The sequence below is a fragment of the Pongo pygmaeus genome, chromosome 13 (genome assembly GCF_028885625.2).
Source record: "Pongo pygmaeus isolate AG05252 chromosome 13, NHGRI_mPonPyg2-v2.0_pri, whole genome shotgun sequence".
NCBI classification, from domain to species: domain Eukaryota; kingdom Metazoa; phylum Chordata; class Mammalia; order Primates; family Hominidae; genus Pongo; species Pongo pygmaeus.
This window is the reverse complement of record NC_072386.2, coordinates 110250832-110322920: the sequence shown is the minus strand read 5'-3', so window position 1 is coordinate 110322920 and position 72089 is coordinate 110250832.

Below are 72089 nucleotides of genomic sequence, written 5' to 3'. Positions count from 1 at the left end.
ATTTATTTCTAATTTATATGCCTTTGATTTTTTTTTCTTGCCTTATTGCACTGGTTAGAACTTTCAGTTCTGTTTGAATAAGCGTTGTGGAAGTCAACATTTTCTTCTTCCCATCTTAGAGAGAAAGCATTCAATATTTCACCATTATTTATGATTTCTATAGGATTTTGTAGATGTTTCTTTATGAAGTTGAGAGCATTCCCCCATATGCCTATTTTTCTGGGATTTTTTTTTTTAATCAGGAATGAGTCATGGATTTTGCCAAAGGCTTTTTCTGCATCAATTGATATGCTCATTTGATATTTCTTCTTTAGCCTGTCAGTATGGTGGGTTATACTGAATGATTTTTGAATTTGGGGCCAATCTTGCTTATATGGAATAAATCCCACTTGATCATGCTTTATAATTTCTTTCATACATTTCCAGGCATAATTTGCTAAGAATTTGTGGATTTTGTGTAAAAGCTTATGAGAGAGATTGGTCTTGTAGTTTTCTTTTCTTGTACAATCTTTGTTTGGTTTTGTTACCAGAGTAATACTAGCCTCTTAAAATGCTTTTCCTCTGCTATTTTCTGCCAAATATTAAGTAAAGTTGATGTTAATTCTTTTTAAAATTTTTGGAATAATTCTAAAGTGAAACCATCTAGGTATGAATATTTCTCTTGGGGTCCTTTTAAAATATAAATTAAATTTCTTTAATGATTATAGGATGATTCAAATTATCTATTTCATCTTGGCTTAGTTTTGCTGGTTTATGGTTTTTGAGGAACTCATCCATTTATTCTAAATTGTCAATTTTCATTTTTGTTTTTGGAGCAAAAATTGTTGCTCTCCTTGACAAATGTCTATATCCTAAAATATGTAAAACAAAAACAAACAAAAATACAACACAGAGTTTTTCATGTGGAGTTTCCAACTTAACTCTACTGCCCTGATCTCTATCCAATTCCTTATTCATGGTTGATGGTTTGGTTTTCTAGAACAGTGGTTCTCAGACACTCTCACTTTTGCCCCCACCCCAGGGGACTTTGGCAATGTCTGGAGACATTTTTGGTTGTCACAACTAAAGTAGTGGTGCTATTGGCATTTAATAGGTGGAGGCTACAGATGCTACTAAACGTATTACAATGCATAGGACAACCTTGACAACAAAGAGTGATCTGGGTTAAAATGTCAATAGTGCAGAAGTCGAGAAATCCTGCTCTGCCCTTGCTCCTCCTTGTGTGTTCTGCAGACCAGCAACATCTGCATCACCTGTGCGCTTGTTAGAAATGAGAATCACAAGTCTCACCCTAGACCTACTATAGCTGATCCTATAGTTTACAAAATTCCCAGACAATTCATATGTACATTAAAATTTGAGAAGTACTGCCCTGGGATAATTACTTCTTGTATGAGTTTCTTATTGCTGCTGTAACAAATTATCACAAATTCAGTAGATTCAAGTGACATGAGTTTTTATGATTACCATTCTGGAGGTTAAAATTCTGAAGTGGGTCTCAGTGATCTGCAGTTAAGGTACTAAAAAGGCCATGTTTCTGTGTTCCAGGCTCTAGGTGAGAATCCATCTCCTTGCCCTTTACAGATTCTAGAGGCTACCTGAATTCTTTGGCTCATGGTCCCCTTCTTCTGTCTCCAAAGGCAGTGCCATTTGGCCAAGTGTTTCTAATGCTTGTATCTCTTTGGGTCTGGTTTTTCTGCCTCCCTCATGTACATTTAATGACCCTTAAATGTGACTTCACTGGGCTCATCTGGATAGCCCAGGCTATTCTCTTTATTTTATGGTCTGTTGATTAGGAAGCCTAATTCCATATGCTACCTTAATGTCCCTTTCCCGTTCAAGGTAATGTATTCACAGGTTCCAGGGATTAGGATGTATTATCTATTGGAAGATCATTATTCAGCCTCAAACACTCCCCAGGTAGACTGAGCATTAGAGTCACTCGGAGAGCTCTTTATTTAGCTCTCAGGCTCTAGCCATATCCAATTGAAACATTTTCTGAGGTAAGGGCTGAGAATGTGTATTTTTTTTTTTTTTAAATAATAGCATCCTAGGTGGCTCTGATGATCATCTAGGTTTGGGAGTCATTCTCCTAGCACCTCCTTGGGCAGCCAGTTCCCCAGGAGTGTTACTATTATTATTATTATTATTATTTGCTTTCACTCTCTAGTGAGCAACACTCACAGACTTTCCTGGTGCCTTAGTGTGGGCTCTCCCAGAAGCAGACTTTGAGACAGTATAAGTGGTTTATTGAGGAGGTGATTCCAGGAAGCACTAGCAAAGCAGTGGGGGATGACACAAGGAAGGGAAAGCAGCTGCTAAAGGGTGATTATCAAGTAAGTTACTACCGTTGGAAACTTGAGCTTCATACAGATGAGCAAATTTGGGAGCCTGTGTATGGCATGGATTCAAAGTTATCCCATTTGGGACAGAAGTAAGCTGGAGTATTTACATCGACTTCTGTTGGCCCTTGGTCGAGTGATGTTCCCGGGCTGGAAGCAGGGATTGATTTCCGGCACATTTGGTCTGTGATGTGCACTGCTGTAGTGGTCATTTGTGGCCAGAGAAAGCCTTTAGCAAAGAGAAAATGATGCTAGCATTTGGAAGCTGAAAAGTGTGCACTCAGATGATAAGGTCTAGAATGATATGGACAGGGCACCAACAGCATCTGTTACACCTTGAATATTGAGTGAAATCTTTACTGAAGTCATTAAGAACACAATACTTACAGAACGGATGTGATAGAGGAATTTCATTCTATCCCTCAGAACAGGATACTAATGAGGGAGCAAAAATCCAAGCTCCTCTTAGCCTTCAGAGTATACAGCAATTATTATTCCTCACCTTTGGTGCCTCTTCATCTTGTCTTTCAGTCCTTGATAGTTCTCTGTTTTTCTGAGATGGAGTTTCATTTTTGTAGCTCAGGAGGGAGTGCAATGGTGTGATTTAGGCTCACTACAACCTCCGTCTCCCGGGTTCAAGGGATTCTCCTGCCTCAGCCTCCCAAGTAGCTGGGATTACAGGTGTGCACCACCATGGCCAGCAAATTTTTGTATTTTTAGTAGAGATGGGATTTCACCATGTTGGCCAGGCTGGACTCGAACTCTTGACCTCAGGTGATCCACCTGCCTCGGCCTCCCAAGGTGCTGGGATTATAGTCCTTGATAGTTCTGATCTCACTTTTCCCAGTCCAGAGGCAGGGTCTCACTTTAAATCTTACCACCACCTCAACAGAGCTCAGGGCACAGAGCATGCAGAGTATATTTAGAAAGTCACAGGATTGGAGTCAAGTGCTGTAATAATACATTCCTTAAGGGATGTTATAAAGTTTTATTGAAATAATGCTGGAAAACTAGCTACCTATGTGCTTCAGATGTACTGTAATCTCTTTAAATGCTAATTTCTTGTCTTACAAGCCCAAGTAGAAACTGAAAAGAACCTTTAAAAAAGTATATAGCCAAGTATGTCTTTCTTGACCTTTATAATAAAGTAAGTTCTCTTAGTAACTGAGGCCAGGTGGAAAATTAGGGATCCTTCCTATCACAGTGGGATTACAGAACGAAAAGCAAGGTGAAATGGAATTGTGTTGTTGTGCTCCCTTCTCCCATCCATCTTTCTATCACCTGTTTCTTCTCACTCATGTTCCATAAATAGAAACACTGAGGATTTGTTTCAGGTAGTCAGATCTCTGGCCAAGATCTACGTACAGGTGCTGAGTCACATCATTGCCCACAAGCCCTGTGATCCAATGTGAATTTTGGCCACTGATACTGAATTCTCTGACCCAGGTGCAGTTTTTTCCTTGCAACCAGGGCAGGGACATTGCATTGCTTCTGAGTTTCAACGTGCCCCTCTATCCATTGTCAAGACCTGCCGTTGTTCCTGACTTCCTAACCCAATGCACCCTCCTTCTTCTTCTCAACCAGCCTAGGTTTCTCAAAAAAATTAATGCAAAGTGGTACAAATTTACAAGCATGGCACTGAATAATGAATTGGAAAAATGGTGACATACAAGCCACGAGGTTTGCTAGATAGTCTTCATTTTAGCCAGCAATTTTTCTATAGTGTTATTCACAGATATGCAGTTGCTCTTGACATTCCTCACTATTTACCTGAGTCCTCTTTAGCATAAGGCATCCCACAGCTTACCTGAGATTCAATAAATAGGCATGAAAAAAGTCTATCTTATTCAGCAAACCTATTCTCCAAGGTGTTTCTCCCCCATAGAAAATAAAACGTGCATTGTTGCATAGGCGTAAATTGGACCAGAAGCCTTTTGGAATGTTGCTGTTTTTGTGCGTGTCTTATGAGCATTCATGCGTTTATCCTTAAGCTAGCTTGATACACATTGTGCTGTGTTAGCTAAATGTTGAAGTCACCCCCGAGTCACCCCAACAGGAGTGATGTTTTTGAGGCGACTTGAACTTAGCATAAGCTTTATATATACAATCAATTCTAAGGAGGCAGAGGCAGATCTATGCTTCTTGCTAAAGGGAGGAAAGTAGGTTTATCAGAGCAGCTCCACTTGAGAGAAACTGCTTTTATCAAATCTCCACTCTCCTCCCATGACTGATTACCAAGCAGGAGTTGAAACAGAGGGTGCATGTCTCATAGGATCATAGCAGAATGAATGTGAAGGAACTTTAAAAAGTACACAAAACCCCATTCATTTGTAGATAAGAAAATTTAGGCTCAGAGAATGAAAGATTTCCTGAAGGTCACACAGCTTCCCTTGAATGAGCCCCCAACAGGAAGGAAAGTCTCAGCACATGAGCTCCCTGGGTTTGTGTGGAAGTCTGACTCTATGCCCCTACTCACAAAGAGGCCAGAAAGAATCCAGCTTCCTAAATGAGCAGTGTTGATCACAGATAAACATGAAGCCAATGCTCCATTCAAGCTTGGGAAAACAGCCATTTTCAAAAAGATATTAATAAAGGATGTGGCCCAGGCTGGAGTGCAATGGCGCCATCTCAGCTCACCGCAACATCTGCCTCCCAGGTTCAAGTGATTCTCCTGCCTCAGCCTCCCGAGTACCTGGGATTATAGGCATGTGCCACTATGCCCGGTTAATTTTGTATTTTTAGTAGAGACAGGGTTTCTCCATGTTGGTCAGGCTGGTCTCGAACTCCCAACCTCAGGTGATCCACCCACCTCGGCCTCCCAAAGTGCTGGGATTACAGGCGTGAGCCACCATGCCCAGCCAAAAACTGACTTAATGAGTAATAACAGTGTCTTTTGTGTCAAGCAACAGCCTTTGAGCAAGATGATGAGCTTGAGAAGTACACTGTTAAATCGTTCTGTTTTCCACCAGAATAGAAAATGTGCTGGGCTACAGTGATGGTGAGAAGGAAGAGTGGAGGCCTCGTGTCATTTTGCCGTTATGGTTCAGGAGAAAAATACTGCTGTTGCATCAATAAGAAGACCACACCAGCACAGACACTTTGTGGGTGGAGGAAACAGGTTGGAAGAGGGCACATACACACACTTGTGGGGAAACTCTTCATTCCAGGCGTGTTTGTTTTGAAAATGTCGCAGTGCCAGGTCACGGAATTCATGAATAAAACCCCGTCCTTATTTTGACTCGAAAAGAATAGAGATTTATTACCATCCTAACCAGGGAAACAGTATTGACCCACTGGCTATTTGAGATTTTTAGCATTGTGGGCAAGAATATTTATTGCTTTTAATTACCATAAAGTAGCAAAGATCTTGTTTTTATAGATTTTCTCCCATTCCCCTTGCTCTTGCTTTGCAGTTCTAGGTGAAGGGAAGAGGGAAAATGCTATTTCAACGTTAAGTAAAAATTCTCAGACAAAGATGATAAATTAAAAATGACCAAGGCTTGATTTAAATCTCTTTCTATTTTCTCTTTAATTCCAGAAAATCAAAATAGTATCATGGATGTTAGGTGGCCAGGTGGTGGTTAAACTAGCTCGGGTTTGCTGCATGATCTTCTGCAACTCAGTTAACCTCTCTGAATCCCAAGTTGCTAGACTGAAATAAGGGCAAGAACACACTTGGGTTAAAGAAGGGTTACAATGGTGGTATCCTAAGCTGAATTATTAAATAGAGCCTTTGAGCCAGGGGAGAAGAATGAAAGAACAGACTCTCCCTGGGACTCACTGATTATCTCCTTGGCCTGCAGAGAGTTCCTTCACCTCTCTAAGCCTCAGTTTTTCTCATTTATAGAATGGGGGGAATAATGCTTCCTTTGCAGGGTCATCATCATAATAAAATAGGATAATGGCTTTAAAACATCCTTAGCAGGGTTCTTAGCCCATGTCATTCAAAATGATAATCATTTTTGTAATTGGAGGTCTAGATACCAGATTCTCTCTCTCAATCTTTCTACAGACATACACACACAAGCACAAAAAGATAAAAAGATTCAGTCTTCAGGCCAATGTTGTTTGATTGTGCTGTTTCCAAGGAAGAGTTCTTCAGTTGTTGACTCAGTCAGCTAAGGTCCGTGTATCTGAGTCCATGTGCGGGTCTTGTGTGGACAAAGGAAGGAACTTCTAGCAATTGCAGGCCATGTGTCAACAGCAGATACTCAATGTTATCATGGAGTAAGATAAGCTCTCTTACTCCATGCTATCAGTGAAAAAACTGAATATAGAAAGAGTAATTGGCTCCACATTGGAGGTAAAACACAGTGTTAAGTTGTATGAACTCTTAGGTACAGGATCCATAGGGTGGGGCATTAGACTCAATTTAAATGTTGCTCCAGATGAGCTTGGTCTACCTGTATCTGCTTGCTCAGTGGTGAGCCCTTTCTGTCACCTCTCTCTCTCCACCTGCTGACACCCTCTCCTTCATCTACCCTGACATGGCCTCCATAGTGTGCACTCTGATGGGAGCTGTCACAACATGACTGAGCATTTGGCTACGTTTTCTTGAGAAGTTGTCACCAAACATGTAACATCTTGAATTTGCTGTTTCTCTTTTCTTGCCTACTTCCTCTTTTCCCCCTAACTTAGGCATCTGCCCTTTGATGTAGGCTCTATTTTCTAGGGAACCTGGGCTATTATAGGAGGCAGATGTATCTGCTGAGTGCTGTCAGGTAGAAAAGAAAGTAGAAGTGGCTAAAGCCCGTCCATCAAGGTGGCAATGAACAAAACCAATTCATTTATTTAGTGCTATTATGTGCCAGGCACTTTTATAAACAATACACACGGTGTCTGAGGCAATAGGGACCATTGGTTAGGAGTGAGGGCATTATAGCAGACTACCTGAGCTTCGCCAGTCACTAGCATCATATCCGTGGGCAAGTTGATTTAATTTTCTGGGCCTCAGTCTCCTCTCCTATGCTATTGGGATGATAATAAAACATCTACCTTACAGAGTTGTTATGACGATTTAAATACTTGTAAAACATTTAAGACAATGCTTGGTCCACAGTAGGGTTCCAATAAAAATGAGCTGTGTATACTATTGTTCTAATTTCATTTGGTCCTCATACAATTTCAAGTGATCCAATTCATTATCCTCATTTTACAGAGGAGAAAACTGAGGCTTGGCAACTGGCTTGAGGCCACACCACACACAAGTAGTGAGAAAAGAGCCAGAATCAATTCATTTACATATATACGGAGCATGTATCATTGATATTGTGTACCTGGCACTATTGTAGCTCCAGAGATTCAAATTGTAAAGACAGTCTTTCCTTTCAGGGAGTTTACACTCTAATGAAGGAGATGGGTGTGAACAGACAATTATAATAAAATGCAAAGAGGGTAACAATAGACTTGTGTGCAAGGTGGTAAACAGCCATGGAGAAGAGCACCTAACCAAGCCTGGGGGAAGGTGGTGGAGGGAGGTTCACAAGCACCTCCCATATCTCCAGGGATAAAGAGGATGAGGATTGGTAGGGAATATTTGCAGACAAAACAAAAGCTTTGATGTGTGAAATCATGTTGCTGCCGGAGATTACAGTGGAAAACAGAGAGTTAGATGTAGTGTGAGTGAAGGGGTGAGCAGAGCCTTGATAGTGTGGGGTGAGCAATGCCAAGGAATTCAGACATTGTTTTATAGTCAAACAGAGGCCACTAAAGGGCTAGAAGGAGGAGAATCCAAGGTGTGCTTTTCATGATAGAGGCTGCTGTGGAGGCTGATGCAAGGATGCAGAGGAACCACTATGTAAGAGGGCTTGGATTAGGGACACGGAAGGTGTGGTGACAAAACAGGGATTCAAGTAGCAAATGTTTAAAAATGAACATAGTTTGGATAGGTGGGTCCAGGAAAAGAAGTGGGCAGTGTCAAGGGATATATTTGTGTTCTGCTTGGGTGACAGTACAAACAGCGGTGCCTTCAGGTGTGAGAGAGAAGAAAGAGGAAAACCAGGAATGGGGGCAGGGAATGGGGGATAAGGTAAGTCCACTTTGGGACATGCTGAGTTTGAGGCATCTGGCATATAATTCTGGGGTGCAGGAGAAAGTGCAGATTGAGGTTTAAAGTTGGGGGCTCATCAGGATGTTATCGGGAGTTGACACAGTGTAAATGGATAAAATCAGCCAGGAGGATGGCAGCCAGGAGAAATGAGTAAGAAATCAAGAGCAAAACTCAGGCAGCTGATGTGTAAGGGGTAGGCAGAGGAACTGGATCCCTGACAAATGCAGGAAAGGAGGGGACCAAGAAGCAAGAGGAGAACAAAGGAAGTACTGGGTTATAGAAGCTGAGGTGAAGAGTTTCAAAAGGGAGATTGATCCAGCATCAAACACAATAGAGCTTTTGTAAGATGAAAAACTGAATACAATCATCGGACTTGGGAGAGATGAGGTCATTGGTGACCAGGAAGGGCAAAAAGAGTGACAGACTCAATGCTGGATGTGCATTTTTGCTCTGCCAAATTGCACAGGTACTGTCCTTTAAGTTATCAGAATAGGGGAGTGAGGAATGGTCTCTGGTCAAGTGGTTGAGAGACCTGAATCTCAGTCTTGATTCCATCACTAACTCCTGGGAGACTATCCTCTACATTTTTTAACCCTTCAGTCTCTATATTTGTATAGTAGCACAAGTAACTACTGAAAAGGTTGCAAAATGTTTTGATGTCCCCAGGAGCATTCAAATTAAAAAACCCCGATAGATACTCTGCATGGCATTGTATAACCTTTGTGTAGGGGAAGAACAGAGAATTGACTTGCTCAGGATCTCATGGCTGGTATGTGGTTGAATCTGGGTTGGAAGCCAGATTCTAGGAGCCCAAAGCTCATGCTCTGCCTGCGGCCCTCCAGAGCCTGAGAACACATGACTTCAGCCTTACACATCAGGCAGGGTCATTTGAATCGTGGCTCTCTACCCAGAGCCTCTTTCTGATTCAGTCATTCAGTCCAATTGGAGACTGCAGTTTTCTTTCCATTTTAATTCAAAGCTAAAAGTCAATTATAAAGACTGTATAGATGAGTGATTATCTTTTTCTTCTACCATATCCTAATTGCCTGACATTGAACAGACTCCTAAACTCATCAAGTCTTAGTTTTCTTTTCTATAAGATGGGAACAATATATATACCTATTCATAGGATAATTGTGAGAACTACATAAGATAATCTATGTGACGGTTACTTGTCAATGTCTAAACCAGAGTCTACCAATGAATGGAAGTTGTCATAAAAGATCTTTGGATCATTGCTTTCCTTTTCTGTGGGCAAATTCCATAAAGAAGATTTACCCCAACTGATTTTCCACAAAGGAAATAGCAAATTCATGCACACATTAGTGTACCATTACCCACCATTAAAGTAGTAATTGTAGATCAGATTAATTTTTTCTGGTTTTGGAACCCCTGGACTTCCCCCTGCCTGATAAGATTCAACATGTAGTGTCTTCATTCACAAAGTGTAATATACACACACTGAGCATGAGAGAGGCTCCTTTTAAGCAAAGGAGAGTAAAGAGGTTTTGGCTTTGTGAAACTGTAAGGAATGGAAATATCTTAGAAAATATAAAAGATATTGATTAAAGAAAATTCCTTCCACCAAATTCCCATATTAACTCACTGATTGCCATCAGTGATAAGTGTCTTAGGTTAAGCACCACTTTAAGAAATGCAGTGACATAATAGATAGCAGGAATTATATTTAAGGGATGGATAGAGCGAGAAAACAAGGATTGTGAGTACAGAACGAAGAAATTAAGGTGTAGGAAATAGAAAAGGGAAAGATTGAAAATGGAAAGTTCAGGGAAACAGAGAAGAGAAAGAGGGAAGGAAGAAAGGAGGGAGAGAAAGAAAGAAAGGGAGAAGGGAGAAAACAAAAGAGAGAGAAACAGGACGAGAGAGGAAAGGACAGTGGGAAGGGAAACAGCAAGAAGGCAAAGCAGGTACTTAAAGGAGACACTTGAAAAGAAGAAGAATGGGTAGAGAAAGAAAAGAGAAGGAAAGGGACCGGGATTTTTTTTTTCCAGACTGACACCTGCAATAATCAGGCCTGCGATTTGCCTGGTCCACTTTAACTGATGACTTCAGCAATGATTTTTCAAAGCAAGGGGGGCCAGCTGTGCTCGGCTAACCTGCCTGCTTCCTGCTGTACCTGCTGGGAAGACAGCAATGCTCTCTGCAGGTTGGAAGAGGACAGAGATGCTTCTTTCTTCCTTGCCTAACAACTCACTCCTGGAAATTCTGCTTCTTGTTCTTGCCTTTCAATTGTTTGTGAAGAAAGAAAATAATAAGGGAGAAGATGAATAGAGATTCTTTTATATTTTTACTGAAAATGACCATGGACAGGAAACTTTTCCATGTGAATGGCTCTCTTGGGGGCTTTACAATTCCTCTGTACCAGCAATCAGCACAACCAGACATTGTCTTCTTTATCTTGGGGACCCCTTCAGAGCTTTGTATCGTGCCTTTTTTTGCAGTGGTGACAAACAGATGTTTGTTATATGATTGGGACCACTTGCCTCCTACCTTTTCAGGCTAAGTAGAGATAAGCAGTATGTGCTGGCCATTTCGTAGAACTTTGACTTGAGTAGACCTGAGCAAGCATTTAGCCCAATAAAAGATGAAAACATAAGGTTCAGAGAGGCAAAGGGATTTGCTCTAAGTCATACAGCTGATTAGGAGCAGAGCCAAGTTACCCCCAGCATAAGGCTCTTTCTCTGGCACATTCCTCTCCCTTGAATTTTGTTGATTAGTCTATACACTAAGAAAAGCAAAAATTTCTTCCCTTAAAGCAGCCTTATCTCACTTATAAATGGAATATTTTCCTGTAGGTTAAATGTTTTCTAAATTTATTTGTGAAATACCCAGTCTTGATCATCAGAGGACGCCATCTCATTAGCAACAGTGATTCACTGGGACATGGGCATGTGACCAAGCTAAGTAATCAGTGTCTACTGTTAGTTCTTTCCTTTGTCAACAACTGTTGACAAAGTTCCTCTGCACCAGAATCACTGAATCGATGCGTTGTGAGTCTTCTGCCTTAGCTGGCAAACATGTCCGCTGTTCCAAGGGAGTGAAGGAGCAAGATGAAGTCCTAGTGACATCACCAAGGCCCTGGATGCAGTTGTTCCGGAAGCCACTCATAACTATCACTGGACTTCTCGGTTATGTGAATCAATGTATCTCCTCTTTGGCTTAAACTGACTTTAGTCACATTTATGTCCCTTGCTGGTTAGTGGTGTCATTATCATAGTGTAAGTTCTTAATAAATGTTATTTCTATTTTCATTGCTATTCAAAACCTGTTTTTATTACGTGACTATAGACTTTCCAAGAAATAGCCTTTGGATAAGCACTGAATGCTATGCAGTTTTGCTTATAAGACTAATAAAAAAAAGTAGTATCCAGAAAAATATCATTTATTAAATACCTAAATGCTTCTCTTCTTAGAGAAGCCATTATTCACATTACTTAATGAATATTATAAAAACCTTTTCAAAGGATTTTCTAATTTATCCTCAAAATGTACACACACACACACACATTTTTCATATGCCAATCCTTTTCTTAATGAGCTATGCTCACAAATATTGCAGTTATGAAAACAATAGTTTTTAAAAGTCATATCTGCACCGCACGCCATCTACCTATAAATGTTTTTACATCCACGATCTCATTTTATCTTTACAATATCCATTTAAGATATGAAGAAACCGAGACACAGAGTTTGTGAGGCACAGCCAAGAATGGAATGGTTTGTTCAAATAAGACTTAGAGATAGAAGACCAGAGAGTACGTGACTGTTGATTTGGAAGCCATTCAAATTACTGGGTTTTGGAAATTGATCTAGTTTCAGATCCTTTTCTGGCATCTATTAACTCAGTGACTTTGTTCAAGCTTCTGAGCCTTAGTTTCCTCATCTGTGAAATGGGAATAATAAGAATGTAAGCTTCATAGAGTTGTTGCAACAATTAAAGGTCCTGTACACAGAGTTCTTAGCACACAGTAGGTGTTCAATACCTTAACTGTTATTATTTGGTAGACCTTACCTCTCCACTCAATTACTGACAGATTCTCTGTATTTCTCCACTTCATCGTAGATGTGCAGACAAGACTACATTTCTGCACTCACAGAGGAAATGTGTTTTTACATTCGATAACAGTTAACCTGCCGTTTCGTTCTGCAGAGCATAAACACGTCCACTTCTCAATTTAAAAACGATCACTGCTGATTCATGCCTTTGCCTCATCACTTGTTTAATCCCATTTCCCCTTCAGGGGAAAGCATTTTCTGCCAGATAGTCTCTTTTATAAAAGCTGTTATATTTGTGATTTTTTAATTTTTATGTTTCAGCAAGTTGGGCTCTCTCTTTTAAAGAAACATAAAACATCAGCATCTCAGTCCTCAGGACAGTTGGAGCACCAAAAATAGTCAAGGAATAAGCTGAAGTTCTGACTTGTCCAGGGATGAAGGCAGGAGGAGGACTCCTTCTGCTTCCTGGGAGCTCTGAACATCAGGAAAGTTGTCTAGTCAGGAGAATGCTGGCCAGACAGGATGCCAATGGCCTGGATGTTTAGGCTAATTTAGCATTTGACCTTGGAGGAAAGGGAGGGTCTTCCTGTTGGACCTCAGTTTGCTCACCTACAAAATAAGGTTGTTGAATCAAATAACCTCTAAGGTACTTTCTGCGCGTGCATTTTATTACTTCTATTGCCGAAATCCTGTCAAGGCCTAAAGGAATTAATTTTAACGATTGAATTTCAGGAACTGTGTAGCTGTGGGAGGGATAATTGGGGGCATGGTCAGTGCCTTTCAAATCAATCTAGTTGGTGACCCCCAACTCTGCCTAATTGTCAAGAAGGGCCCTTCAACCAATCTTTGAATAGACTGAATCATAAGTTAGACATGTCCATATCGAGAGGTACATATTAAGTAGAGATGTTTTATAGACCATAATTGCACATGGGCAATACAGTAAAAGCTAGTTCACCTGCCATTCTATAACCAAAACCCTTTATTATCTGGCAAGTTTGAATATGCCCTGTCTACATTTTGCTTTTACGCAAAAGTGAAAAGAAAAAATTTACAAGTCAACAAGCTGATATCCTGAATTTATCTTGAGAAAATACATTCCTTGATATGTCCTGGGGTCCGTATGTATTTAATTCAATTCTACACACCTTCAGTAGTCACTTGTATAGTATAGTAATGCTATAGAAATAGACTAAAGGAACTGGAAAATTCTGGAGTGCTGTTGATTCACCAAGAAAAAAGTAAAAAGGCTCAGCTCTAGTGTATATCTACAAAATAATAGCATAAAAATTAGGATCAAGAGTTCACCATTTCTTTAAAAATTGTTTTTAAAAAATTTATACGTAGTCACCTTGGGGACCGTTATAACAACTCCCTAAGTGGGAAAAGCGTTACTATCTTTAGCATGCAAATGAAGAAACAAAACTTTAGAGAAAAACAATTGCTAGAGGTAAGTTGTTTGACACTTTACATGTGTGATTTCATTTAATTGCTGTAATGATCGTGAGAAGTTGGCATTTTTATCTCCATTTCACAGATGAGGCTGAAAAGTCTTGAAGAGGTTAAGAAGAAGGCTCAAGTTCACAGTTTACTAATATCAGAGCAGGGTTTCACATGAGGCATCCTTTGACTCTGTTAATTCATGTTCTTAACTACTTTCTTACCCTGTCTGGTGACTTGTCCAAGCCTTCACATCCAGTACCGTGGTAGAAGTTAAATTCCAGCCCAGTTACTCTGTCTCTTATCTCTGTTTGCCATCTCATTTAATACGTTGTGCTCTCTCTTACATATTGTGTGCCAAGCTTTGAAAAGCAGTAAGAGTTATATGGTATGCTTTGCATTTCTCTAGTAACCAGAACATTTTTTATTCCTTGGCCATTCCTGATAGCAGAGAGCTTACTTTTAATTTTGTACCAACCAGTAAAGGCAAAAGAAAATTGAAAGTGCATTAGCATTCAGTGTGTTGAGTGTCTGCCTCCTGGTATGTTGTGGTTCCAGGCACGCAGAATAACTTAGCTAGGAAAAAGCCTGGGTAAAAATTCGTTAATATACTTAGTTTAGCCAAATTAGAAGGAAAGCTTACTTGTATTTTTGGAAGAATGGAGCAGGTGTGGAGGTAGGGGGTTTTATTCTCCTTCTCTGTCATCAGGCCCTTCATCAGTCATAATATCTCTCCCATCCTTCTACTTGTTTCCTTTCCCATTGCCATTTTCTCTGGCCATGTCACCATTGTCTCTTTCTTGAACTGCGCAACAGCCTTCTAACCAGCTTTTCTGTAGCAGCTATTGCCCCTTTTGATGCATTATTTGCACTGTAACCAATGAGCTCTTTTCAAAATACAAATATGGTCATCTCTATCTCCTGCTTAAATCCCTCCAAAGTCTCCCCAATGCTGGCCCAAAATCCTTATTTTGACTGACTTATAAGGCCTTGCATTCTTTAGCCTTACCTCCCTCTTAGACCACTTCTCATCCCACTCTCTCCCTTCACTTTCTTCCATCTTCTGAATTTTCCATATTCAAAGTTCCTTTCTGTCCCAGTACCTTTGCATGGATCTCTCTTTCCCTGGAGCTTTCAGATTCTCTTTCCCTTTTAACCACAACCCATTCCAACCCTTGGGAACCTCCACACATATATCCATTCACTTAGTCATACTTAAGAACCTCTCAAGCTCAAATTTCACATCCCTTTGTCAAGGAATTTCTCCTGATCTCCTTGATTGGACCAGACCATTCTGGTTTATGTGCTTATACAGTCCCTTCTCTGCAGCATTCATCCTAATTTTTATTATTTTATTGTGTATTTAGTTACTTGTTTAATTTCTGTGATCCTCTCTATACTATAAGTTCTAGGGCAACAAGGGGCCACATCTTTCTTCCCTAGCTAAATATCCTTTGTGTGTCTGGCACAGGGCTTAGCATACACTAGCTATTTGATGACACTGCATTTATTTGTTGGCGGAATAAACAAGTACTCAGGATTATGCAGCTTTACCTTCAACTTGATTAATTCCAGCCCAGCACCCAGAGATCATCTGACTGCCTCTGTTGCCCCATCTTTGCTCACCATAGCTTCTTCTTTTCCAATATATACAAACTCAGTTCCAAGACTATTGATTTGAACTTAGCTTTAGTTCTCCTAAAGGTTGCAATGTGAAAATAAAATCACTTTTATTTTTTCATCCACTTACTTTCTTTCTCCCTTTTCAATCCACAATATTCTCCTTTACTGAATCACCATTAGCATAATGTATCTGACCTATGGAGAAAAAATAATGTATGATTAAAAAAAAGCAATCCTCTTGTAAGTATCTGGACTATCAGGTTAATTTATGCCTAGGTAGGAAATAAATCAAATAGGTCATGCCTCCAGAAAAGTGTTGCATTTTGAGAAGGTGCAAACATTTACAAAAACCTCGGTGAAAGACAGAATATTCCCTGATTGAATAGTTGAGGTTTTTCTCTATTTTTTTCCTTTGCAAAGGAAAATATTTTCAAAACATTTTTACCTTCCTAACAGTCAAAAGAGCGGCTTCACACATTTTTCCCTCTGGGGTGTTCATATCCACCAAAGTTAATGGATGGAAAATTAATGTTTCTCTCCAAATGTTTCCACAATCACAAAGCAAATAGTTGATTCTGCCAAGATGAGAGTGTAAATCTGCCCTCAGGAAACGGCTTCCGCCACCATTACCCACATCATTCAGCCTAAATCCAGAGACTAGCCTAATTATCATGATAATTAAGGAAATGTGGATTAAGGTACCTCAAAGGCCATACTAAGGATACAGCTGACCACACCCTTTAATCAATTGTCCATACCTCCGTTGTTTTAATGTCAGGTAGACTTAGTTTCACTTGCATACAACACAATTTTTTTTCAGTAGTGCTTTCCAAATATTGTGACTCAAGTCAACACTAGTTGAAATATTTTCTAGGCAAGTAAAATGGTTTAATTATAAATCGCTTTCCAAGAGCTAGATTGCAACTAAAGCCCATATGTCCGCAGAATGAATGGACTGTTACCAATTTATGCATTAGTGTCCTGTTTATGTTTCTGTTTCCAAGGATCATCATTTAATTGGTGTTGATTACAAGGGAGAGCACATCAACATGTCCCTTGAGTAAAATGCAAGATATGAGAAGTCTAAAATTAGCAAATAGGCCGCTTGCGGTGGCTCATGCCTGCAATCTCAGCACTTTGGAAGGCTGAGGTGGATGGATTGAGAGGTCAGAAGTTCCAGACTGCCCTGGCCAACATGGTGAAACCCCGTCTCTACCAAAAAAAATACAAAAATTAGCCAGGTGTGGTGGTGCGCACCTGTAGTCTGTAGTCCCGGTTACTCAGAAGGCTACGGCAGCAGAATTGCTTGAACCCGAGAGGTGGAAGTTGCAGTGAGCTGAGATTGCACCACTGCACTCCAGCCTAGATGACTGAGTGAAACTCCATCTCAAAAAAATAAATAAATAAAATAAAATAAATTAGCAAATATATTCTGATTTACTGATTTAATAAACCTATAGAAAATCCATACTCACACAAAGGGTCATAAGGATAATTCAAGTGTAATAAAGATTTTTGCTGGAGGATTATGTTGTTCCCTGGTCTTTTTTCAATTCTTAAAATTACTACTATTTTTAATTGACAGATCATAATTGTATACATTTACAGAGTACAATATGGTATTTTGATACACGTATATAATATGGAATGATTAAATCAGGCTAATTAACATATCCATCATGTCACTTACATATTTTTATGGTGAGACATCTGAAATTTACTCTTAATTATTCTGAAATATACAATCCATTATTATTGACTATAGTCACCGTCCTGTGCAATCAATCTCAAAACTTGTTTCTTCTGCCTGAAATGTACCTTTTGCTCAACAACTCCCCTTTCCCTCCCTCCCCACCTCTCCACCTGCCCTGCCTCTGGTAAACATCATTGTCCTCTCTACTTCTGTGACTTCAGCTTTTTTAGACTCCACATGTAAGTGAGAGCACGTGAAATTCATCTTTCTATGCCTGGGTTTTTTTACTTAGTGTAATATGCTCCAGGTTCATCCACATTGTCCCAAAGGAAAAAATTTCATTCTTTTTAAAGGCTGACTAGTATTCCATTGGATATGTTTACCACATTTTCTTCATCCATTCATCTGTTGGTAGACACAGGTTTATTCTATATATTGGTTATTGAGAATAATGCTGCAATAACTATGGGAGTGCAGATATCTCTTTGACATACAGATTTCAATTCCTTTGAATATATACCCAGAAGTGGGGTTACTGAATCATGTGATAGTTCTTTTTTCTGAGAAGCTTCCATATCATTTTTTCATAATGGCTGTACTAGTTTACATTCCTGCCCAAAAGTTATAACTTTGCTTTTTTTAATTTTAGAGACAAGGTCTCACCCTGTCACCCAGGCTAAAGTTCAATGGCATGATGATGGCTCACTGCAGCCTCGACCTCTTTGGCTCAAGTAATTCTTCTGCCGCAGCCTTTTGAGTAGCTAAAACTACAGGCACACACCACCATGTCAGGCTCTTTTTAAAATCTTTTTGTAGAGGTAGAGTCTTGCTATGGTACCCAGGGTGGTCTTGAACTCCTAGCCTCAAGCAATCCTCCTGCCCTGGCCTCCCAAAGTGTTGGGATTACAGGCAGGATCCACAGTGCCCAGCCTCATCTTTTTTATAAATGCCATTTTAACAGATGTAGGATATCTCATTGTGGTTTTCATTTGCATTTCTCTAATGATTGGTGATGCTGAACATTTTTTCATGTACCTGTTGCACTCTTGTATACCCGTTTTTGAAAAATATCTCTTCAAGTTCTTTGCTAGGGTTATTTGTTTTCTTGCCATTGAGTTGTCTGGGTTTTTTATATTTTGAATACTAACTCCTTATCAGGTATATGTTTTGCAAATATTTTCTCCCATTCCGTGGGTTGTCTCTTCACTTAGTTAATTGTTTCCTTTGCTGTGCAGAAGGCTTTTAGTTTGATGCCATCCCATTTGTTTATTTTTGCCTTTGTTGCTTGTGCTCATATAAAAAAAAATTATTGCCCAAATCAATGTTGCGAATCTTTTCCCTCTTTATTTTTTTCTAGTAATTTCACAGTTTCAGACCTTATATTGAATGATTTAATCCATTTTGAGGTGATCATTTTTTTTGCTGTGAGAGAGGATTGAATTTCATTATTATGCATGTGGCTATCCAGTTTTCCCAGCACCATTTATTGAAGAGACTATCTTTTCCACATTGTGTGTTCTTGGCACTGTTGTTGAAAATCAACTGATCACAGATATGTAGGTTTATTTCTGGGAAATCTATTCTATCCTATTGGTCAATGTGTCTGCTTTTATGCCAGTATCATGCTGTTTTGATTATAATTGCTTTATAATATATTTGGAAATCAGGTGCCCTTATCCTTCTGAACTCCAACCAACTACTATCAAGGAACAGTGAGCAAGGAAATAACTAAAAAAGCAAACATTTAATGGAACTTCCTGAGAATTAGACACTGTTCCCAGTAATTTGTATAAATTAACTTATTTAATCCTCACAATAACTCACAGAATTAGGTGGCTAGTATTATTTCCATGTTACAGTTGCAGAAACTGAAGCTCAGAGAGGTTGAATGACTTGACCAAGGCCACACAGCTATTTTGTGAAAGACTCAGGATTCAAAAAACATGGCAGGATTCCTTTTGAACCTATCTATTAACCATTAGTCTATAGTGAAAGATAAGTTCTAGAAAAATGAAACATTAATAGTTCTTGTTGGAGGATCTGCCTTGAATTCTGGTTTCATTTCCTGCCCTGGGGATAGGCCTGGGCCACCTGGAAAAAGCCTAATAACATGGTCCTCTCTATCTTTAGCCCACTTAAGTCCAGTGTTCAGATCTTCTCTAACCAAGCCTGCATTGTCTCTACCCATCCCTGAGATAAATGCATATCCTAAACAGAAGGTGACTCCTGGACCAAAATAAGGCAGCACAGAGAAAAAGAAAAGACTTATTTGATAGTCCAGTGACCTTTAGGAGCCATGGGATATTGAGCTGGCTCCCACTTATACATGAGAGCTAAATGGTGAGAACTTATAAACACAAAGAAGGAAACAACAGACACTGGGGTCTACCTCAAGGCGGAGGGTGGGAGGAGGGAGAAGAGCTGAATACCTTGGTGATGAAATAATCTGTACAACAAATCCCTGTGACGTATGTTTACCTATGTAACAAACCTTCACATGTACCCCAAACCTAAAATAAAAGTTAAATAAATAAATACAAATTAAAATAAAAAACAAAAAATGTCTCAACAAAAGTGTTTTCAAACTCCTCACACACTTCTGAATTTCTCGTGCTGTCAATGACTGTCCCGTAGGCCTTGCCTCTTAGTCATTGTTATCTGTACATCAGCAGAAAAGAAAACAAGATTGGCCAAGCCTTATTGCAAGAGTGAGGTAATTTTCTCCTCCTTCTCTTTCTCCAGTTCTAAACACCACCCTGCACCGACTTAATGTATACGTGTACCTTTCTTAATACCTTCTGCTACAGCAACTAAACCCTCATTTCCATATCTGTGGACCTTTGGATGTCATGGTGTTACATGAAAATATGGACCAATCAGAATCCTAGGATATTTTATTACTCATAAAATATAACCTTTCTATAGAGCCAGACCAAGTGTCAGTCCAACTTTGTCTCAAGAGAGATTGTCTTACCAAAATTTCATAAATAAAACTTACCAGTCCCCTTTCTCAATTCAATCTTCTTCCCACAAAAATACTATCACCACCCTTATGACAAGGGGATGCGTGTGGAGAAGGAATATTACTAGGAGAGTTGGAATTATGAGTTTAATAACTTGATACTTCCATCTATAGAGCTTTTTGATTCCATTGTGTCTAATGACATTTCAAAAATAAAAGAAATAATAAGACTGCCCATGCTAAGCAAAGCAATTCATTATTTACCTGTATTTCATTCCCCATAGGAGAAAGTAAACATGCTTCCCCTTTATGACATTTTTATCATGCACTAGGGTTTACATCTGGCTCCTGGGTTAGGAAACACATCTATTTAACATAATAAGTCTAATTCTATTACCCAGGAAAGGAAGGAGCAGAAGGAAGGTCATATACATACATGTATAATATACATACATGCATATACACATATATACATACATACATAAAACCAATCAGAGTCAGGACCATAATGACTTCAGAAGGGCGGCAGGCAAAAATTCATTGCTTAAATTACTGGACTTCTTTATAGTGAATATGAGTCTTTACAGGTATAACAGATATTATACCTCAAATGTGTCATCATTTGGACTCTTTCTTGATTGCAAAGGTTTCTTGCTAATGAGGTAGCTATGCAAATGTGATGATAACTGACAGGATATTCATGTTATAACAAATATTTATTGAATACTTACAATGCAGAAAACATTATGTTAGGTACTGTTGGTAATATGAGTATGGTTTTCATGTGCTTCCTATCTTTAAAAAACAGGTAGTTCAGCAAGGAATATAAAACAAATACCATAAATATGTAGTTAACAAACTGAAGTGTAATCAGTACTGTATGAAAAATATATTTAAGTCGCTATGGAAATTTGGAATAAAAAGAAATCTTATTTAGCTGAGAGATCTTCAATATAATAATAAAAGAGAGAGTTTTCAGCTAGAACTTAAAACATGTATTTGGAGATGTGAAAGGTATCCCTCCTTTAAAAAAACAAAAAGAAAAAAAAAAAAACCAGCTTGAACAGGCCTGATGTCAGGAAATGCAAGGTTCAGGGTGGTATTCCCTGTAGTTTCAACAAAGTAGAATGGGAAATTATGTTGGAAGGGTAGATTGGGGGCAGTTAAATGATAACTTTGAATGCTGAGTTAAGGAATTTGAGCTTTCTGCAGTCAGTGGGACAGTAATAGAACTATTAGAAGAGCAGTATGAAAAGATCAATTAAGCAATACTATTTAATATGGATTAGAATGGAAGGACTGGTAACAGAGATCCATGTTAGGATGAGAAAGAGAAGGTAACTAATATTTGTTGAAGTCCTACTCCGTGCTAGGAGCATGGCTAATCACTTTGCACATGTCAACTCATTTTATTCTCACAACAAATCTGTGACAGTTTTATACTCACCCTGATTTTTATATCTAGGACAACTTAGATGCCATCAGAATTCACACAGTGGTAGTTAGTGTAAGAGGCAATGTTAAAACTCACACTGGTGGGGCTTTTGGCTTGAGTTCCTTCTATTATACTGATTTACTTCAAAAGAACAGGCAAGAGGCAAAAGAAAATGAACTCTGACATAGGGTAGCAGCACTGAAATGGGTGTATGGAACTTCTTTTGTGAAATAGAGATGCTCTCCAGCCTTGGAGCCAGATACAACAGTGCGATTATGACAACTGGGTAAGTAATGAATTGTTTTGGTTAGCACAGACAGTCTTATTGTGGGGCCACATGAAAAGAACTTGACCCTTGTTTAGTTGTGAAAGAAAGAAGTAAAGAATAACTTCTAGGTGCTAAAATGAGTTTATCTAAAGGAGGAAAGCACTACAAAAAATGTAATTAAGAGACAAAGAAAGAGTTGCAGGATTTTAAAGGGAATATGAATAAGTTTCGTTTCAGACATATTTGAGGTATCAGCCACACCCGATTTAAAGGATCTAGCAGGTTGTTGGAAATATGAAAACTTATCGCTTAGGAGGATCGTCAGAAATAGAAAAAGAGATTTCAGTGTCACCTCTACAGAGGTAATGGTCCTGGAAGGGATTTTCTTTGTAAAAAAATTTTTTTGTGGGTACATAGTAGGTGTATATATTTATAGGTTACATGAGATGTTTTGATACAAGCAGGCAGTGTGTAATAATTATATCAGGGAAAATAGGGTATCTATCACCTCAAGAATTTACTCTTTGTGTTTCAAATAATCCAGTTATCCTCTTTTAGTTACTTTAAATTGAACAATTAATTAAATTCTTTTTTACTATAATCACCCTGTTGTGCCAACAAATACTATGTCTTATTTGTTCTTTAACTATTTTTGCACCCATTAACCATCCCCTCTTTCCCATATCCCCCACCCCCAACTGCACTTCCCAGCCTCAGATAACCACCCTGCTACTCTCTATCTCCATGAATTCAATTGTTATAATTTTCAGCTCTCATGGATAAGTGAGAACATGTGATGTTTGTCTTTCTGTGCCTGGCTTATTTCACTTAACATAATGAAGGGATTTTCAAAGAAAAGAATATTAGTATAATTTTAAGAAATTAATGAAAATAATGTGCTTTGTGGAAGAAAAACGTATTTAAAAGGTAAAAATAAGCAAAACAGGACTGAGCACAGCAGCTCACACCTGTAATCCCAGCACTCTGGGAGGCCGAGGCAGGTGGATCACTTGAGGTCAGGAGTTCAAGACCAGCCTGGGCAACATGGTGCAACCCCATCTATTAAAAATACAAAAATCAGCCAGGCATGGTGGTGCATGTCTGTAAACTCAGGTACTCAGAAGGCTGAGGCAGGAGAATCACTTGAGCCTGAGAGGCAGAGGTTGCAGTGACCTGAGGTCATGCCACTTCACTCCAGCCTGTGAGTAACAGAGAGAGATCCTGTCAAAAAAAAAAAAAAAAAAAAAAAAAAAGGCAAGAATGAGTTGGGAAGAGACTATAGATTAACAATAATATGTTATGATGGTGGGGGAAAAAAGTAAAAGAGAAAAAATTCTGCCCTATAGGGCATAATCACTATGACAAATTTTCAGAGAGGTCACAGAACTTAAAGACTGAGAAAATGATTGTTGGTGTTGCAATTGGATGACTTTTGACAGATCTTTTTCAGTGTTCGATGATGTCATGTAGCAATGTAGAAATCCAGATTTCCGGAGAGTAAACAGAATAAAAGCCTTTTTAAAACTTCTTATTAAAAATCTCTAATTGCTTAGCATGACTATGAGGAGTGTGCCATTCAATGGACCTCAAATACTAGCCAAATTTCTATTGGAAAGAGATAGCATTGCATTCATTTTTAGACATTCCTCATGGAAGGCCAGCTGTTGTCCATGGTGCTAAAAGAGTCATCTGGCATTATAATATTGCAGCAATATGACCAGTATAGTCGGAGTGAATTAGGTGTTTCATTACATGCCTCTATTTGGGGGATTTATTTTTCATTGAGATGAGATTTTTCATATATATATTCCATCTGGAAGGTTTTTTCAAACTCCCCAATGGTTAACGTCTAGAAAGCAATTGCTTTTTTTTTTTTTTTTTTTTTTAAAGAAATCCCTTGAAACATGAGTATAAGAAATCAAGAAGAGGAAAAAACAGAAAATAGAAGACATGTTGAAAAGGTTATACAATTTCTTCTTTCAAACTTTCTGAAACCATAAATTCTTTACTCAATTCTACCCCTGCCGGAAACACTCTAACTAAAGCAATTTGGAATTTAGGCATTTTATTGAAGATCACAATTAAAAAGTGAAATGGAAGAAATAAAGTATGGTTGCTATGAATAATCACAAAGTATTAAAGTGGTTGATAAGTGAGCCACAGTCGTACTTCTTTCATGTTCCTCCCTAAAATGCATTTTTGAATCATCAGGAAAACAGGCAATACAGCAATACTATTTCCATAACATTCCCAATGAAGTCAGCATAGCTACTATTCAAGGTCGCATAGGTAGGAAGAACTTGGGAGAGTTGCCGATGAATTCGTGAGCTTGGATTGAGTAAATTACCAACATATGTTTTTCTGCTCAAATATTTAGTAACTTGACTGATTGGAAGACCAAGTTAATTAGGAAAAAAAAAGGTCCGACTCTCATGAAATGAGTATTCAACCAAATGTAATTAGTAAGTCCATGATGTGTCACAATAGAGAAAGAAGGATAAATAGAACTCACTATGAAGAGCTGAATGACACATTCTTGGTTTGTTCAGGAAACGAGAAGAATTTTAGAGAATGGTATAACCATCTACAGTTGTTCAGTCAGTACCGGGGACTGGGCATTTGGGTGCTGTGAGGAGCTGCACTAAGAAAAACTAGACATGGCCGTTTACAAAGATAAGTACTTAATATCATAAATACTTACATAAATCATTACAATGTTAAGGTGATACGCTATGGGGTGCTATGGGAACATATGAAGAGATAATTACCTAATTCCATAGACTACTGGGAGACTTCTCTGGGAAGTGATGTCTACATTAAGACCTGAAGAATTCACAAACTGACAAAAATAATATTTGGGGCAGAAAGAAAATCGTGTGTAAATATGGAAGCTGTTGAGTGGATACACTTAAGGAAAAGGAAAATAAAAATTCATTGTGGCTGAAGAGAAGAGTGTGAGAAGGAGAGATGTCTGTAATGATTCAAAAAGGGCAAGTGGATCCTACCATGCAGCCACTTCTCTAGACCACATTCATGCACATAAGGCATTGATCTTTATGCATTAAGGGAAACCACTGAGGTGTACATCAGTCATGGTTTGGTCAGAGAAGCAGAGTATTTATTATAGGGACTTGACCTTATGCAATTGTGGGAGCTTGTTATATGGTCATATACAATGAGGTCTTGCTTCTGTGACTGCGGATGAAGCCTGAAGTCAGCAGCATGGGCAGTTAGGAAGGGAAGATGGAGATGAGATGGAGAAGGCAAGAATAAACTGAAACCTGTGAGGATGAACTGCCATCCACGGGTACTGGCTGAGAATCACGTCCGTCTCTCACTGCCTCCGGTCTTCAAGTTTGACAAGGGAGTGTTTGGCAAGAGAAGCTGACATCCTTTGTCCTGGCCAGGCACACCTGTTCCAGGCATGGGAGAAGCTAAAGGAGGAGATTTATGAAAGCTGGAGGAGCTTGTAGGCCTGGCTGTGACCCCACAACAACTAAGTGAGTCAACAGACAAGCACAACATGCATGAGATGTGTTTTAGTCCAAGTTCTTTAAGGAAACAGAACCAACAAGATGAATATGTATATATAGAAAGAGATTTATTATAAGAAATTGGCTCATGTGATTATGGAGGCTGACAGGGGCCAAGATCTGCAGTGAGAAACTGGAGACCGAGGGAACTGATAGTGTAGTTTCAATCTGAAGGTTGGCAGGCTGGAGATCCAGGAATAGCTGAAGCATCAGTTAGTCTGACAGCAGGAAAAAAAAAAAAAAAAAAAAAATGCCCCAGCCTGAAGGCATTTGGGTAGGAGGAGTTCCCTCTTACTAGAGAGGGAGGGTCAGCCTGTTTGTTCTATTCAGGCCTTCAACTGATTGGGTGGGGCCCACCCACTTTAGAGATGGCAATCTGCTTTACTCAGTTTACCAATTCAAATGTTAATCTCACCCAGAGTCACCCTCACAGAATCATCTAGAATAATGTTTGTCCAAATGTCTGGACAACTTATGCTCCAAGTCAAGTCAACACATAAAATTAACCACCGAGCGTACCTTGGGCCCTGTGATAATCTTCCAAAGGTAAAATGAATATGAATGTTTCTTCGGTTCTGCCTTCCAAACTGCACAAAATATGTCTTCTGGCTCTGCTCGTTCTAAAGTATTCAGTAAAACATATTCTGGAAAATGTAGTGCCAATTAGCCAATTAAGTTGGTATAGGCGTCTACCACTAAAGGGCTTAAAACAGAGGTGTTCAATCTTTGGCTTCCCTGGACCACATTGGAAGAAGAAGAATTGTCTTGGGCCACACATAAAATACACTAACACTAAGGATAGCTGATGAGTTAAAAGAGGAAAAATTGCAAAAAAATGTTTTAAGAACGTTTACAAATTTGTGTTGGGCTACATTCAAAGCTGTCCTGGGCCACGTGCAGTCTGCAGGCCATGGGTTGGACAAGCTTGGTTTAAAAAGGAGTATGTTGTTATCAGAACTGAATGTAAGAAAGATTACACTACGGACAGTATGAAGAAAGTGTTAGAGTGAGTCGAAAGTGGATATTTTCTTCTTCCAATGGGAGAAGGAATTAGGGTGGCATTATGTGACAGTAGTCTTCTATTACGTCATATGGCAGAAATAGTCTTAGGTGGAGCGTTTCAGTCAGAGATATCAGAGATGGGAGGTGTCCCATCACTGAGAAATATTCAAGTATAAAAAAAGATAATGTCCTCTCACAGATGCTTCAAGGTCATTTTTTAGTTGCATGGATATTTGGGCTAAGTGATTGCTAGGTTGTTTTCTAACTTTGAGCCTGTAATTCCTGTTCTTAAGGCATTTTCGCATATCACAAACAAGTAAGGCTATCACATTGAAAAAAATATAGAATAATTTAAAGTATTGGGTTGTGAAGCAAAAAAAAAAAAAAAAGAGAGAGAGAGAGAGAATAGGTAGATGATACCATGGACAGTGAGAGAGCTGAGATATGTGTATGAGAAGTAGCTTAAGGGATTCAGTAAGGAGGTGGAATTCAAGTTGAGCATTTGTATATCGATAGGACCTTGTTAGGTAGAAAATTTGAAATGCAAATTCTGACCATATCATCCTCCAGCTTAATTGCTCTAAGTGCTCTCAGGATAAAGTCCACAATCATTAACATGGGTCTAAGGCCTTGATGGATATGGTTTGTAGCCCGCTACCAACCTCAGCTCACACCTCTCTATACCCAACACCTGCTGTTACTGCTATGCTGACTTTCTCTTATTTCTTGAAGTTGTCAAACTCCTTTCTACCTTGGAGTTTGTCTGGAAGTTTCTGTTGTGGCCCAAAATGCTCTTGCCCTGCTCTTTATCTGCATGAATCTATTCCTGGTTCAATCTCGGGTTCACTATGCTTTCCCAAGGAGGGTGTTCCTGTTTCTTTCTCCCCACCTCTGAACTTGGTTAACCCCCTAGTTATAAAAAATTATTGCTTCATTTGCCTCTATTTCATCCCACTGATCATAACTGCAATCCTGTAGTTATTTTGAGATCGTTAGTTTCCTTACACTAAATTGTAAGGAAAGTGAGGTCAAGTGCTGCATCTCCATCACCTCACATGACATTTTAGGGTTGTTAGGAATTTTTTGAATGAGTAAATGAAGGAAGAAGATAGACTTTTTGAATAATGAAATACTGGGATCAGTATCTACGTATATTAGTCATTTAGTTTAAGGGGAAAGGTGATATCAGCTTTTGATGCTGAAAACATCATCTTGTAATCCTTTCAGCTCTCTCTATTGAAGCCAAAGCAGTTTTTATTTTGGATCTACCAAACACAGTCTAAGCGTCTGCAGCATCAGAATAAACTGAGCACATCACTCGGCATTTCATATTTTCTTTGGATTGCCCAGGAATAGTTCATCATTTTCCTGCTCTCATACTTGAACATTGCTTTGCAAACATCTGCTCTGAGTCCAAATTCCTAGGGAAACAGGATTTAAGACAACATTGTGTCTCTATTTCTATGTTTATCTCATTTCCTCTCTGAAGACTTTTTCCCTTGAGTTCCCACAAGCTAAGAACATTCTGCAAATCCTCATCTGGGAGTTGGTTGTAGAAGGAGTTCAGGGTAAAAAAATCTCTTGTCTGGGGTGCTGAGAGTTTGGCCTCATCCCAAATGCTTATGCCTTCTCTGGAAGAAATAGGAGAAGCACTCTGCATCTCTTCGGTTTAATCTGAAGAAAGTCAGGGAGTAAATCAAGCAATTAGTTGGTGAATAGAAATGACTATTTGAGTTTAACAGTCTATAATTCCTCTTTCAACTAAATATAAATATAACATGGACAAAGAACAAGACAGGCAGTTTTTGATTCTGTATGATGGAGCCAGGGAAGGCTTTTGCAGAGAAGGTGTCATTTGAGATAGAGCTTGAAAGATAAGGAAGATTTTGCCATACAGTGGAGAAGTAGAGGCATTCCTTTCACAGAAAAAAATCATGCTAAGAAAGAGGACACTGGATGTGTGCAGGATGGATAGGGTGAGATTAAGGGGATAGTAAAAGCAATGGGTTAAAAAATGTACATTTTTTTATTACGATTTCTGCATTGGGGATGGCGAAGACAGTTTCCTCACCAGGGATGGGACTTGTGGACGTTACTTGTCTGTAAACAGCCTCAGGAGTGAGGTGCCATGTGAGCCCACCTGAACCTCCCTTTTCTATCTCTACTGAGTAAGGTAGAGCACCTAGCTTTCAGACATTATCCTTTCTTTCTTTCCACCTCCTAGTTTGACTCATTCTCTAACCTTGTAGGAAGAGAGTCTTCCTACATCTTTCTGACATGGACAGGTCAATTTCTTTTCTTTTCTCCTTTTTGTTATGGGATCACATCAATTATCGCAAGAGTGAAGAAATACTATTTATCCCTCTAGGCTGATATATCAAGAAACTTTGCAGAGCTCTTTTGTTATCAGTTCCAGTGGCTAGGCTATTAAATCTTTTGCATTTTTCATGTAAATTATGATAACTTTATGAAAAATTATGTTGTCTGAGTAACAGCAAATGATTATGTAGAACTTATATTTTCTAAGCATTTTACAAATATAAACTCATTTAATCTTCACAACAATAGCTCATTGCTATTATTACCATAATCACTGAAATCTTAATTTTATAAGTGGAGCAATGGAAGCATAGAGATTAAGAAACTTGCCCAGGATTTCTCAGATAGTAAGTGTGAAAGCCAAAGTTTAAACCTGTGTGTGGCTTCATCATCTGTTCTCTTTGCCATTAAGTCACCTGCCTCTCCGTTACTATTTTGTCTCCTTTCTAGGATATGACTCTTATTCTTTTTCTTATATTTTTGCATTGGTTAATATCTTTTATGACAATGTTGAACATTAGGGGTACACCTAAACTTAAGGATGATTCTTACAGTTTCATCATTAAGTGGAACCTTCACTCTCCCAGTAGGAATTGCATGCATGCCGAGACTTTCCTTGAAAAATGGAAACAAAAGAAACCATGATAGTGACTTCGACTAGTCGCTGCAAAATCAGACTCATGCAGGAACTGCCATAGTTAAATCCACTTCTTATATGCTTCATGCCTTTTTCGTTCCTCTATGACTTTACTACTTTCTTTCATAGTAAGTGAATATTTTTCTAGCGTAATGTTTTAGTTCCTTTAGTTTTTTCCCAATGTATATTTTTGTTATTTTCTTAGTGTTTGCTCTAGGGCTTACCATATATATCTGATAGATGGTCTATTTTTTAAAGTCCCTTCTTGGTTTAACATTCTCTTATTTTAAGACTAGAAGCAGCAGGCCTACTGGGCACACAATCACAAGTGCTGAAGGATGACGGAGGATCACTTTGTGTGCAAAATCACCCTAATTTTGACTGAGAATATAGTCATCTTCATTTATGAGGTATAAAATTCCTTATTTTAGATTGGACCTTTAGGTTTTACCTACAGTCCTCAAGTAGGGCAGAAGATCCAATATCAGTGTAACAAGCAGCTTGCTGTCGATATGGTAAAATTTCCTTAGTTTTCATGTTGGTAACTCTGAATTTATAATTTCCTTACACTCTCTCTGAGTGAAAGGATTTGCTAAGCAAATGTATAAAGAAGCAGCAAGGGAGAGAGTTTACCTACTTACCTAAACCAATAGCTTTTAATAAATTGAGTACATGGTTGGCAAGTAAGTGGATGCTCTTTATGAAAAATGAGCTATATCTATGCATTAAAACAGAGTTGATACTAGGGATGCTATCTTCTCAGGTGATCCTTCAAGGGTCTTCTCCAATGCCACCTCCTCTGTAAAGTCTACCTCCTTTATTAAGAGTAGAGAACAGAACACAGACTCTGGAGTCAGAGAGAACTGGGTTAAATCGTGTCTCTGCTCCTTGATAATTGAGTGAGTTTGGGTAAGTTATTTAAGCCCTTTTTACCCAAAGTATGACCCTCAGACCATCAGCATCATCTGGAAGATTGTTAGAGACTTCAAACCTCAGATCCCAGAGACCTGTTGCATTTAAAAAAGATCATCAGGTGATCCATTTGCACACTGAGTTTTGAGAAGCATTGGCTTAAGCTGTCTAATCCTTGAATTTTCATAGGATGGTTGGGGAAGGTGAAATGGTACAGTTATGTACAGCATCTGTAACAGGCTGGTACAGAGAGAGTTCTCCAGAAGTGGTGGTTTTTATAACTATGGTCGTCATTAATGTTTCTGTTGCAGTCATTGCTCAGTTCTTTCCTCCCCAGCCCCCATCACCTGAAGGCATGCACTGCCTTTACTCTGTGGATTGGAACCTAGCCCAATCCATGGCAAGGAGATTTACAACCTTCTCTGAGCCTGCTTCCTAGTCTGTAAAATGGGATGAACATTCCCACTGAGAGGGTTGCTGTTAGGATTAAGTGAGGTGATGCACAAGATGGTTTCCAGATGCCGGGTGCCATGCTCAGCACTTTGCATCCATTCTTAATTACATTTCATTAAATCTTCACACTGCTCTTATGCAGTGGAAAAACATTCAGAGAGGTGACAGCATGTGTTCAAGGAAACACAGCTAGTAAGTGGCAGCACTTTGTACTCAAATCTTGAGCAAGTCTGAGTCCAAAGCCTTTAACTACTTGGTTCTGGGCATTTCCTGTGGCATGAAAATTGTGATGCCCATCAGCCAGATGTCCTACAAATTATCAGGTGTCCCCTGCCATGAGGAATTATCAACAACCACTGAGTGGTGAGCTTTGACTTTCTACCCTGTTGTGCCCACCCCAGCTGGGGGCAGCTATTTTGCTTCCCTGCCCACTTGGCTGACACCCTCTGACCAACCCAATTCCCTCCACCACCACCCTATTTTTTTCTCCAATGGCTCAAACGGCCAGATTCAGAGTCAGTTGCCGCAGAGAGTCAGGTGTGACCGCTCTTGCTAAGGAGCCAGCACCTGAGCTAATTATAGTAATTAAAGCTTCCTATTTACATAACACCTCTCAGGCAGAAGGAACACAGAGCTCTTTTCCAGGGCTCTGTAGAAGAAGCTGTCCGGCTCCTCACACTGCTGTGTTTCTTCTTCCCTGGAGACCTGGAGCAGAGGCTTGGAAGTAGCATATGTCTCTGCCACATTGAACCACCTCAAATACAGAATGGGAGGAAGCACTGCAGATCCAGATAAGCATCAGACAGGCCTCCAAAGTATCTAGAAAGTGGATTTCTTGTGGGACCCAACAAATCCACAGCCTGAACCTACTCACTGCCATATTATTCAGCAGCCCTTGTATAATGAGTGTCTTTCATTACAAGGGCAACTTTCTATCAAGTTTTCTATCATTGCTATGTATCTTATGTCCATAACCTTTAACTTTTATGAGAGCCAGATGAGGTAGAGACTATTATTTCTATTTTACAGATAAGAAAAATAAGGCTTATAAAAGATAGGTAATTTAATCAGTGTCATACAACTAGTGAGTGGGGTAGTTTATTTTTCCACCCAAAATATGTGGAATTGCAAAGCCCATGAGTGGTCCACCACACCATAATGCTTTCTGAAGTTCATCAATCACCTAGTGCTTCCACCATTACTTACTGTATATAATCTTATGATGTGGATGGATATTACCTTCATTTTGTAGACGAAATACGCACACATGTGCACCTGCACTCATATACACACCAGATTCAGAGAGGCCTCACCCCTTTTCCCTGTTCATAACTCTAGAGAGTGGTGGACAATGCTTCCAAGCCTAGGTTGTTGTTGTTTTTTTTCCACCACAGCTTGCTGTTTCCCTTGGTCTAGAAGTTTTATTCAACTAGTATCGTCTTTTAAAAAATTAATAAATGATTAGTGATGCCTTTAATAGATATTGAATGAGTACAAATCTCATGTTATTTATCACAGAAGTGATACTTTATTTATTCCCATCCCAGTAACACTGGCTATATCCAACATGCATGATTTTTATAAGTGGAACCCTATTACCTGATTTCTGGTGTAGAGGTCAGTCCATGGTAATCTCTAACTTATTAGAGAAGTTATTTCTCCTCTGCCATGAGTGAATCATTACCTGTTGACATAAACCTACTTGTTCAGAACCACACAAATAGCAAATGGTAAAGCTGGGTGTCTGAATCAGTGATCTTTCCATTTACCTATATCCGAAATAAATATAAGACTCCTTGTTGGCCTTCACTCAGTCGACAAGTAGTTATAGAGAGTCTATTGTATGTCAGGCACTGTGCCAGAGTTTGGTATACAGCCCTAAAGGAATTTGGCAGAGTTTGGACCCTCCTTGGAAAGATAAACAATAAGCAAGTAACCAAACACATATACAAATCGAAGTTGAAATCGAGACTGAGAAGCAACAAAGGAGGGTGCAAGGGAATAATGGGGGAGGTTATTATGTACAGTTGGAGAAAATGTTTCTAAGGAAAACAACATTTAAGCTGAGACATAACACATAAAAGGAGCCAGCCTAGCAAAGATTGGAGGTTAAAACATGCCAGACTTACAGAACCATATATATATGAATTTCCCAAGAAGAGGAAGAATTTGGAAAGTTCAAAGAGCCAAAATGAGATCATGGTGGCTGGGGCTCGGTAAGAGAAGGACTGAATGGGAGAAGATGAGGGAAGGTGGAAAGATGTGCAAGGGGAAAATGATGTAGGGTCCCAGAGAACATGGCAAGGACTGGGATTCTACTTCAAAGTAAATGTAAATTACATTTTGAAAAAAAGATTACTCTGGCTCCTTTTCTCAGGATGAATATAAATTTCTTTATATTTTAAATTTCACAGTGGAGAAAATACTGGACTTTGGAGTCAGAATGATCCAGGTTTAATCCTGCCTTAGCCAATTATTTGCTGTAAATCCTTGGTGAGTTACTCATTCCCTGCTGAGCCTCAGTTTCCTCATTAGTGAGGTCAGGCTAAGTAAGGCTGCAGTGGCAACAGAAACCAAATTCCCAGCATCTCAATGGTTGAATACAACAGAAACTGATTTTTGCTTAAAGTCTACTGCAGACTTCGAACAGCTAGCCAGGGCAGGCTCTTCTGTGTATTGGCCCAGCATTCCAGATGCTTCCATCTGTGGCACCTCCTGTTTGGTACATGCTCCCACCACTAGTTGTGCAGAGTTTGTCACCATGATAAAAAAATTTCCTCCCAGTAATGAAACCCATCACATGTGCTCACATTCTATGGGATAAAGCAAGTCACATGGCCACTTCTAACCAAGGGACTGGGTAGAGGTTATTTATTCACTGGAAGACAATGGGTTCCAGATTTCATGACATAGTGACCATAACACATTTTTTACCCATAGGGTGGCAAATGTTAGAAATGATATGTGCAAAGTGCCTATTCCATGTCTGACATAATATATGCTCAATGAATGGTTATGATTGAATTCCTGGTGCTGTTCCTCCATGGGATCTCTTCCAGAGAGCTTCGTATTAGGTGCTGTGATGGTCTAAACATGATAGAACAGCCTAGTATGGTAGGAGGGAAATATGGAGTCATCACACACTTTAGATCAAGGATCAACAAACCATGGCCTGTGGGCCAGAGCTGGCTGGCATCTGTTTTTGTAAAGTTTTATTAGAATACATTCATGACCGTTCACTTATGTATTACCTGTACCTACTTTTCACACACAATGGCAGAGCTGAATAGATGTGGCAGAGGCCATTTGGCCTGCAAAATCCAAGATATTTACTATCTGGACCTTTACAGAGAAATTTTGCTGACTACTGCCTTGGATGATCTTTCTAATTGCCTGCCCCACCCCATCCCCACACCTACCCATCATTCTGAAATATTCTCAATTCTCTCCTTAATTAAACACAATATAACATTTTAACCTGCAGTCCACACTCTTGTTTTAATCCTAACTGTGTTTTTATGTTGTCTTCCCCACATAATTAAAAGAGAAAGAAATCAATGAGGAACTTGAATTCACCCTGCACTTCTCAGTTTTCTTCTCTTTTCAGTGGCACTGACTATGATGTGAGCATTGAAAGCTAAACATCAAACTTCCTCCAGAACCAAATCTCTGATCCCCCATGGGGGTGGCTGCTGATAGTTGCCACTCCCTCTTTCTTCTTTATTCATGACACCAGTTTCACACGACAATTAGGATGCCACTTTTCATCTGTTTATCTCTTGACATGAGCACTGTCTAATGGGGAATGGATCCTGCAAAGATCGGGGGAGTTTGTCAGCAACTGTTTTATATTTTTTTTAAACCATGTTAGGTGGGGAAAACCTTCCATAAATCCTTTCCAAAAATACCTTATAGAGTCCATCTGTCCACAATGGATAAATCAATTGCTCTAAATTAAATTCTCTAAACCTGAAAGGTCTGGGTCTGGTGCTGGATTTATTCAGACTCTAGGAAAACAGTAATTTTCTAAGTCAACATCCTGACCCCACTTGAGTCAGCTACTGATCATGATAAAGCCTTTCCTCACCACTTGCAGCTCCTTTGAAGGAGTGAGACACACATCCCAGGGAGAAAAGTACCCAAGTCCAAGGGACAGAAACTAATCAAGATGTGTCAGCCAAAGCAGGAGGCACACTGTGTCACAGACATCTACTGCCGGGTTCAGAGGCTGCTGGCCCCTGCCTGGTGTGAGCATGTCACAGCCAGGAAGCTGCAGCTGGCCCGTTAGCTCCTCTGCTCATCAGTGCTGATGGGTCATTAATTAAGCCTCCTTTCTTCACCTCCCACTGGTTTCAAGGGCATGATTGTTTGTCCTGTGGATCCCCTTGTGTCCTGCTGTTCATTCTGTCCCATAAACTTCACACAATCCAGGATCTGAGACTGGTGTGGCAGCATTATCCGGTGCTGACTCTGAGCTGTGACTCCAGAAGTAAACTTTGACAGGCATAGCTACTCATGTGAAATCACTTTAGCCTCCTAAATGCCCCTACCTCCTACACAAATCCACTTTTCCAGCTTAGAATCAGAGCTTAGTTGGTAGATTTGATGTGTGATCATCTGTTTCTACAGCTGGAAGAAAAGAACATTCCATATTGATATGGTTTGGCTCTGTGTCTCCCACAAATCTCATCTTGAATTGTAATCTCCACGTGTTGAGGGAGGGACCTAGTGGGAGGTGATTGGATCATGGAGGTGGTTTCCCCCATGCTGTTCTCCCAACAGTGAGTGAGTTCTCACAAGAGCTGATGGTTTTAAAGTGTGGCACTTCCTTGCACGCTCTCTTCCTCTCCTGCTGCCATGAAGACGTGCCTTGTTTGTTCTTCACCTTCTGCCATGATTGTAAGTTTCCTGAGGCCTCTCCAGCTATGCAGAACTGTGAGTCAATTAAGCCACTTTTGTTTGTAAATTACCCAGTCTCAGGCAGTATCTTTATAGCAGTGTGAGAACAGACTAATACACGTACCATGTGGCTTGAGCTCTTTTTTTTTTTTTTTTTTTTGAGACGGAGTCTTGCTCTGTCGCCCAGGCTGGAGTGAGTGCAGTGGCGTGATCTCAGCTCATTGCAACCCCCACCTTCCAGGTTCAAGCAATTCTCTTGCCTCAGCCTCCTGGCTTGAGTTCTTTATAGGAGAGAGGCTGAAACTCTGAGCACTAAGGTCACACAGCCAGTCAGTGGTGGAACCGTTTGTCTCCTCTTTTATGTTTCTTCATCCCAGTAAGCTAGAGTGTAACTGCTCCTCCAGGAAAAAGATGGTTTTTGTTAGCTTGGGGATTTTCAAAAGTGAAAGGCTTTCACAGTGATGGGGAATCAAAACACTGCAAGGAATGTTTAAGACCATCTAGGGTCAAGCTCCTCCAGCTGGGAGTTGCGCTCCCAGTAGGAGTCCTTGTGATGCTCCAGGATACAAGTAGAGCCATAGGATGTGCACCTTATGCTTGGGCTTCTGGGAGCTTCAGTGAGACCTGGGAAGATTTCATATTTTTATTTTTTAATTTTTAACATTTGTATAAACTTATGGGGTACAAGTGCAATTTTATTGCATGCATAGATTGTGTAGTGGTGAAGTCAAGGCTTTTAGGCTATCCATCACCCAAATAAAATACATTGTAACCATTAAGTAATTTATCTTCCACCCTTCTCCCACTTCTTCATTCTATTGAGTCTGCATTGCCTATTATTCCATACTCTATGTCCCTGTGTACAAATTATTTAGGTTAATAGATGATTGAATAAAGAAAATGTGGTATATATACACAATGAAATACTATTTAGCCATAAAAATAATGAAATGATGCCTTTTGCAGCAACATGGTGAGATAGGAGGCCACTATCTTAACTGAAACAAGACAGACATAGAAAACCAAGTATTGCATCTTCTCACATATAAGGTTTCATATTTTTATTTATTTATTATTTTTTTTGAGATGGAGTCTCGCTCTGTCACCCACGCTGGAGTGCAGTGGCACGATCTCGGCTCACTGCAAGCTCCACCTCCCAGGTTCACGCCATTCTCCTGCCTCAACCTCCCAAGTAGCTGGGACTACAGGCGCCCACCACCACGCTCAGCTAATTTTTTTTTTTTTTTGTATTTTTAGTAGAGATGGGATTTCACCATGGTAGCCAGGATGGTCTCAATCTCCTGACCTCGTGATCTGCCCACCTCAGCCTCCCAAAGTGCTGGGAATACAGGCATGAGTCACCGCGACCGGCCAAGGTTTTGTATTTTTAAAGCCCTCTCTCGGGGCCATTCTAGTCTCCCATGCTGTGATCGAAGTAGTTCCAAGGATTGATGAATTTCCTTTAAGAGATACTCTTGAGATGAGGAACTCACCTTACTCCCTTGCACAAATTTGCCACTACACTGTAACCACAATTTGAGGCTCCCTGGAACTTGAAGTCCAACATGAAATGGTTTTGCTGTTCCTTCTCCCCACCTTTATAGATCTTGAACACCACTTCCTGAATCATTAGTTTTATTGAGTGCTTTAGGAAGAAAAATTAAGTAATTTAGCTAATGTGGAATTTAAGACTTGTATATTTAAGCAAGGATATAGCATAAAGAAGACTGCAAGAATTTTAAACATAAAACATGTGACTTCAAAGAAGTATCTGTGATAGGCCACTTTATTCACTAAGCCCCTCACCAGATCTCCACTTCACTTATTCTCTGCAGTTTACCTGCATTGTAGGAAAAAAAAAAGTGAAAACCTTAGACTGACATAATGATTCTGTTTACAGATGAGGAACCAAAGACTTAGAGTTTAGTTGACTTGTTTCAGAAGCTACATCAGATACTGGGGAAAGCTTGGGCTTTGGGATCCAGAAGACTTGCTTTTAACTTGCGCCTTTTTCTACTGAGTGACTTTGGGCAACGTTTTAAACCTCTTCCAGATGGTATCTGCAACTGTAAAATGGCTTAAGACAAGATTGTGTAGATATTTTTTATAATATAATAATGTAATTAAAATATTATTTTTAATTACATGCAAAATATCTAACACTTAGAAGTTTCCCAATAAATGCTAGGTACCTTTCCTATGTGGCAGAGGAAAGACTACAACTGAGCTCTTTAACTTTTTTTTTCCTTTCAATAAGTCAATTCACTGGATGCATTTTTCTATATTTTTACATATTACTGCTTATTCTTACATTTAGTTTGTCTTGATTGTTAGAGGTGGTAGAGTTTCTATTTTTATTTTCCACATAAATTAATTGCCTCATCCTGAGAATTCTACCACTGGTAGAGTAGATTTCTACTCGTTCATCTTTTAAATTGCAGCTCACATCCTAACTCCCTTACAAAATGTTCCCCCTCTTTCTCCCTTGCCCCAAATCCCTATCATCACCCACCTTCTCAGAGCATTTTGTAAGTTTAACACTTACATGTTGTGTTGTAGTGATCTCTTGTGGGTCTATCTTTCCACCTGACTATGAGCTTGCACAGAGCAGGGACTAAGCCCACTGCCCTTCTGGATCTTTGCCCCTAGCATTGTGTTTGGGGTGTGTAGGTGCTCAATAAACAGATGAATGCGTGAACAGATAATAGAGTTTATTACTTTGCTGTGCTCTGTTGAAGGGAGAAATTAAAGTCTAAACTTCCCCTCAGTATCTATGAGAAGGTAGACCCTTAACTGTAGGGGAAAACCTGAGACTAAAAAGTGAATGTGCCTGTAACTAGCCTCCCTGTCATCTTAGTAAAGAGCAGTTCCACCCCCACTATTCCCATGACCTATCCAGCCCTAAGTTCATTTCTATCCCACCACACATTGACCTTTAAGGTTGTGGTTCCCTGTCTGCTTCCCTTCTGTGTAACCTGCCCGCCCGCCAGTTCACCTCCCCTGCAATTAGCACCGCCAACTCTGTCTTAAAAGCCAGGCCAAGACCTGGAGTAATTGCCGCTCGAGATTCCTCCTGACACAAATGTTGACATTCTGTTGGCATAACTTGCAATAATGTATGCAGATTGCATCCTTCCAGGGCCATAATTATTACTTCTCGGCAAGAAATAGTCAGGTTATTCCCTGGCTTGATTTCTAGGAGCCAATTTCACTTTCAGAGCCAGCTTGTTTAGAGAAATGAGAAGGAAAAGGAGAGAGGAGTCACTGGGATGCACCCTCAGAGAGCAGAGATGCAGGGTGGCCAGGTCTGGGCTGCAGGAGATAGCTGGATGGTGGAGAACTAGGGCAAGGGGTCCTGGATGACTCTGCTACCAACTTGCTGTAACTTTTATAACATCTAAAGCTGGGTCCCAGGAATATGTATTTTGTAAAATCCTCAGATTATTCTAAAACACAGTAAAGTATCCCAAAAATTAAAGGCTCCCTGAACCCCTCTTCACTACCATGAATAAGGAATTCTGATAAAGGATGAAGGCATGATGAAATCCATAGGGACAATGGGTTGGCTCACAGTACTAATGTAGAGATTTTTATGGACCAGGTAAAAAAATTAGAAGCTATTGGTTTTCATCACTTACTTTGTATTCTATCATTGAGAAAATGCATTATCATGTGTTGGAAAATATTGTCAGCTCTTGCTCTGTCCTTGTTTCAGTTAAGTCACCAGTTCTTTGCATCTTTAGGATGGAGAATTCTTGACTCTTGTACTCTGTGTCTAGAAACTGGCCCAGGTTCTGTATTAAAATAAAAAGACTGAAACAGATCCCAATACTCTAACAAAGTATATCAGCATGTAAAGTTCTTTTCAGTCTATTTTATAACTTTTAAAATTAATATATTCTAGAACTGGAATTTATTCTATCTGAGCTCAAGTTCAGATTCACTGAGATCTCAGGATCTTTTTTAATTTCCTTGTACTCGGTTATCATTTTCTTTATGGATGAGAAGGTATGTGATGACGTCTAGCTTGATACCTGGCATATAATAGGTGCTCAAATATAAAACCATTGGTTGAAATGGAGTGGAACTTTAGCAAGATTGGATGATCATTCCCTTCAAGAATGAGACTGCTTTGCATTCTTTAATTTTTGTCCCATCTTCAAGCCTCAGAGGAAACAATCTGTGTAGGAAATAGTGGCCAAACCCTGAATTACTCCCAGAGAAAGAGATCATCTGTCACCTATTTGTGCTTTCCCCCTTGGGTCTTTGGAGAAAGAAGTGGAGTCAGAGAAGTGAGAATGACAAACAGCACCTGGCCTGGATCCCTGTTCTGGAGAAAATTGTTCCCAGTTGAATGTTCAGGCCACTCTTATCCAATAAAGACTCATGGGTTCTCCCATAATGTGTGTGGTTTTTCCCAAATGAGGACTGAAGGATGGAAGTACATCAAGTGTTCTCTTCTCCCTCCCTTTTCTTCTCATTTTATAGAAACCTCACCACATCATAAACGCTGTAGGATGTCTCCCTTGGGGCCTCTTCTTCTCTTCCCACCTCCATCTTCACTGCAGCCTCCTGGTTTCCGGCTGCCACTGCTGCATATCTGTTGTCCAAATGTGGGAGGCAGCAGAGCCAAAAGCCCTCACTAAATCTGCTCATTAATTTGCTTCATGGCTAACTCCACATGCAGCCAGACCCATCATGAGACGATGTTTCATTTGGTGCATCAGCCATTCCACAATGAAGGGAGAATCTTTGAGGTCTCATGGCTACCTGGGCAAAGAACAGGGAATAAACAGCACCTCCCTCCACTCCCCAGGGTTTAGTTCTCTCAGTGAAATGGAGATTGAACCAAAGGGACCGAACACCACCTTTCTCAGAATTATGTATACCAGACTTCCAGAAATGGATATTTCCACCATCCTTTTCTCTAATATGTCAGTCCCATACTTGGAAACATCTGGTGGATCTTCAGCAATTCTGCTACTGAGTATCTACCCAAAGGAAAAGAAGTGGTTATATCAAAAATACACCTTCATGCACATTTTTATCACAGCACAATTCACAATTGTAAAGAGTGCCCACCAACCAATGAGTGGATAAAGAAAATGTGGTGTGTGTATGTATGTATGTGTGTATATACATATGTATATATGTATACACACGTGTGTATACACATATATGTATATATGTATACACACGTGTGTATACACATATATGTATATATGTATATGTGTATACATATATACACACGTATATATGTATATGTGTATACATATATACACACGTATATATGTATACATATATATGTATACATATATACACACACACACACACACACACACACACACACACAAAATCATGGAATACTACTCAGCCATAAAAAAGAATGAAATACTGTCCTCTGCAACAACTTGGATAAAACTGGAGGCCATTATCCTAGGTGAAGTAACTCAGGAATGGAAAACCAAATACTGCATGTTCTCAGTTATATGTGGGAACTAAGCTATGGGTACACAAAGGCATATACAATTGTATAATGGAAACTGGGGACTCAGAAGAAGAGAGGATGAGTAGGGGCTGAAGGATAAAAAAATCACCTATTGTGTACAGTGTACACTAGTCAGATGACAGGTACACTAAAAGCCTAGACTTTGCCACTTTACAATTCATTTATGTAACCAAAAACCACTCGTACCCCTAAAGCTATTGAAATAAAAAAAGGGAAAAAAGAAACATCTGGTGGCTCCTCATACCAGCCGAAGAATAAAATCTGCACTACTGAGCATAAGCTGCAAGAACCTTCATGTCTGACTGCAAACTTTTCTTCCAACCTCATTTGCCTTTAGCTTCTGTTCTTACTCCCTACATTACAGTCAAATCAGACCCTTTCTTACACTAACATGTGCCCTTTGCGTTCTCAACCACATGCCTTTGCAAACCTAATTTCCTCAACCCAGAATGCCCTCCCTAGACCTTACCATTTAAGTCTATCAAAATCCTACATAAAAGACCCAGGAAAATGTCATGTCCTCACTATAAAACATTCTTATTTCCTCTAATAGAAAGTAATTCCCTGTTATTATTTTTTCTCTTATCCTGTTCAACCTGGACTTGGAGTTGTATAATTGTGTTTCTTAAAAGTCTGTCATTACAGGATTGTAAACTCCTCAAATAGAACCACTTCTTATTTATCTCTCTCCTTCATGGTGCCTAATATGGAATCTTTGAGGTGTTCAGGAAATACTTAAATCAAATACCATTCTCTGCTCTTGTAGGGACCTAATCTATATGATAGGCCATGCCAGGACTACTCCAACGACTAACTCTAAAAAAATATGTATTTTTCTTAGGGTCACCATCTTGGAGGTTTGAAATACGTTCAAGTTCTTTCCAATTTTTACAGGATAACTTAATATGAATCATCAAATTGTCTTGGACTTTTCTGGCAGATACCAACTGAACTATCCTGCAGGGGTTTTACACTTCATTTTCCGCAATCTTTATGTCCCATATACCTAGGATACTGCTCCCTAATGATTGTTTTACAAGGTAGCACATGAGGCCTTTTAATTTGTCCTCTGGCCTCTAGCCTGAGCAGCAATGAAGCCGTCCCTGAAAAATGGCCCCATCATATTTACCTTCTAGAGCTTAAGCTGCACCATCCATCCTCCCTTTTCCTTCCTGTCCCAGTAAGTAGATAATAACATCAAACATACTTTATTAGAAGAAAAAAATTCCTAGAACCTCACTTCTTAGAGGTTCATGTACTCATTCTTACATTCAATAAATATTAATTGAATATATACCGTGTGATTATTAAATATTCTACTCTGTAATTTTCTGAAGAAAGCCATTTGGTGACTTTGGATTGTCTCCAGGATAAAATTAAAATTTCTTGTCTTGCCACCTCTCCAATAGTAAATATATTGCCTCCTCTACAATCCACCATAGACAACTCTCTATGCTCACATTTTCTTGCCTATAAGCCAATGCATCTGACATTTCCCCTTCCCCCAATTTTCCTCACCCCATCTCTATCCAGTTTCACTATTCTTCTGACTGACTCCTACACTTTTCTTTCAACATATAAGACAAATCCTTTACAAAGTCTTTACTGAGTCCAAGAACTGGAGTAGTGGCTCCTCCTTTGTGTTTCTGTAGCCCCAGTTATTTTTCTTTATTTTATAACACTTAACCACAAAATATTATAATTTCTGTTTGCTTGCTTTTCTCTCCTATTAGATTGCAAATCCATGAGGAGAGTAATCCATTTTTGTTTTTCCTGGTATGCTTAGATTGAATACCCTACCTGTAAAGAGTAGGTGCTTAGAACATTTACTTAACAGATGAATACTCGTTTCAGTGCTATCCTAACAAAGCAAATACAATAAGTCATATCCTCTGCTTCAGGAAGTTCACATCTAGTGGGAGAAGCAGAATTTAAGCAGAATAATTATAATACATTGTGATAAGTGCTACAGTGGAGCCTAAATAAATGGAAGGCTAGCAGGTACCTGGCAACTTCTCAGGAAGGAGAAGGAGAATGGTGAGTGGGTTGTGTTTCAGCTCAGGATGAAAATTCAGCACTACGAACAGCGAAATTGCATTCGTTAATGGGTGTGTGCAGAAGAGCCCAGGTTCCTATAGCAATCTATGCATCGATCCCCATCTACAGCTTTTATTCCTGTAACCCAAGTGTCCTTATGAGGTTGTGTATATTTTTATGAGTATCCTTCTACATCCAAGGATGCAATGCTTATCCCTAAATGGTTAAGCCTCCCACTTCCTAGTTGCTTAGTTTTATTCTGAGCATCCTCACTCCTGCAATGTTCAGATACACACTTCCACTTTATCCTGGTACCAAATATTGTTTTAGCATTTGGGCATTGTGTGCTGCCCACCTGGTTGTATGCCTATGGTGTATTTCAGGTCTCTAGGCTGTTGAATGGGCATAGGAGAAGGTCTGGGAAAAGGGATTAATCTCTGAAGTTACAGCCAGGGTTTTAAAAACATGGTTTTATTTCATGCCTCAGAAGGCCTGATGGACGGAACAGCTCCTGGTCGTGAAAGGGAATCCCAAAGGCACCCCAGATCTCAGTGACTTTGAAAAAGATGATTCTTACAGTAATCGAGAGTCAGCTTTTTTTAGTGTTACCTGTCATGTATTTAGCATCTCCAGACCATTTTCTGTGCCAGGGACTACATAGAGGAAGTTCAAAAGCCAAAGAGACCTAATTTCTGCCACATATAAAATTATCATTAAAGTATAACATATTTATGAGAATTCTGAGTTCTGCATGAGACATCATGAAGCATGTGTCAATTTTATGTGTAGGAGTATATGTTTGCAGAAAAGCCTTTCTGGAAAATGAAGGCAGAGCTCTGTCTTAAGGGATAAAAAGTTATACAGGTGAAGAGGAGGTAAAAGTTGCTTCATGAAGCAGGAAGTACAAAAATAAACTGACAGAGGAAGGGAGCAGTGAGGTGTATGTTGTTTGCGTGTGAGTGTGTGTGTGTGTGTGTGTGTGTAAGATACAAGGAGCTCTGTCATATTGGACAGTACTATATGGTCAAGAAGTGGAAAGAAATGAGTCTGAAGAGGATACTGGGAGCCATTTAATGAAGGGTCTATAAAATCAAGCTAATTAGTTTGTAATTGATAACAAGGGTAATGGGGACCCACTGAAGGATTGTAAGCATGGGGATACCTGGCCAGATTTGTTTTATAAAGGTAACTAGAGAGTGAGCCTGGTGCTAAGTCCATGTCTCTTTCTTCTGTGCCTCTTAAAAGTCACATCTCTCCAGAATTGATATAATCTCTCCTACACCTAGTCCCTAAACCCCCATGGTAGTTCTCCCCCTTTCTGGGTAGAAAGGGAGAACAGCTGGTCACCATCCCACTTGAAAACTATTCTTGAGATGTTTCCCAAAATGTGCTATATGTCTCATTCAAATTGGATTTATTCTGGTTTCCACAAGCAGCGCCCTAGTTAGCTGTTCCATCAGAGGTTCCTTGATAGATGCATTACAATCTCAGGAATTCGAGATGCATTATATGATGACATGTATAGGATTATTTTTTTCCTTAAGCGCTGAATGCAACTATCCCTCCAGCTAATCAATTAAAACTATCACCATCATTGCATCTTGAAATTCTTATATAAACATTGGAATTTTTTCATTTTACAAGAAACTTTCTTATGATCCATATAAAAGAGCTTCACAGGGAAGGCAATTTAGGAATGTTACACCCACTTAACAAATGAAGAAAACAGACATGTGAGGTCACTGGACACAATGGAAAGAAGACTGGATTGGGAAGCAGAGTACGTAAGTCCCTGTCCTGAGTTAAGTATCAGCTAGCTGTGAAATATTGTTAAAATGAGAGCATACATTTATTCTAAGACTGCAAAATAAAGGACTTTTGTTTTATTCATATATTTAACATTAATTTATTGACTACCCTCTTTGTGCCAGAAATTGTTATAGACAGAAGTAAAAGAGAAAGGACTATCCCCATGGAACATACATTTTAGCAAAGGGAGTTAGACAAGAAACAAATAAAAAAAGTAAATACATAACACAATATCAGACATACGCACAACAGAAATTACAAAGCATGGTGATAAGACATTAAAATAGAGAGGGCTATCTTCGATACGGTAATAAGAAGTTATCTCTCTGAAGAGGTAATTTTTTTTTTCTTTTATTATTATTATTATTATTATTATTATACTTTAGGTTTTATGGTACATGTGCGCAATGTGCAGGTAAGTTACATATGTATACATGTGCCATGCTGGTGCGCTGCACCCACCAACTCGTCATCTAGCATTAGGTATATCTCCCAATGCTATCCCTCCCCCCTCCACCCACCCCACAACAGTCCCCGAAGTGTGATGTTCCCCTTCCTGTGTCCATGTGTTCTCATTGTTCAATTCCCACCTATGAGTGAGAATGTGCGGTGTTTGGTTTTTTGTTCTTGCGATAGTTTACTGAGAATGATGATTTCCAATTTCATCCATGTCCCTACAAAGGACATGAACTCATCATTTTTTATGGCTGCATAGTATTCCACGGTGTATATGTGCCACATTTTCTTAATCCAGTCTATCATTGTTGGACATTTGGGTTGGTTCCAAGTCTTTGCTATTGTGAATAATGCCACAATAAACATACGTGTGCATGTGTCTTTATAGCAGCATGATTTATAGTCCTTTGGGTATATACCCAGTAATGGGATGGCTGGGTCGAATGGAATTTCTAGTTCTAGATCCCTGAGGAATCGCCACACTGACTTCCACAAGGGTTGATCTAGTTTACAGTCCCACCAACAGTGTAAAAGTGTTCCTATTTCTCCACATCCTCTCCAGCACCTGTTGTTTCCTGACTTTTTAATGATTGCCATTCTAACTGGTGTGAGATGGTATCTCATTGTGGTTTTGATTTGCATTTCTCTGATGGCCAGTGATGGTGAGCATTTTTTCATGTGTCTTTTGGCTGCATAAATGTCTTCTTTTGAGAAGTGTCTGTTCATGTCCTTCGCCCACTTTTTGATGGGGTTGTTTGTTTTTTTCTTGTAAATTTGTTGGAGTTCATTGTAGATTCTGGATATTAGCCCTTTGTCAGATGAGTAGGTTGCGAAAATTTTCTCCCATTTTGTAGGTTGCCTGTTCACTCTGATGGTAGTTTCTTTTGCTGTGCAGAAGCTCTTGAGTTTAATTAGATCCCATTTGTCAATTTTGGCTTTTGTTGCCATTGCTTTTGGTGTTTTAGACATGAAGTCCTTGCCCATGCCTATGTCCTGAATGGTAATGCCTAGGTTTTCTTCTAGGGTTTTTATGGTTTTAGGTCTAACATTTAAGTCTTTAATCCATCTTGAATTGATTTTTGTATACGGTGTAAGGAAGGGATCCAGTTTCAGCTTTCTCCCTATGGCTAGCCAGTTTTCCCAGCACCATTTATTAAATAGGGAATCCTTTCCCCATTTCTTGTTTTTGTCAGGTTTGTCAAAGATCAGATACTTGTAGATATGTGGCATTATTTCTGACGGCTCTGTTCTGTTCCATTGATCTATATCTCTGTTTTGGTACCAGTACCATGCTGTTTTGGTTACTGTAGCCTTGTAGTATAGTTTGAAGTCAGGTAGTGTGATGCCTCCAGCTTTGTTCTTTTGGCTTAGGATTGACTTGGTGATGCGGGCTCTTTTTTGGTTCCATATGAACTTTAAAGTAGTTTTTTCCAATTCTGTGAAGAAAGTCATTGGTAGCTTGATGGGGATGGCATTGAATCTGTAAATTACCTTGGGAAGGATGGCCATTTTCATGATATTGATTCTTCCTACCCATGAGCATGGAATGTTCTTCCATTTGTTTGTATCCTCTTTTATTTCCTTGAGCAGTGGTTTGTAGTTCTCCTTGAAGAGGTCTTTCACATCCCTTGTAAGTTGGATTCCTAGGTATTTTATTCTCTTTGAAGCAATTGTGAATGGGAGTTCACTCATGATTTGGCTCTCTGTTTGTCTGTTATTGGTGTATAAGAATGCTTGTGATTTTTGCACATTGATTTTGTATCCTGAGACTTTGCTGAAGTTGCTTATCAGCTTAAGGAGATTTTGGGCTGAGACAATGGGGTTTTCTAAATATACTATCATGTCATCTGCAAACAGGGACAATTTGACTTCCTCTTTTCCTAATTGAATACCCTTGATTTCCTTCTCCTGCCTAATTGCCCTGGCCAGAACTTCCAACACTATGTTGAATAGAAGTGGTGAGAGAGGGCATCCCTGTCTTGTGCCAGTTTTCAAAGGGAATGCTTCCAGTTTTTGCCCATTCAGTATGATATTGGCTGTGGGTTTGTCATAAATAGCTCTTATTATTTTGAGATACGTCCCATCAATTCCTAATTTATTGAGAGTTTTTAGCATGAAGGGTTGTTGAATTTTGTCAAAGGCCTTTTCTGCATCTATTGAGATAATCATGTGGTTTTTGTCTTTGGTTCTGTTTATATGCTGGATTACATTTATTGATTTGCGTATATTGAACCAGCCTTGCATCCCAGGGATGAAGCCCACTTGATCATGGTGGATAAGCTTTTTGATGTGCTGCTGCATTCTGTTTGCCAGTATTTTATTGAGGATTTTTGCATCAATGTTCATCAAGGATATTGGTCTAAAATTCTCTTTTTTTGTTGTGTCTCTGCCAGGCTTTGGTATCAGGATGATGCTGGCCTCATAAAATGAGTTAGGGAGGATTCCCTCTTTTTCTATTGATTGGAATAGTTTCAGAAGGAATGGTACCAGCTCCTCCTTGTACCTCTGGTAGAATTCGGCTATGAACCCATCTGGTCCTGGACTTTTTTTGGTTGGTAAGCTATTGATTATTGCCACAATTTCAGCTCCTGTTATTGGTCTATTCAGAGATTCAACTTCTTCCTGGTTTAGTCTTGGGAGGGTGTATGTGTTGAGGAATTTATCCATTTCTTCTAGATTTTCTAGTTTATTTGCATAGAGGTGTTTGTAATATTCTCTGATGGTAGTTTGTATTTCTGTGGGATCGGTGGTGATATCCCCTTTATCATTTTTTATTGCATCTATTTGATTCTTCTCTCTATTTTTCTTTATTAATCTTGCTAGCGGTCTATCAATTTTGTTGATCCTTTCAAAAAACCAGCTCCTGGATTCATTGATTTTTTGAAGGGTTTTTTGTGTCTCTATTTCCTTCAGTTCTGCTCTGACTTTAGTTATTTCTTGCCTTCTGCTAGCTTTTGAATGTGTTTGCTCTTGCTTTTCTAGTTCTTTTAATTGTGATGTTAGGGTGTCAATTTTGGATCTTTCCTGCTTTCTCTTGTGGGCATTTAGTGCTATAAATTTCCCTCTACACACTGCTTTGAATGCATCCCAGAGATTCTGGTATGTTGTGTCTTGGTTCTCGTTGGTTTCAAAGAACATCTTTATTTCTGCCTTCATTTCATTATGTACCCAGTAGTCATTCAGGAGCAGGTTGTTCAGTTTCCACGTAGTTGAGCGGTTTTGAGTGAGATTCTTAATCCTGAGTTCTAGCTTGATTGCACTGTGATCTGAGAGACAGTTTGTTACAATTTCTGTTCTTTTACATTTATTGAGGAGAGCTTTACTTCCAAGTATGTGGTCAATTTTGGAATAGGTGTGGTGTGGTGCTGAAAAAAATGTATATTCTGTTGATTTGGGGTGGAGAGTTCTGTAGATGTCTATTAGGTCCGCTTGGTGCAGAGCTGAGTTCAATTCCTGGGTATCCTTGTTGACTTTCTGTCTCGTTGATCTGTCTAATGTTGACAGTGGGGTGTTAAAGTCTCCCATTATTAATGTGTGGGAGTCTAAGTCTCTTTGTAGGTCACTCAGGACTTGCTGTATGAATCTGGGTGCTCCTGTATTGGGTGCATATATATTTAGGATAGTTAGCTCTTCTTGTTGAATTAATCCCTTTACCATTATGTAATGGCCTTCTTTGTCTCTTTTGATCTTTGTTGGTTTAAAGTCTGTTTTATCAGAGACTAGGATTGCAACCCCTGCCTTTTTTTGTTTTCCATTTGCTTGGTAGATCTTCCTCCATCCTTTTATTTTGAGCCTATGTGTGTCTCTGCACGTGAGATGGGTTTCCTGAATACAGCACACTGATGGGTCTTGAGTCTTTATCCAATTTGCCAGTCTGTGTCTTTTAATTGGAGCATTTAGTCCATTTACATTTAAAGTTAATATTGTTATGTGTGCATTTGATCCTGTCATTATGATGTTAGCTGGTTATTTTGCTCGTTAGTTGATGCAGTCTCTTCCTAGTCTCGATGGTCTTTACAATTCGGTATGATTTTGCAGTGGCTGGTACTGGTTGTGCCTTTCCATGTTTAGCACTTCCTTCAGGAGCTCTTTTAGGGCAGGCCTGGTGGTGACAAAATCTCTCAGCATTTGCTTGTCTGTAAAGTATTTTATTTCTCCTTCACTTATGAAGCTTAGTTTGGCAGGATATGAAATTCTGGGTTGAAAATTCTTTTCTTTAAGAATGTTGAATATTGGCCCCCACTCTCTTCTGGCTTGTAGGGTTTCTGCCGAGAGATCCGCTGTTAGTCTGATGGGCTTCCCTTTGATGGTAACCCGACCTTTCTCTCTGGCTGCCCTTAACATTTTTTCCTTCATTTCAACTTTGGTGAATCTGACAATTATGTGTCTTGGAGTTGCTCTTCTCGAGGAGTATCTTTGTGGCGTTCTCTGTATTTCCTGAATCTGAATGTTGGCCTGCCTTGCTAGATTGGGGAAGTTCTCCTGGATAATATCCTGCAGAGTGTTTTCCAACTTGGTTCCATTCTCTCTGTCACTTTCAGGTACACCAATCAGACGTAGATTTGGTCTTTTCACATAGTCCCACATTTCTTGGAGGCTTTGCTCGTTTCTTTTTATTCTTCTTTCTCTAAACTTCCCTTCTCGCTTCATTTCATTCATTTCATCTTCTAGGGCTGATACCCTTTCTTCCATTTGATCGCATCGGCTCCTGAGGCTTCTGCATTCTTCACGTAGTTCTCGAGCCTTGGTTTTCAGCTCCATCAGCTCCTTTAAGCACTTCTCTGTATTGGTTATTCTAGTTATACATTCTTCTAAATTTTTTTCGAAGTTTTCAACTTCTTTGCCTTTGGTTTGAATATCCTCCCGTAGCTCGGAGTAATTTGATCGTCTGAAGCCTTCTTCTCTCAGCTCGTCAAAGTCATTCTCCGTCCAGCTTTGTTCCGTTGCTGGTGAGGAACTGCGTTCCTTTGGAGGAGGAGAGGTACTCTGGTTTTTAGAGTTTCCAGTTTTTCTGCTCTGTTTTTTCCCCATCTTTGTGGTTTTATCTACTTTTGGTCTTTGATGATGGTGATGTACAGATGGGTTTTTGGTGTGGATGTCCTTTCTGTTAGTTTTCCTTCTAACAGACAGAACCCTCAGCTGCAGGTCTGTTGGAGTACCTGGCCGGCCGTGTGAGGTGTCAGTCTGCCCCTGCTGGGGGGTGCCTCCCAGTTAGGCTGCTCGGGGGTCAGGGGTCAGGGACCCACTTGAGGAGGCAGTCAGCCTGTTCTCAGATCTCCAGCTGCGTGCTGGGAGAACCGCTGCTCTCCTCACAGCTGTCAGACAGGGACATTTAAGTCTGCAGAGGTTACTGCTGTCTTTTTGTTTGTCTGTGCCCTGCCCCCAGAGGTGGAGCCTACAGAGGCAGGCAGGCCTCCTTGAGCTGTGGTGGGCTCCACCCAGTTCAAGCTTCCAGGCTGCTTTGTTTACCTAAGGGAGCCTGGGCAATGGCGGGCGCCCCTCCCCCAGCCTCGCTGCCGACTTGCTGTTTGATCTCAGACTGCTGTGCTAGCAATCAGCGAGACTCCATGGGCGTAGGACCCTCTGAGCCAGGTGCGGGCTATACTCTCCTGGGGCACCGTTTCCTAAGCCCGTCGGAAAAGCACAGTATTCGGGTGGGAGTGGCCCGATTTTCCAGGTGCCGTCTGTCACCCCTGGAAAGGGAACTCCCTGACCCCTTGCGCTTCCCAAGTGAGGCAATGCCTCGCCCCTGCTTCGGCTGGCGCACGGTGCACTCACCCACTGACCTGCGCCCACTGTCTGGCACTCCCTAGTGAGATGAACACGGTACCTCAGATGGAACTGCAGAAATCACCCATCTTCTGTGTCGCTCATGCTGGGAGCTGTAGACCGGAGCTGTTCCTATTCGGCCATCTTGGCTCCTCCTCATCTGAAGAGGTAATTTTTAACAGACAACTGAATTAAGACAAAGGATGAGCCATACATAGACCCAGTGAAAAGAATTTCAGGCTGAGCAAACCACAAATTCAAAGTACCTGAGGCAGGCATGTGCTTGACATGCTCTTAGAACAGCAAGGAGGTCAGCGTGGCAGAGGCCAGATCATGTAAGGTCTAGCAGGCCAGGTTGGGGACTTGGATTATGCACTAGGGTGATAGGAAGCCATCAGAGGGATTTGAGAAGGGAGTGACATGATCAGATTTAGCTTTTAAAAACACCGCTCTGGCTGCTGTTGGATAGTGGGACATTCACTGGAAAGGGGTAAGAGTGATAGCTTTGCAAAGAAACACTCTTCAGAGGCTGTGCCTGTATAAATGATTGAGCCTAAGTGAATAATGAGGGTTGTGATCCCTGCGAGTCCTAAATTTCTCTATGTTCTCACAAGCTATGCATGATCAAGCAAGGATTGGAATTCAGCTATTTTGAATTGTGGTCTCATGTGCTCTCCCTTCCAATAAACTAGATATGGTTCAGATGAACCGGTTTCACCCTCTGACCTATGCTAAGCCATCCAAGGGGATTCTTGTTACCATGTTGTAACTGAGTATTTTAGAAAAAAAGTTGTGAATATATTTTGGAGTGCTCATATTTCTTTTCTGAAAGTGGGATACGAATGAAGGGGAACATCACCATTATTACACCTTTGCTCATGCTGTTTACCCTGCCCAGAATGTTTATTCTAATCCTGCTTATCCTTCAAAGCTCCAGTAAAATAAATTCTACATCTTTAGGGGTGGATTTTGCAATCACTAGGGCCCACAGTCACCTCATTATATATCAAGTGCCTACTCTGTGTCAGTTTTAGGTGCTGGAGATTTAGCAGTGAAGGAAACAGACATAGTCCCTGCCCTCAAAGAATTTCTTATAATAAAACTGATCATTAATATGCAAACAAATAAGCCAGATAATATCAGACAGTGATATATCAGGGAGGAGGAGTGTGCCACGAAAGAGAGTTCCTGTAAGAGTACTTTAGATAGATTGATCAGGTAAGGTCTGTGTCTGTCCAGATTTCTTATCTGTTTAATGAAAGTAATAGTCACAAGATTGCATTGAATGAGATAAGCCACATGAAAGTTCTTAATCTATTTTTTTTTTTGAGACAGAGTCTTGCTCTGTTGCCCAGGCTGGAGTTCAGTGGCACCATCTCGGCTCACTGCAAGCTCTGCCTCCTGGGTTCACGCCATTCTCTTGCCTCAGCCTCCCCAGTAGCTGGGACTACAGATGCCCGCCACCATACTCAGCTAATTTTTTGTATTTTTATTAGAGACGGGGTTTCACCATGTTAGCCAGGATGGTCTCCATCTCCTGACCTCATGATCTGCCCGCCTTGGCCTCCCAAAGTACTGGGATTACAGGTCTTAATCTATTTTTTATGAATCGTAGGTGATTAATAAATGTTACTAGAATCTGAATGAGAGGCAGAACAATAACGTAGTGGCAGAGGGAAGAAAAGAAGGAATGAGAGAGAAAGAAAACAAGTTCTATATTGGTGCCAGAGGTATCTGCGAGAGCACATATTGTCAAGCAAGTGTGTCCTATTTCTGCTTCTACAAAATGTGTTTCTGCAGCAGAGTGATGGTGGGATGCAGAACAGCCTCTGTGAATGGAGCTATGGAGCAGGTTTTCAGCGTGTTCCCACAGAAGCAGTCTTCCTGTGTACCACGGGGGACCCAGATTGCTCATTGCTGATGGGAAGCAGGGGAGGTGAAGAGGTTAAGTGTTGTCTCCTCTGTCACCTTAAATTATCTGGGGTTTTATATTCTATGGACAAAGTCGTGAGAGGGAGACTCTAATTTCCTTCAACAATGCTTCCAGTTTCCAATTAATATGCTAGGAAGAGAAAATAGAGACACTCCTTTGGGGAAACTGTCATTACTTGGTGGCATTTGTTAAAATTAGCCGATGGGCAGCCTTCTTTTTCCCAGTAGAGACCATGAGAATCTCACATCTGCATTCATCCCTCTACCCGCCCCCCACCCCATCATGTTCCATGGCTGAATAAAATGTGACTTTTCTCCTAACTAACTGATGTTCTGTCTCAATATCCAAAGCAGTACAGGCGTAGCAAAGGAGATGGTGTCTCATCTTCCTTGCTGTTGGTTCTGATGAAATATCCCCAGATAGGCTGATAACTTTTTAAAAGGAGGGTGGTTAGGATAGGGTCCAGCGTACATTATGCTTGCCAGGCCTGAACCTCTATCTCTGGTAGCTCCGAGCTAGAGAGGGAAAATGAAGGAAAGAAGGATGGATGGGGAGAGAAGCCAGGCTGTGGCCACATTCATTCACTCACTCACTCTCTCACCCACCCATCACTCACCTATCCACCTGCCTATTTATCTTTTTTTGTTTTGTTTTATGAACTGACCTGTTCATTTCTTTACCCATTTAGTCACCCACTTTATCTGTCAAGGTTCTTTGTTTACAAGTGACTCAACTTGAATAATTTAAGAAGACAAAAGAGGGGCTATTGAAGTGATGCTGAAACAGCTCATAGTCTGTAAAAGCTGAAATGATGGATATGGGTTGGATTTTGTCCCCCTCGCTCCAAATTTATGCAATTTTATTTGGAAATAGTATCATTGCAGATGTGATTAGTGAAGATAAGATGCAGTTATACTGAAGTCTGCTGGGCCCCTACTCAATTATGACTGGTGTCCTTTTAGCAAGGGAAAATTAGGACATGCATAGAGAGAAGTTGATGTGAAGAGACACAGGAAGAAGATGGCCATCTACAAGCAAAGGGGAGAGAGGTCCAGATCATATCCCTTCCTCACATTCCTCAAAAGGAAACAACTCTGGCGACAACTAAATCTTGGACTTCCAGCTTCCAAAATGGTGAGACAACAAACTTCTGTTGTTTGAGCCACCTAGTTTGTGGTACTTTGTTATGGAAGCCTTAGCAAAGCAACCCAATGCTATATGTATAAGAATTAGCAAAAGCAAACAAACAAACCCCAAACCCATGAAACAAACAGGACACCTCCAGGAACCTCATCAATTAGGCCTCTGTGATCTTCCCTGCAGAGCTCACCATGAAAGAACTCAGCTCCCACTGTCTTCTGTCTCATGTGTCTTCAATGTGATCCCCACAGCAAGAATCTGAGTGGCTTAACTTTAGTCCAGGGTCTCTGCTTTTGTATCAGTTAGCCTTGGCCAGTACAGAATGGAGTGGCACACACATAGCCACTGAGGAATCTCCAAGAAGTTGGTAGAAACCCAAGTAAGATCTATTAATCTCACACAGAGCACCTGCTCTGGGCCTAGGTCTAAGCTGAGTTCTAGAAAAATTGTTCTCAAGGAATTTTTCTTTTGTCTGTGTCTGATGGAAGAGACAAAATATGTATACATATAACTAGATAGAAATGGAACCATCATCTATAAGTGATGTAGGCATAGGAATAGAAGTTCACAGATGACTTTTACAGGAGTTCAAGTCAAAGTTTTATTAAGAAGTGGTACTAAATTAAGACCTTGGGGCCAGGTGCTGTGGCTCATGGCTGTAATCCCAGTACTTTGGGAGGCCAAGGTTGGTGGATCACTTGAGGTCATGAGTTGGAGACCAGTCTGGCCAACATAGTGAAACCCAGTCTCTTTTAAAAATACAAAAATTAGCCAGGTGTGGTGGTGCATACCTGTAATCCCAGCCACTCAGGAGACTGAGGCATGAGAATTTCTCAAACCCAGGGAGGCGGTGGCTGCAGTGAGCCAAGATTGTGCCACTGCCCTCCAGCCAGGGTGACAGAGTGAGACTCTGTAGTGAAAACAAACAAACAAACAAAAAACTTTGAGGTGTGGGTACAATTTGGATGTGAAGATATTAGGAGAAGGATTTTCATATGGAAAGAAGACCACAAGTTAGACATGGAAACAACCAAAGGATTACTCACGATGGAGGGAGGGAAAGTCTACCTAGCAGGGGCTAAATGACACAGAACAGTGTAAGTTTATTCATTCAGAAACACTGCAGCCAGATCACCAAGGCTTAGGTTGCTTGGCTTTGGGGCTTGAACTTTATTCAGCTGATAGTGAAGAGTCAGCATATGCTTCTGACATGGGCAATGCCATGATTATAGCTGTGCTTTAGGAAGATGAGGCCAGCAGTAGTGTGTAGAATAGATCAGCTTGGGGGAAACCAAAGCCAGTGATATTAATTAAGATTCAGCCTAGCTTAGGTAAATAGGCTAGAAGAGAGGATGAAGCGCTCAGAAAGAGGTCTGTCCGCTTGACTAACACCTTCCTGCCTCTGTGACATTGGTCTTGCTGAAACTACCATGTGGAATGTCCTATTCCCATCTTCTCCCCCTTCCAAAGCTCCATGGGTCAACCTTATCCATGAAGAATTCTCTGAGTTTCTCAGCTAACATACATTTCTTCCTCCTCTGGACTCCTGGTGTTTTAACTGCACTGCACAGCTCTTCATGGGGTCCAGAAAACTTTCATTCACAAATGTATTAGTGAAATAATTAGCAAATGCTTACTGTGTGCCTTACACAGTACTGGGTGCTGGGGCTCCAGAGTTGACTGGCCAGCCACTGTTAATGTCCAGAAGCTATTTTTGTCCAACTTCAACCTCTCCCTCTAGACTGCAAGATCTTTGAAGAGAGGAAACCATACCTACTTCTACCCTCAGTGACTCATGGTGCCTTGCACAGTGCCCCAAACACAGTATCAACTCCTTATGTATGGACTAAATAAATGACTAATAGCAAGGCCTTTTTATTTCAATTGAGAGTTTTATTTCACATTAAACATATAAATGCACAAATATATACTCTGTGACCTTGAATGCAGCCACTTGCAACTTGCTTGGGCTGAGCTTATAAAATAGAAAGGGTAGGTTGATTGATTCTTTATCTTAATTACAAATCTTTTTATGTTTTTCTATGCCTATAATATTATATTATGTACCTGAAATGTCTGCATACAAGTACCTCTCAATGGTGATTGAACATTCAACACTGAGCTCGGAGGAGCGACAAATAGCCTCATTATTCCTTATGGCATCTTGGAGAGGCGGTTTAGAGACAGGCATCATTTTCTATGCTTCCTAAGTGAAGAAATAGAGGCCCAGGTAGATCTGGTGGTGGACTGAGGTCACAGAGCTACTTTCATTTTAGAATCCAGAATTTTTTCATGGTAGATCTAGAAAGGTCCTGAAAGACAATCAAGTGTAGCTTCCTATTTACAGATGGGGAAACTAAGGGCCAGGATGATAAAATAACTCAATATTCAGAGTGAGTTGGTGAAAGTTTTAGGACTGAAGCTGTTTCTCCTCTTCTGGTCATTAAGAAAATCTCACTCCACACCCTTCCTACTCAACAACCAGAAGTTAATTTCATTTGCCCGTGGTTTTAGTTACCTACACCCCTACTTTCTGTACATGTTTTTATCCTTCTCCCCACCTCCAGGTCCCTAAGGGTCTCTGATCGGCCCTAGCTTCTAGTGCCAGGGAAAGACATGGAATCAACTAATTGATATTAAAGTGTTAATGACCTCAAATTTATAGACTGTTAAACATTTCAAACTCTTTCACTCAGCCTTTCACTTAGTGAAGGGATTTCTCCACTGTATCTTTAACAGGTGATCATCCAGGTTCTGCCTGCTTACCTCTAAGACAGTGAACTGACTACCTTTTGAGTCAGCCCATTTCATTCGTGGATGACTTTTACCTTTTGATGGACACATAGAGGGGAACAACACACACTGAGGCCTTTCAGAGGGTGAGAGGGTAGGAGGAGGGAGAGGATTAGGCAAAATAACTATGGATACTAGGCTTAATACCTGGGTGATGAAATAATCTGTACAATAAACCCCCATGAGGCTGGGCATGGTGGCTCACATCTGTAATCCCAGCAGTTTAGGAGTCTGAGGTGGGTGGATCACCTGAGCTCAGGAGTTCGAGACCAGCCTGGCTAACATGGCGAAACCCCATCTCTACTAAACGATACAAAATTAGCCAGCATGGTGGCGCATGCTTGTAGTCCCAGCTACTGGGGAGGCTGAGGCAGGAGATTCACTTGAACCCGGGAGGTGGAGGTTGCAGTAAGCAGAGTTGCACCACTGCACTCCAGCCTGGGTGACAGAGCGAGACTCCATCTCAAAACAACAACAACAACAACAACAACAACAAAACTCATGATACAAGTTTACCTATGTAAGAAACCTGTGCTTGTACCTCTGAACTTAAAAACACAAAAAATTTTAAAGTTGAAACTCGCCAAGAGGCCTCTATCCATTGGACACACAGAGTAAATTTGCTTCCTATCCACATGGAAACTTTTACAGTATTTGAAGGCAACTGTCAAGCTTCTTAGTCTTTGCTTTTCCAGGCTAAACATTCTTATTTCTTTCAAAAGACCTTCCAGTGACATGGGTTCTATCCTTTCATGATCCAATGCACTTCTCAAGAGCTCAGTCTAGCCTTTCAATGCTCCTTTCAAAATATGATCACCAGAACTGAATCTGCAACTCCAGTTGAGGTATGCCTGTGGCTTCACTTCCGTTGTTCTGGTCCTTATGACGTATTATTACTGCCTACTGCCCACTTACTTTGTTGGTCTATGAACTCATGTTGAACTGGTGGCTAAAACTGCCAGCTCTTTTTCATACAGACTATTACAAAGTTGACTTTTTCCATTTAGCTGTAAGATGTTCTTCCAGGGTTGTTTGCTTTCAGAGGGACATCTGCATAGTTTGGATAACATTCTACTCTAAGGAATGGCTTTCTAATGGCAGCCATTTAGACACTGTGACCCTGAGGATAGGTACTTTTTGACAGCAGTTGTCCTTTACTACTTTTTCTTCTGTTTCTCCTCTTTTCTATCCCCCAGCCTTCCTTCATTCACCCTCCTTGTGCACCAGAGGAATGATGGGAGAGTCCACAGAGGTTTTGAAGCCTTTTATTCAAGTCATCTTCTCAAACATGGCAATGTTGGTTCCAAAAAATATATAATTAGCCATAAATCCATGTAACTGTCTCCCAAGTGGCCTCAAGTCCTGCATTACTTGCAGTCATGGATTTTTACAGATATTTCATTAACACTGGAAGATGGCACTTCCTTGCTAATGATTGCCTAACATTTAATAAACACAGCCCAAGAGTTTTACAACCTGTTAACTTGCAAGTGGCAGTAATTAACCAAAAATGATAAATAATTAAGGCCTAATTACATGGTATCAGTCATTTCATTTTCCAGCCTGTGCAGTAAGTGGGTTTGAACTGCCTAACAGGGCTCTTTCTCCATCTCTCTGTCATCGTCTGAGTAAGGCAGGGGAACACTGGGGCCGCACATGCCTTTATGAGGAGATGAGAGGAAAATTGGCTCATTAGATCAGTAATTGGATTGTTTCCCTCTACAAAGCCCCTTCCCATGGAATTGGTCGTGTGCCCTGGGTTTGGAATAAGAACAAATGGCCACACATGAGATCCCTGGCTTCTGTGAGTGGGACTTAGGAAGAAAGGGGCTGTTTGGAGAATGCAGTCTATGAGGCATAGAAGAAAAACATGGCCATGACAGGCAAGCTATTGGAGCTCTCCTTTAATAGTGTGTGGTGCTGCAGCAAGATACCTCCCCTCTCTGGGCCTCTTATGTGTGTGTGTGTGTGTGTGTGTGTGTGTGTGTGTGTGTGTGTGAAAGCACAAAAAATCGAGGGTATGACTAATTGAAACATCCAGAAGTTAAACATTTTCTCATGTGGCTAGTACAGTTGCCTCCAAAATATCATCAGAATCTCTCTTTATCTCTCAACTAGGCTTATTTTGTGTTGACTTCCTTAAGAGATTGAATGTCCCCTCGTATTCACAGGTGGCTTCCATCACATTTTAGCCACTTTATTGCAGGTTCATGTGCAGAGGAAAGATGAGGAGCTAGATCTGTTTTCTCAAAATGAATAACAATTGAAATAAATATGACAGTGGTGATGAAGACAATGGAGAAGAAGAGATTAAAGCAAACATTTTTGAACACTTCCTACAGCCCAGGTAATTAGAAAAAATGTGTTATATACGTTATCTGATCTAAGCCTCAAAGTAAGGCTGGGAGATAGGTGCCATTATGATTCTCATTTTATAAATAAAGAAACTGGTCTAGAGAAAATCATTCACTTAGCTACAGAGTAGTGGAATTGGGGTTTAAACACTACTGTGCTCACTCACAGATATGCATGGTAGTTAGAGTGCTTTGATATTTGGGACTTCATCAGGCACTCGACAAGAATCCTGTAGAATGGGCGTGAGCATATCCGTCCTCATTTCACAGATGGATCTGTAGGCCCAGAGATGAAAAGACATTTGCAAGAGGTTATACCCAGACACATGGCACAATTGCTTCTATAAAATGAGGCGTTAGATGAGATAAGCAAGTTTCAAACTATGATCCTTTGTCCTAAAGTACCTTAAAGAGTTGTCCCCAGGGAAAGGGGGCTGGATAGAGGTGGCCCTTAAAGCCCTCATTCTTCAAGTAAGTCAGGGCAGCTCAACTTTTGTCAGCTTTACGTATCAGTGTTTTACTTCTGACTTCTCTTGAAAAATAGCTTGCTGTTGTTAAAAGAAGAAAAGGTATGATGAATATTCCAACTTATTAAGGTCCCTTCAAGCTCTTGATTGCTGAGAGTCCATAAACATTTCTTGGGCCTGTTCATCAGGGCCAACTCCCTAAGTCCTTGTCCCACCCTGAGAAGGGGCAGGGGAGAAACACCTAGCATCTGTGGTTTCATTGCTAAATAAATGGTAGGTAAGTAAGCAGGAGAGTGGATTTTGAACTTTGTCAGGGTACAGCACTGCAGATAGAGGAGGACTAGACTCAGGGAATTCCTGCGATTGGCATAGAAGTCTTCCTCCAGATATTAGCCTAAGTTATCAAAGATGTAGTCACAGACAACAGCCCTGAATCCTGGCTCTGTTACAGGTTTACTCGAGGACACCAAAGACATCACGCTCTCTCTTTAGGTTTCAGTGACATCACATTTAATTCATTATTATAATAGTTTCATTTAACGCATCTCTTCCTCTCCTAGACTTTAAGTCCCATGAGGGGGAGGGAGGCCTGGCAGTCCTGGCATTCTGTGCAGGGCCCACACTTATCTGCTCAATAGGTATTTGTTGAGGATTCATCTAAAAGGAGGGGGTTGTGCCATGATATGTGGGGTCCTTCTCAGCTTCAAATCCTCCCGGAGAGCGTGGACTGTAGTGAGTATGGATAAGTCTTGGGAGTTTTGTTGATACTGTTAAGTTGGGGTGAAGCCAAACAACATTGAAGGAAGAACTGGGAGCTCCACTCCATCCTCACTGGATGAAGGAAGCAAGTGGAACCTAGACATAGCCTGTGGTGCTGATGCTGACAGTCCTCGGAGGTCGGGGGGTAGTGAGAGAGGATCAGCATTCTAGTCCAGAGAGGAGCAAGTTCTGGGTGCCTCTGAGACTGATCCCCACCACCTCTCACCAATTTCTAGCTCGAGCTCAAGACTGGGTGAAAAAAATTAGATGATAATAGGCCTCCAGAGGATGAGGCAGTGCGTCCGTCTGTCCACCTGCCTCCCTGGGATCCTGAGGCCCCAGAGATGAAAGGCTCAGTTGCGTATTATGCATGAGGGGTTGGAAGGAATTGTGCTGCTTGAAGTAAACAGCATCTGTTGCCGAGTTCATGTGAGGACTGCAGCTTGTCCTTGGGAGGGAGGTTAGGAAATATTTTGCTTACTGAGAAGCTGGGAAAGTCCACCACAAAGATGTCCCCTAGTTTGCCTCTCCAAAACAGACACCACCTGATCCCTTTAGGAGAGGAAGGGTGGACAGTGGTATGGTTAGAGTCTGTGCAGAGAATTCCAGATGGTCCTGGAATCTGGCTCTGCCTTTGTTATGAAGGTGCTAGGTGACCTTGGGTGGGCTGTTATCACTCTCTGGTGCAATATTTGTCAAGTGAGAAGACTAAAGCACGGTGTTCCTCTACCTTCCAGGAAGCTAATTAATAACTCAGCCTGGTAGAAAAAATAAAATTCTCCCACCCACACCCCTGTTTCCTCACTCTGCTACTGTCAGCCTTAGCTTCTCTCTAGGGGAGTGGGACTGACAGATGGTGGAAAGAAACAGGGAGCAAAGGGGGCTTAAGTCTATTTTTGGTTTCTCTTTTTAAGTTCTTCAAGGAACTTCAGGAACAGCACTCTCTGCTCTGCTTTCTACTTGCTCTATATTTCACGCAACTGCAAAGATGTACATTCTCAAGTGCTAGAAATACATGTGCACATACATTCACACATAGCATTTCCCAATGCACGTCTATGTTGGCTCTAATTATCATTTATTAATTCAGATTAAAATCCCTTACCTTGACATTCAAAACCCTTTGAATTATCACCTTGTGGATTCCTTCCTGATGCCTCTGGGTCTCTCTATTCATAAGGCTTTCCATTGAATGAGAAGAGCCAGGCAAATAAATAAGTGAAGACAATGTCAGCAAACCACCCTTCATGACATGACCCAGAAGCCGTTCCCTCCAGGAAGTCATCTCTGGTTTATCTTCATGTTTCCATAGCTCTCTCCTGGCCCTGTGATACTGATAATTACACTGTATGGTGAGTTCTGCTATAATCTCTACTGCCAATGGCAAGCTCTGTAATTGCAGGGACACATCTATCCTTATTTGCTAGCACTAACATAATCTTGGCCACATCCTGGGTTCAAGATAAATGATATCTATTCTTAGGCTCTCCCGCCAAGTGCAGTGGCTCATGCCTGTAATCGTAGCACTTTGGGAGGCCAAGGTGGGCAATCACTTGAGCCCAGGAATTTGAGACCAGTCTGGGCAACATGTCAAAATCCTGCCTCTAAAAAATACCGAAAAATTAGCTGGGTGTGGTGGCACACACCTGTAGTCCCAGCTACTCAGAAGGCTAAGATAGGAGGATCACTTGAGCCCAGGGAGGTCAAGACCGGAGGGAGCCATGATTGTGCCACTGAATTCCAGCCTAGGCAACAGAGTGAGACCCTGTTTCCAAAAAGAAAAAAAAAAAAAAAAAGAACTCTCCCAAGAGCTGCACCATCTACTTCTCTTGTGGAATAGGCACGCTTCTCCCAAGTCAGAACACCCACAAAAATAACTGTGACTTCTGAAAGGAATGTTCGTCTGATCCTACCTAGGTTTTTATTTTGCTTGTATTAATTCTCTCAATGGTTATCATCTTCCAAGTAAACAATCTAATGCTATCTTTCAAATAAATAATAAAAGTGAAATAAAAATACTATCTCCAGTCATTTCCACAGCAGTTCACATTTTGAAAAGAAGCTCATCTATTCTGTTATTGAAACAACCAACCTGGTTTCAAAGGAGATCCAGCACCCCTTAGAGAGACTGATACTTGTTGGACTTATCTCCACTCAAGTTCCAACTCGATTGTCTTATTGTCTAAAGCCTCTTTCTCTCAGCACAGCCCTCACCCTGTATATCTTGATATTGCCCCATTAAATATTTATGCCAAGATTCATTATTTGTCCATTAAATATTTATCAGCTTGTGAGCCTGTATCAGATGATATATATTTCCTTCTCCAGCAATAGTCTGATAATGAAATCCAAAGTCCAAGAGTTTCAAGGCAGCCTATATTGTTTACTTTCTGTCCTATACCCAGAAATCTAGCCTGTTATTCACAAAGCCATTTGACTGTCTGCCCCTGCTGTTCCTCTTTGTCAGGTGATTCCTGCCACCTGTGGATTCTTCAACAAAGGCAGATTGGTTTCTTCTCCAACGTGGAGTGTTGGAATAGGCAGATAGCCTACGGTGCAATCCCAGGTGTTCTCTGGGAAAGGCTGGCGGTGAGCTCCCTTTTTAAGTGAGATTTATGGTCTGAGCATGCACTGAATTCTGTGACATTTAAGGACAGAATCCAAAGACAGAGGGGACTTTTTTTTGGGGACGGGGTGGAGGGAGTGGTCCATGAAAGTAAAATATTGCCACGCCCATGGATGGACATTACAGGGAAACAAGATTTCTCTCAACAGAAGCCTTTTGGGTCTTGATAACGACCAGGATGGACCAGAAATCATTATTACAATGAGAGGGTTATGGGACTCAACCTTCACATCACCTTTTCCCCCAAGCCTCCCTTCCTTCATAAAGCCTCTCTAGGTTACATGGAAAGAGGTGACCTGGGCAAAATCCTCTTCTGAGTGTACCACAATAGCACTGTGGGCTGTGCATTGGGAATGGAGGTAGGATAGTGAGGACATTTGCAGTGTGGATTCACGGTCAGAGATGCTGGGTTTGGTACCCACTTTTCCCCTGTACTGACTCTGTGACCTCCATCATGCTATTGACATTCTCTGACCTGCAGATTGAGGGCTTACTATGTGCTGGGCCCTCTGATAATCACTTCACTTATATTATCTTATGGAATCTTCACACTGAGATGTCTCTTATCTCTGTTTCACAGATGACAAAACAGATGCTTAGAATTTATACGACTCTCCCCAACGTCAATCAGCTTGTCAGAGGCAGAGTTGAGGTTTGAACCTAAGCATTCTGATTCCAGATCTCCGATGTCAACTAAACTCTGAGCCTGAGTTTGCTGATCTGAAAGTCAAGGTACTCATACCCACCTCGTGGTTGTGAGGGTTGAATGAGAGAGTGTACTTGCCACAGGTAACCCCACAGCTGAGGCAGAGTTCCCAAGAAATGCTTGCTGGTGCTAGTAGTATAAATCATCACTGGTATAATAATAATGTTTTAAATGAGTGATTTGTCCCTTGATGAAATGGATTCCTGAGCTTTGAACTTGTTCAGGAAGGCTACAATCAAGTTAGTCATAGTAATTGATGGAAGTTTGGTAAAAGATATTTAAATATTAATCAGGGGAACTTTAAGATCCCTCAGGCTTTGTAGTCCGAGCACTTTGGGAGGCTGAGGAGGGTGTATCACAAGGTCAGGAGATCAAGACCATCCTGGCTAACACGGTGAGACCCCGTCTCTGCTAAAAATACAAAAAAGTTGGCCGGGTGTGGTGGCGGGCACCTGTCGTCCCAGCTACTTGGGAGGCTGAGGCAGGAGAATGGCATGAACCTGGGAGGTGGAGCTTGCAGTGAGCCGAGGTCGCGCCACCGCACTCCAGCCTGGGTGACAGAGCGAGATTCCATCTCCAAAAAACCAAAAGAACAAAAAACAAAGATCCCTCAGGCTCATAGCTCTATGATTCTAAGAATGAAGCCCTAGGAAAGTAAAACAGCACTTAAGTCATTTTACCTTGGATCTCCTCCAGCAAAGGCAGTACTCTGGGAGGAAATTTGGCTCCAGAGACCTCTTCTCCTATTCTTCTGCTACAGCTGACCTGAGCATTCAGGATGCCCTTTTCTGACCCAGGACTGTCTTTTTCTGTCCTAACCAGCTCTGCCCTTTCTAGCATTCTGTATGCAGGAATCTACCTTCACACCCCCAATTCTAATAAAGCAAAGCCCTTCAGGTCAGAAGTAGAGCCTGTACACTGAAGCCCATCTGATTTTAGAGTAATTGATATAAGGATGTTGAGGAAGTAGCACGATTCCTCACAGGTGCTATGTTGAGTTTTAAAAAGGGCTGCTTAAACATAAAGAGAATCTTTTGTTTAGGGGGACCTTTAGGCTACTTTAATCACATGTAAACATTTGCCCTATTTTGAGTATGTGGAGGATCAATTTATTAAGTAAAATTTATTGCGCGTGTACAGCGTAGCAAATGAATGAGTCTACAAAATCACATGTGATTCCCATTGAATCATATGTAAAGTTTATAGTCTAAAGAAAAAAAATTTTTGGCCAGTTGTGGTGGCTCACATCTGTAATCCCAGCACTTTGGGAGGCCAAGGTGGGCAGATCACGAGGTCAGGAGGTCAAGACCAGCCTGACCAACATGGTGAAACCCCATCTCTACTAAAAGTACAAAAAATTAGCCTGGCGTGGTGGTGGTGCCTGTAGTCCCAGCTAGTTGGGAGGCTGAGGCAGGAGAATGGACTGAACCCAGGAGGCGGAGCTTGCAGTGAGCCAAGATGGTGCCACTGCACTCCAGCCTGGGCGACAGAGCGAGACTCCGTCTCAAAAAGAAAAAAAAAAAAGAAAAAATTTAATTGTGGACTCTTAGATTGCAATAATCATGACATCCACTTTGAGTAGGAATCTGTAGAGGAATTTCAAATGTATTAAATCTAATTCTTTCAAAAGCAAAATTGTTTTATGTGGTGACTCTTATCTCACGAGAAAAGCCAACCTCCTTTAATCACTTAGAGTTAAATCTCAAGAAACATTTAAAGTATACCTGTGTTAAAAACAAGAGGAAATTATATCTTCTCACATAAATATATAGCCAGCATATGATATTTAACTCTTTAGAGAAGAAAACATCTCTTTTTTGTTCCCTGGTGAATGAGTTGATTTTTACTTTGACACATGCTAACCGGCCAGGTGTGCAGTGGGATAAATGAGACAATGTATATAAAACTCCTGGCACTATGAGTAAGTTCTCAGAAATACCAGTTCTATTTAATCTAGCCAACTCCTCCATCCTCCCACCCTGGAATCCGTGTCCTAAATATTTTTACTTTCTAGTTGTCCTTCAGCAGGAGCAACTTGGGTACTGAGAACTTCCACATCCGGGAAGAAGACATGTCCTTGGATCAGCATTAGAAACACCTGGGACCTTATTAAAAATGTAAATTTTAGGGCTCCACTCCAGACTTACTGAATCAGGAAATCTGGGGGTGAACCCCAGGAAACTGTGTTGTAATAAGCCTGCCAGGAAATTTTGGTGCATATTCAGGGTAGACAACTGCTGGTCTACATTATGAAAACCCATTCTTTCCTTTGTATATTTTTTAAAGTTATAGGGTACGTTAGTCAAACACTGCATGTTCTCACTTATAAGTGGGAGCTGAACAATGAGAACAGATGGACACAGGGAGGGGAATAGCAAACACTGGGGCCTGTCAGGGGTGGGGTTGGGGGAGGGAGAGCATTAGGAAAAGTAGCTAATGCATTCTCGGCTTAACACCTAGGTGTTGGGTTGATGGGTGCAGCAAACCACCATGGCACATGTCTACCTATGTAACAAACCTGCACATCCTGCACATGTACCCTAGAACTTAAAATAAAAAATATATATATTTTTTAAATTATAGGGTACAAGTGCAGTTTTGTTACATGGATATATTGGGTAGTGGTGATGTCTGGGCTTTTAAGTGTAGCCCTCACTCAAATAGTGTACACTGTACCCCTTTAAAAATAGGTCTTTTTAGTGCACCCCTTTTACCCCATCCCATATCAACTACTAAAACACCTTAAAAAAACCAAACTGGCAATAATGTTACTGAGCTTTGCAGAGGCTGCTATGAGGCACTGAAGTCACGAAGGCTTCTTCTCCATGATTACACGTTTAAGAGAGCAGTTCATAGCATTCAGAATCACCTGGCAACCCACTGTTTTTTCTCTCCTACAGACTGCCAAGGAGGCAGTTATCACTCAGACCTATTGTGTTTTCATTAGCTCCTCTGGCCTCACAAAAATATGAACTGCAGTTTTAATACCATTTACTTTTCTTGGGACTTGGAGTCAGGAGAGGAGGAGAGGAGAAGGCAGAGAAATAACCTCTTTCTATGTAGCCAAATTTGTGTAATTCCTCAGGCACACTCTTCAGCCACGTTTCAGCATAAACAATGCTCTCATCTCAACACACAGACAACTAAGCACTGTTCTGATTGCCATTTATACCCGACGCCTCTAGCATGGTGTCAGGCACATAGTAGGTGCTCAATAAATACTTTTGAATAAATGAATTGTACTATACTTTTAATTATTATCTTCAAGGAAAGACCAGAAGCACATGAAGAAGCTGGTAAAATTGTTCTTTTTTTTTTTTTTTTTTCCTCAGACAAGGTCTCTGTTACCCAGGCTGGAGTGCAATGGCATGATCTCGGCTCACTGCAGCCTTGACCTCCTGGGCTCAAGTAATCCTTCCTCCTCAGCTTCCTGAGTAGCTGGGACTACAGGCTTGTGCCACTACGCCTGGCTAATATTTTTTTTCAGAGAAGCGTGTCTCACTATGTTGCCCAGGCTGGTCTCGAACTTTTGGACTCAAGTGATTCCCTCACCTCAGCCTCTCAAACTTCTAGGATTGCAGGTGCAAGCCACTGCCTGTAATCTTTTGAGAACAAAGAGATTCATCACCAGTAGCTGACCTCTTCAAACAAGTCAATTGCTTTTAATAAATTGAGCAGATGTCTATCCTCCAAATAAAATACCAATTCCTAAATAGAAATGTCAGCATAGAATTCCATTTGCCAAATGTTGATTTATATAACTTACTGTACCTTCATTCTGATAGAGGGAATTTTTTTTAAAAGATGATTATTTTTGGTTATTATTTTTAGGGGAACATAGTAGGTGTATATGGAGTACATGTGATATTCTGGTACAAGCATACAATGAGTAGCCATCACATCAGGGTAAATGGGGTATCCATCACCTCATTTATCATTTCCATGTGTTAGGAGCATTCCAACTCCACTCTTTTAGTTACTTTAAAATATACAATAAATTATTGTTTACTATAGTAAACAGTAGTTGTACTATCAAATACTGTCTAACCATATTTTTGTACCCATTAAGCATCTTCACTTTCCCCACTCCTCCATGCAACCCTTCTCAGCCTCTGGTAACCACCCTTCTATTCTCTATTTCCACGGGTTCATTGAAAAAAAAAATTAGCTCCCATGAATGAATAAGAACATGTGATATTTGTCTTTTTGTGCTTGACTTATTTCACTTGACATAGTGTTATCCAGTTTCATCCATGTTGTTGCAAATGACAGAATTTTATTCATTTTATGGCTGAATAATATTCCATTGTGTACATGTACCACATTTATTTATTCATCAGTCTGTTGATGAGCACTTAGGTTGATTCCAAATCCTGGCTATTGTAAATCATGCTGCAATAAACAGGGGAGTGCAGATCTATCTTTGATATACTGATTTCCCATCTTTTGGGTATGTACCCAGTAGTGGGAATGCTGGATCATATGGTTGCTCTATTTTTAGTTTTTTGAAGACTTCCAAACTGTTCTCCATAGTAGTTGTACTAATTTGAATTCCCACCAACAGTGTATGAGGGTTCCCCTTTCTCCACATCCTCATCAGCATTTGTTATTGCCTGTCTTTTGGATAAAAGCCATTCTAACTGGGATGAGATCATATCTCACTGTGGTTTTGATTGCATTTCTCTAATGGTTAGTGATGTTGAACATTTTTTTCATATACTGGTTGGCCATTCTCATTTGAGAAATGTCTATTCAGATCTTTTATCCATTTTTAAATTGGATTATTAGATTTTTTCCTTTCGAGATATATGAGCTCCTTATATATTCTGGGTTTTAATCTCTTGTCAGATGGATAGTTTGCAAGAATTTTCTCCCATTCTGTGGGTTGTCTGTTAACTCTGTTGATTGTTTTCTTTGCTGTGTAGAAGCTTTTTAACTTGATGTGATCCTATTTGTCTATTTTTGCTTTGGTTGCCTGTGCTTTTGAGGTTTTACTCAAGAAATCTTTGCCTAGACCAACGTTCTGGAGAGCTTCCCCAATGTTTTATTTTAGTACTTTCATAGTGATAGGTGTAATTTTATCAAAATGAAGAGTTTAACAAAGAACTATAGATTCTGTTATCATAAGAATATGTTTTTCAGGTTCACTAAGAGCACAATTGTTTAGAAAATATAATCTCTCATATTTTAAAAAGAGGAAATGAGTAGAAATAAATGGAAACTTTTCTACCTTAAGGAGTAAAATAAAGCATCACACACACACACACACACACACACACTTTTTTTTTTTAAGAGATAGCTGCTGGAATTGACTTTGTTGAACAATTTAGAAATCATGTACATTCATAGTGGAGTCTCTAGTTGTGATGCCACCAAGCCCTTCTAGTTAGCAAGATGCCAAGGTTTTGAGACTCACTGCCGGAAGGCCCTGTGAGATGGGAAGAGTTTGCTTAAGAAGTCAGATAGGCACCAGTGTAAGTATAAGTAAATAAATAAAATTAGAGGAAACACTCCTAGGGACATTCTTGAGATGATGGGCTCACTCTTTACCCAGGACAGAGCAGATCAGCATTGTCCCTAAGTATATTCCTGGGAGAAGCTGGTTCTTCTTGAAATAATCTGCAGCAAAGGAACTTCTGGTTGATTGGATTTGGGAGACTCTCCCCATGTTGGATAGCCACAACATGTGCACGTGCTTAATAAAAGCTTATAGAAACCCTGCAGGAAAGACTTTTTCCTACCCAATGATTTTCAAATGTAATCGATCAGTGAAACCCTTTGCATATGTACCACCTACTAATAGTCTGCAGAACTGGTTAAATCCACTGAACACACTTTGGCAAACAAACTATATCCTGGAGTCATTGATCTACGTTAATACCCTTGGGAAAAAACCACTTGTACCTGGAAAAGTGATGGGATTGCAATTTCACCTGTTTGTATTCTTCACGTAGAGTCAGGGCTGCACCCTATCCTCTTTGAGTTTGGAATTTCAGAATCTATCTCACAGCACCTGACAAACTGTAGGTATGCAATAGAACTTGAGATGAGTTTGGTACGCACCAGTCATGAAACAGAGACCATGAAGTCCTTAGCACAGAGGGCAGGTATGTTTCCTGAGCTCTGGCTGCTGCTCTTCAAAATGGATTTATTTTAGAGAAGAGTGATTAAAATGGCCAAAGGGAAGGAAGGGATTAATTACATCTTCTGGAGGGAGAATAACACTTTGTTTCAGAATGGTGAAGATTTATAGGAAATAATGATTAATGAATTTGGACAGCACTGAACACCTACTTTGTGTGAAGCACTGGCAGCAATATCTAGATGAATGTTTGAATTCCTCCATTCTCTATCTCATGTGCTGCCCAATGTCTATAAGATTGCCAAGATAACCAAACACTGCATGTTCTCACTCATAAGTGGGAGTTGAACAATGAGAACACATGGACACAGCGGGGGAACATCACACACTGGGGCCTGTCGGGGAGTGGAGAGCTAGGGGAGGGATAGCATTAGGAGAAATACCTAATGTAGATGACAGGCTGATGGGTGCAGCAAACCACCATGGCACGTGTATACCTATGTAACAAACCTGCATGTTCTGCACATGTATCCCGGAACTTAAAGTATAAAAAAAAAAGGATTGTCAAGATGAACGGAGAATCATGCTTCACATCTTATGTTATAGTACCTGCATAAATTTGCCTGAAACAAAGGCTTTGATTTAATGAAATAAATAACTGCCACCATGTGTAATACACACATTGACTTTATTTCTCCAACAAATAGACCAAGAAAAAAAGGAGGTTCACTAGCAGTTCAATAGCAGATAGGATTTGGGAAAAGAGTTCTGGTATTTTGCAATCATATCAGACAGAACTAACCTATTGTCCTCTCTTTGTGGACTCATCAAAAACTAATCTTAAAATTAGAAAAAAACATGGAACAAGACTTATGTTCTTCCCACTATTTGTTTAACAATGGAAGCAATTGTAATGGTATACCCTCATTAAAACTTCCTGTTACCCATAAGTGAAAGACATACAAGGCTCTTCACTTAATTCGCAGAACCATTTGCTGTCTCTTCCCCTTTTTGCAACTCTCTTTGCATCCAAGATTCATTGAGTTAACTCTATTTTCATTACAAGGGACTCTTCTTTGTCTTAATGCATAGTGTATGCTTTGCTTGTAAAGCCCATGTGATAGTTAATACCGAATGTCAACTTGATTGGATTGAAGGATGCAAAGTATTGTTCTTCGTGTGTCTGTGAGTGCGTTGTCAAAGGAGATTAACATTTGAGTCGGTGGACTAGGAGAGGCAGACCCACCCTCAATCTGGGTGGGCACCATCTAATCAGCCGCCAGCACAGCTAGGATAATAGCAGGCAGAGGAAAGTGTAAGGACTAGACTGGATAAGACTGGCCTCCATCTTTCTCTTGTGCTGGAGGCTTTGGACTCCAAGTTCTTCAGCTTTTGGACTCTTGGACTTACACCAGTGGTTTGCCAGGGGCTCTAGAGCCTTCGGCCTCAGATTCAGCCTCAGACTGAAAGCTGCACTGTCAGCTTCCCTACTTTTGAGGTTTTGGGACTTGGACTGGCTTCCTTGCTCCTCAGCCTGCAGACGACCTATTGTGTGACTTCACCTTGTTGTTGTGTGAGTCAATATCCTTAATAAACTCCTTTTCATATATACATCTGTGCTATTAGTCCTGTCCCTCTAGAGAACCCTGACTAATACAGCTCATCTGGTGAACTCCTCCTCAGCCTTCAAGACTTTGCTCCAGTGCCCCCTCCTCTTCAAGTTGTATGTATTTTGTAAGACTCGCACTCTTCTAGCTAGAGGGGATTTTCTCTTCTCCATCCTACTATAGTACTTTGCATATATCTCCACTCAGGGGTCATCCCAAGCACTGACTCATTAGAATGGTTACCAACTCTTGATCTAGAATAGGGTCCTGGTGACCTCTGCTGGACCCTGAAGTCTGAGGTGGGGAGAGGGTAGGGTTGGCAGGGACAGTGGGTGAGACTGGAGGCTACTGATGGGTTCCAGAAAGCGGGTATTTATAAAAGCATTTCAGTAGTTTATCAACTTGTATGGTCATACCAGTGCTCACTATCTCAATATCAGCTCTGCCTCTACTGTTTC